The sequence below is a fragment of the Lycium barbarum genome, chromosome 2, assembly GCF_019175385.1.
Source record: "Lycium barbarum isolate Lr01 chromosome 2, ASM1917538v2, whole genome shotgun sequence".
Classification (NCBI taxonomy): Eukaryota; Viridiplantae; Streptophyta; class Magnoliopsida; order Solanales; family Solanaceae; genus Lycium; species Lycium barbarum.
The window spans coordinates 145,362,889-145,423,836 of record NC_083338.1 but is presented as its reverse complement, the minus strand read 5'-3'; the positions used below and the strand labels follow the sequence as shown (position 1 = coordinate 145,423,836).

The 60,948-nt window shown below is 35.6% G+C and overlaps 4 protein-coding genes and 1 long non-coding RNA gene across 5 annotated transcripts; 2 read left to right on the top strand and 3 right to left on the bottom strand.

The window, feature by feature from the left end:
• Positions 1-4,770: 4,770 nt before the first annotated feature.
• Positions 4,771-5,615, bottom strand: LOC132623359 (uncharacterized). The gene is made up of 3 exons (XR_009576208.1): positions 5,197-5,615; positions 5,042-5,106; positions 4,771-4,960 (listed from the first exon to the last, which is right to left on the bottom strand). It is a non-coding gene; the product is annotated as an uncharacterized LOC132623359 (long non-coding RNA).
• Positions 5,616-5,760: 145 nt separating this feature from the next.
• On the top strand, positions 5,761-11,747 carry LOC132627844 (protein ROOT INITIATION DEFECTIVE 3). The gene is made up of 8 exons (XM_060343436.1): positions 5,761-6,044; positions 6,714-6,827; positions 6,925-7,058; positions 7,143-7,290; positions 7,606-7,805; positions 8,425-8,552; positions 9,000-9,247; positions 11,173-11,747. Exons 1-8 carry the CDS (start codon positions 5,832-5,834, stop codon positions 11,332-11,334), a joined length of 1,347 nt encoding a protein of 448 aa, XP_060199419.1. The 5' UTR covers positions 5,761-5,831; the 3' UTR covers positions 11,335-11,747.
• An 11,441-nt stretch (positions 11,748-23,188) lies between these two features.
• On the top strand, positions 23,189-24,576 carry LOC132623351 (transcription factor HEC1-like). Its single transcript, XM_060338096.1, has 2 exons — positions 23,189-23,566; positions 23,669-24,576. The coding sequence occupies exons 1-2, from the start codon at positions 23,470-23,472 to the stop codon at positions 24,373-24,375; spliced, it is 804 nt and encodes a 267-aa protein (XP_060194079.1). The 5' UTR covers positions 23,189-23,469; the 3' UTR covers positions 24,376-24,576.
• Positions 24,577-48,771: 24,195 nt separating this feature from the next.
• LOC132627843 (subtilisin-like protease SBT3) lies at positions 48,772-52,048 on the bottom strand. Its single transcript, XM_060343435.1, has 2 exons — positions 49,801-52,048; positions 48,772-49,399 (listed from the first exon to the last, which is right to left on the bottom strand). Exons 1-2 carry the CDS (start codon positions 51,524-51,526, stop codon positions 48,837-48,839), a joined length of 2,289 nt encoding a protein of 762 aa, XP_060199418.1. The 5' UTR covers positions 51,527-52,048; the 3' UTR covers positions 48,772-48,836.
• A 1,220-nt stretch (positions 52,049-53,268) lies between these two features.
• Positions 53,269-56,582, bottom strand: LOC132623340 (subtilisin-like protease SBT3). Its single transcript, XM_060338086.1, has 3 exons — positions 55,622-56,582; positions 54,667-55,302; positions 53,269-54,239 (listed from the first exon to the last, which is right to left on the bottom strand). The coding sequence occupies exons 1-3, from the start codon at positions 56,580-56,582 to the stop codon at positions 53,563-53,565; spliced, it is 2,274 nt and encodes a 757-aa protein (XP_060194069.1). The 3' UTR covers positions 53,269-53,562.
• Positions 56,583-60,948: the final 4,366 nt, after the last annotated feature.

The window sequence follows — 60,948 nt, the reverse complement described above, 5'->3', positions numbered from 1 at the left end:
CCTTATTACTTTGGGCATAGTTAGCATGCCAACACCAGTGATTTGTGATTTTCTCTATAATTCTCCTCGCGTTTCTCTCTTTTACTCTATTCTCCAGCACAACAATAAGACTAACCATAATAAAAACTTGGTACAACTACTAGTTGTGTGCTACACTGTCCCCTTTCGCTCACTATCTGATTTACTTGACCCTCAGTGCGATTCGGTAGACTGAAACCGTTCTCTCTGCTTAACACCACAGATGTAGGACTAGTAGTATCCTTTGGAGGAGTTTGTTTCCTTGTTTCTCCTATCTCGAGAGTTTGTGTCTCCATAACAGGTATTTCCTCAGGATTATTTGCATCAGGCCGTGGTAACCACTTCTTCACACGCTTCTTTGGTTGCTCTACTTGTTTCTGCACCTCAACTACCATCTGTTTAGCATGAGCATCAACCTTTTTCTTAGTGACAGCTTCTTTTTTGGGCTTGTCATATACCATGTTACAATCGTGTCCCACTTGCAAGCAGGAGTTACAATAGTCTGGAACCTAGTCGTACCAAACCTCCTGCTAAAAAATATTTCCACTAGGGTCCTGAACTTTGATTGTTTTAGGCAGCGACCTTGTTATATCCATCTTTATCAGCACTTGTGCGTAAGAGATTCTTTTTATCTTGCTAGTGTATTCATCTGCATAGATTGGATTACCTTAACCACTGCTTATCCTGCTCAATGAGTCTGTTCCCCAGTAATTGAGAGGTAATTTCGGGAACTTGACCCCAAGTGGTACAACCCTTAAGGCCTCCTCATCAAAATTAAAATTTGGATCCCATGGCTTGACAATGAGAGGCTTGTTACCTAAAACATGGGGTCCTGAAAAGAGCAACCCATCCTTGTCTTCCATGGTATTAAATCTAACCACATAATAATCCTCATTATGGTAGTAGATTTTAGGCTTTGCAATATAGTTCCATTGGTAACTACTATACCTATCTAGTGCTCCTGTGAAAGGTGATGTGCCCACTATGTACAAGATTATAGCCGTCTTCCAGTACTCAGTTTCCTTTTTAACCTCATTCAGGCACAGTTGAACAATCTTCTCCACCTCCTTAGTGATAGGGGCAATAAAGGAGAGAGTCGTACCTCTGAATGCAAGTTTGTTACCCTTGAAGAGATTCGTCCACTTTTTAGCATTCTTTACTTCCGGGCTAGTGATTTCTCCATCGTATTTATTGCTTTCTGCTACCTCCTATTGACCTTCAATTGATGGATCGATGGAATTGGTGTTTTTTCAATAGCTTTGGTCACGGATCGACTTGCGTGAGCTGAGCCAGTAGCTTGCACCAGTACCCCAGCTTTTTCAGTGCTTGTAGCCGCTGGATCCACAGATTTGTGTGTCATCGATCTAGCCGCCAATTCTTGTATTATCGCCCCCATTTCCTCAATCTCTCGCACCAAAAGTCTCCGATTGGTCTTGTTCACTTCACCTCAGAAAGCTGAATCTGTTGCAATAAAGGTCAAAAAATTGGAATAAAACTGACCAATATCAATCATTGCCTAAATATTTAAGTTAAAGAGAGAAGTGAACTTGGTATTGTCCCAAAGTGAAAACCAACTATTGCACAACAAGCTTGGAGCTTAATTATAACGCAATTCACAATTTCACAGTCTTAACTCTTAAACCTCGAATATTGTCCTGAAATTCTTTTTGCAACTCATAACTCCAGCATAATGTCATTGATTTCAAACCTGTAAAAGTGAAACTTCAAAACAGTGTTACGAAGCTCAAACTTATACGAATAAACCCAAACTCCAAGAAAAATCCCTTTCAATTCAAACTTTATGAGTGTTTCCTCGAGTTGGAATTGCAACTACATGTTGATTAATAGTCTAAAAGTGGCTATTTATCCAATTTTTCCCAAAAGAATTTGATTGGGAGCTGTTATAGGGAATTGCAATGTTAATGGACTTGCTTGGGCTAGAATTATTAATTTATTCCCCTAATTTAAAAAAATAAAATCGCAAGACATAAGTTTATATTCCCTTAATCATAATATCCTACAAGCTATGCCCCGACATAACTTCATTTTTTAAAGAACTTATGGTCCACTAGGCATAAGTTATATTGCTAAAGGACAAAAACTGAAGACCAACCCATTTAAAGGACGAAAAATTAAGGACCAGCCCATTTTAATGACAAAAGGGGCAATCTTACAGGAATAGCTACCATAAGATTGGATGTAACCAAATATAGCTACCATTCCAATATTACAGCTCGTAGCTAATATTATGGCAAAAAACATATTAATTTTGGTGTATTTGGAATTCTTCAAATACACGGATATGTGGCATGTAACATGTATGATAAAAACAAATCCCTGGATATTAGGCACTAGTCATGCGTTTAATATACAACAACAACAACAACAACAACCCAGTGAAATCCCACAACGTGGGGTCTGGGGAGGGTAGAGTGTACGCAGACCTTACTCCTACCAAGGTAGGATGGCTGTTTCCGAGATTAAATATTTTACAATCTCTTCCAGCAAATTAGAATCCCATTAATCACACGTTTCTCCTTCTCTCTCTCCTTATTCTTCTTAGTAACGTAAAATCAATCTTCAAAAAAATTCAAAACACAGGGAACTCAAAAAACAGAGGTTTTAATGACACAAAAGCAAATTTGGAGAAAATATTTTACAAATCAAACTCACTGTACAAACTGTTGAAGTACCGCTTTTGGTGAGTTATGGTTTTGTGGAATTTGATTTTCGTTTTTATGTTTTATTATCTCTATTGTTATGTTTTTATATTTTAGGCAGTGATTTGTTCATCTCTATATGTAGTGCCGTCAGTTCATCAATGTGAAAAAAAAAATACACAGACAGACGACTTCGTGTATTTTTTTTTTTTTTTGTGAATCAGAGATGATCTACATATTTGTTTGAATGTTTTGTTACAACTTTTTTTAAATGTTTTGTGAGCTTGTATTTGAACAAATGAAAACTGATTATCAAGCATATTGAATTCGGTTGCAGGAAAATTGTCGTATATCTCTTCGTTAATTAGACACTGTGGTACTTGGAATAATGAGAACTGTTATGTGAATTTTAAAATCGATGCTGTTGTTTTCAAGGAGTATTCAACATATATGGATTTGTTACAGACAATTGCAACACAGTTGAAGTTAGACACGACCAGAACAGAAATATACATCAAATACATGGTGGAGGGTAGTAATATGCCGATGGAAATACACAATGATATGGGTGTCAGAGTTTACGTGGATTTGAAGAAAGAGAATAAACAGTTAGCATTGTATCCTTTGTGCATAACTTGTAATGATAAACGCCTTGACAACTGTGTATCTGATGAAAGTTGTATTCAAGGGGAGATTTTGCAACTTGGATACACAAGTCAGTTCGATTCTATGAAAACAGTCGGGTGTGTAGACTTTGCGTCTTCAAGTTATATCAAGGATGTTGCTATATTTGAAAAAGACACCAATCTAATTATCGAAGACAAAAACCAAAAAGAGGTTGTTGTTGATCAAGTCTACAAGGACAAAAATACATTAATGCAAATTCAAATAGAGAAAATGTCAATTCAGTCCCATTAATGTTAATAACAAAAGCATCAGGTGTGCTTTTCTTCAGCTCTCTGACCATTAAACACCGGAACAGCTGCCCTTGGACTTCACAATGTTGCATCTGCAAGTATTTTCCAAATATAGTTTTAGAAAATAGCTGCTGCTGTCTTTCTGTAAGTTTGTCCTCCAAGTCCTTTTTTATATTGTAGTTCATGTACGAAGCATATCGTATAGGATGAGTTGGAGGAAATTTAACAAGGAATTTAGGGTCCTGAAAAAAAGTCATATGTAGATAAAAATGAGTATGTAATATAGGAAAAAAACAACAACATTACGACAATGTATATGTAATCAAGTTTCTGTGTATTTTATGCTCGAATTGGCTCAGATACATGATAATCAGTTTTTCAGTCGTTCAAATACACAATTAGTTGTAACAAAACATGCAAAAAAATAGTTCAAATACATGATAATCAGTTATTCATTTGTTCAAATACACAGTTACAGGTAGCATGAACGTACAATTCTGTGCAAAAATATGTGTAACAAAACATTAAAAAAAAGTGTAACAATACATGAAAAACAGTTCTTCTTTTTAGTCAAATACATAGTTACAGGTATCATGAACGTACAAATCTGTGCAAATACACATAATTCATATGTTCAAATACATGATATTTAGTTAATCATTTGCTCAAAAACACATTTAGGTGTAACAGAACATATAAATGTTTATAAAAAATACATATGACACGTGTTCAAATACATGATTGTCAGTTAGGTGTAACAAAACATACAAAAAAAAGTGAAAAAATACATGAAAATCAGTTCTTCATTTGTTCAAATACACAGTTACCTTTACCATGAACATGCTAGTCTGTGCAAATGCATATAATTCATATGTTCAAATACATGATATTAAGTTACTCATTCCTTCAAATACACATTTATGGTGCAACAGAACATGCAAATTTATAACAAAAATACATTTAACACTTGTTCAAAATACATGATTGTCGTTCCTCGCTTGTTGAAGAACACATTTATACGTGCCAAAACACATGATTTGATAAAAAAAATATCAAAGTCCCAAGAATTGAACATCAGTAATAACAGAGATTGATGTACATTCTAGCTACACATACATTTTAACCAAAAAAACATATATATTAAAAGAAATACCTGTTTCTTCACAGATAATTGATCTTCTTCTGCTTCAGCCTCTACGACTTGTTTCCCCTTGCTGGCCGGAACAACATCAGTAGTTTTTTTCCTCTTCGTCACTGTAGCCGCATCTATTTTGTTTGACGATTTAGCAATTGGTGGATTTGGAATTCTGCGAGGATCATGTATATTCTTGGAACGCCTTTCAGTAGCCATTTTATCGGCAGAGGCTGCAACAACATTATGTTGTTGTTGAGAAATCCCCAAATCAAACGAAGGAAAAACTATATTTTGAACTGTAAATGGTATACCTCGAGTAACCCTATTAGGTGTTGCTCCGTCTGCCATTAACAGGTGAGTTTAATTGCTCGAAAACCTAAACAAATAGAAGTTGAATACACTTCAAAATCTGAAAAATATGAAGTAGTCATGAGCAAAATACACTAATAGAATGTAAAATACTTACCCCAATATAACTTTCCCCAATTTTCGCATAAGCCGATTTGAAGCTGAAGAATCTTGAAGGAAGGTATTGGAGAAGAAAAAGGAAAGGATTGGAAGTTGAATACGATTCACAATCTTTGAAAATATGAAATTATTCTGAACAAAAATACACCAATAGAATGTAAAAACCTATCCAAATACAACTACCCCAAATTTCGCAACAGTGGTTAGAACGTGGTGAAACGTGAAGGAAGCTATGTGAGAAAAAAACGGCAAGGATTAAAGTGGCTGGAGAGAGAATCAGACTAATTAATTGAATAACCGTTAAACATGGGATTTGGGGATGGGGGGGAGTGTTTTACGTGTGTATTTGGCATAGTAACTAGAAGTTGCTGATATAGCTATGTGCAGTAATTTTAAAAAGTACTTTAGTTACTATTTATAAATAATTTAAAGGGTAGTTATTATTAATAAATATGTCTTAAGAGAAGCTACAACGAGTAAAAATTCTTTTTATGATTGCAATGTTAATGGGCTTGGTTGGGCCAGAATTTTAGATATTAATAGACAGACCCTTGAGTATGAACGTTGTTCAAAAATTCAAACTCGCGCAAAAACTGAAACCATTGAGTAAGTGCTTCTTGCAAAACCTACCAAATGACAGAGCAGGAATTGGTAATGGCTTCGTCGCCAACAGACGCGGGTATTGGTTGTTGGGAGCTACGTACTGGCGCCGAGCACCTCCGTTATCGAACTTGCTCCTCTCCTTCCCACGGCCTCACTTGTGTTGGCGGCCGCTTTCTCGCTTCTTCTCAACTCCGTGAAACTAAATCTTCTTCAGGCTCTATCCTTTACTGGTCCTGGAATAAGGTAAACTTTCTACTTGTATTAAGCTGTTCCATTAATTGCCTGTTAGAATCAGGCTCTTACCTTTATGGTTCGGAAACGGCAAAGAATTTCACTTGTATTGCCTTCGTAGTTAAGCTGTTCGATTAATTGTTTGTTAGAAAGCCTACTGGTCCTGGAACAAGGTAAACAACAAAGAATTCACTTGTATTACATATATTTTGTAACTTCACATTTTTCTAGTTCGTAGTTAAGCTGTTCGATTAATTGCTTGTTAGAAATTCTAGTTTTGCTAAAACTGTTGTGTATCGTGATGTAACGTTTTTCCTGTAGTGCCCCAGTTATTGATTTTATTTATTACATTTGTGTAGCCTCAAGTGGAAGTGAACCTATAAATCCACTTGTATTACGTAAGCTTTGTAAGTTCACACTTTTGTTGTCCGAGGTTAAGCTGTTCGATTAATTGCTTGTTAGAAAGCCTACTGGTCCTGGAACAAGGTAAACAACAAAAAATATCACTTGTATGTCCTAAATTTTGTAAGTTCACACTTTTGTGGTACGAAGTTAAGCTGTTTGATTAATTGCTTGTTAGAAAGCCTAGTTTTGGTAAAACTGTTGCGTATCATGATACAACACTGTACCTGTAGACTGTAGTGCTGCAATTATTGATTTTTATTAATTACATTTGTGTAGCCTCAAGTGGAAGTTAAAAGCTTCCCTGCGGAACCTATAAATCCACTTGTTTCGAACAGTGAAGGAACTTATATAGCCGGAGGAGGTGCATCCGGTGATATATTCTTGTGGCAGGTTTATACCAAGTCTTTCTTTGTCATTATGTCTTCTTAGTAGCTCATTGTATCTGGCATTACTGATTAAATTTTCTATGTTTTGTTTTTATTTATAGGTTGCGACTGGTAAACTACTTAAGAAGTGGCACGCTCACTATAGGGGAGTTACTTGCTTGATATTCAATGATGACCAATCACTTCTGATTTCTGGTTCAGAGGATGGATCTGTTCGAGTTTGGTCTCTTATAATGTATTATTTGCTTCTTATGTTTTTCACTTGTCTAGCTCTTTTTGATGGTCTGATGGCTAATATCCAGAAATTGACTGAAATTAGGATATTTGATGACGTATTGAGGGGGAAAGCAAAACAGCCTTATGAATATAGTTTCTCCGAGCATTCTTTGAAGGTGACTGATGTTGTGATTGGATACGGTGGAGCTAATGCAATTATTGTTTCTGCTTCAGAAGATAGAACTTGCAAGGTTTGCCTTGTATTTCCCCAATTTATTGATGTTTAAATAATTGTTCGTGCTTTTTGGTAATTTTGAAGAACAGGCTGTTAATGACTTGACCACTATGCTTGATGTCAATCATAAAAAATTAGTCAAGTGAATCTTGACAAACTCATTTTATTTCAATTGGATGCTAAGGGTGATTCATTTTCTTACTAATATAATATGTTCTTTCATTCTTTTAATGGTTTCAGAGTGTTGTTTGTTTAATGTTGTAGTGTCAATAAATATTTAGTTGATGCCTTTGCCTGAGTCTGAATATTCTTTATTGTCCATTCGTCATAGGTTTGGAGTCTTTCAAAGGGAAAATTGTTGAGAAACATTGTGTTTCCGTCAATAATTGATGCAATTGCATTGGACCACGGGGAAGATGTCTTCTATGCTGGTGGTAGAGATGGGAAAATATACATAGCTGCACTAAATGCTGTTGCTGACCCCAGCAGTAATTATGGATTGCACATTCTTGGTTGTCTGTCTGAGCAAAGGTTTGCAATATCTATGATTTGTTATATAGATAGTTGTGTTGCTGTCGCTAATGAGAACCTGGTTTTGTAAACTGTAAAGTTGTATCCCTTTTTGTTTTATATTTAAGATGTTCGGGAAAGCTTCCCTATGATTTTTTATGTTTCATGAGTACCTCAATATGATTCTTTGCTGGAGTACATGAAATCGCCTTATGACTGCTTAATTTTTGTTGGCATCACTTATAGCTTCATGTTGAAGTGTTAAGCATGAAAAAGTTGTTGCTTGGAATCTCCATATTCTTCTTGAATGCTCAAATCCAAGAACCATTTAGTAGGAATCTAATAGTTTAGGTATGTAGCATATGGAGTTTGTGTTCTGGCTAATGTATGGTTGAAATTGCTACTAGGGAATTATTCTCAATATGTTTAAGGAGTTAAAATAGTATCTTTATAATCTTATATGGACTATGACAACATATTCCCTTTAACTTTTCAGCTGTATGAGGACATGCTAGTTTTTGTCTCCCCTCCCTGTAACTTTGCTGTTGCCTTATTCCTGCAGATACATGCTAATGTTTGTCTCCCCTCCCTCATCTGTTTTTCATTTTCCTTGACTAAATTTACAACAATTCATAAACAGTAAGGCGATTACATGCTTAGCATTAAGTGCGGACGGGGGATTGCTAATTTCTGGATCAGAGGATGGCATGGTTCGAGTTTGGAACACCAAAAACCATAACATCGCCCGAATTTTTAGGCATGCAAAAGGTACAGTTGATGTCCTGAGCACGTACTTTGTGTTCCTTGAAGTTCTTGAAACATTGTTGGTCGTGCATAAGAAATCTGTTTGTAAAAGTAAGGTTGATTTATTATTATTATTTTAAAAGTTCAAGGTTTGTCTGAATGATTCTATGGAAAATGCTGGGTCACCATCCTAAATCACTTAATGTCTCCAATAGAAGATTAAGGCTTGAAAAAACGGTGTTTTCCCTCTTGAAATCCTATGTCTTGCAACTGTTAATAAATGTGGAAAGAATTAGACTAAGCTATTTCAATTAGGATACTTGGTAGTATCTGCACATGAAAGATCTTATGATTCCGTGAGCAATATGATTCATTTCAATAGTCACTTCATTATATGTAGTTTCAACCTCTTCTATTTTCTTCTTTTTCCACGTCAATGAAACATCTTCTCTTTGCATTAACTTTTAACAGGTCCAGTTAACAATATTGTTGTTGTTAGACAACCATCTTTTCTGAGTACCAGAGGATCTGTGAATTCTCAAATGCCCTCCATAAAGAGACATGGGGTGTCATTAGCTCCACCATTGGAAAAGTATGCTAACTCAGCAGATGAAAATGACTATAAGGCGGTAATTGGCCCCAGGATCGATCCTGAAAGATCTGTTGAAGCTTCATATATCAGTATTCAGACACTAAATAATCAAATCTTAGAGCTTCAGGTCAGATTTTCTTGATCGATGTGCATTTCCTTTTTCCTGTTGCCTGTTTTTGTTGTTTCAACTCCCTCGCACTATAATTGTGTGTTTAATATTCTCGAGTGTCTATGGTTGTAAATATGACATTTAGTGGTTCTAGTTTGACTTGGCATGACTATGTATGAGAAGAAATGAAAATGCGAACTGTTATGTATTTATTAGGCGAGCATGTTGTGTCCATCTGTTGACTCTCTGGTTTTTAAGAGTAGAGAAAAATGGGTAAACATGACTTTTTGTATTATAGATGTGTTAAACATCTATTGGAATTAGACCCATTTCTGGGACAGTAAAAAAAGGGATCAAAGGGCTCTTTTCTGGGGAAGAGGGAGTACGTTACTTCTGTCATGTCGTTCTGACGGGGAAAAGATACTTCCAAAATGAGGATCTAGCTTATGTTACCAGACACCAAACTCTTGTCATTTTTCTGTACTTGTTTATATACTTTACGAAGATTCAAGATGCATGAAAAATAATTAAAAGTAAATTGACTAATGAAAACTACAGGATAGGAATTCCAACCGTAATTGCAGAACAAATAGAACCTCAGGCAACAATTGGTATGTCAAACCAATCACCCCTTAAGAACGACAAGAAGGAACATAATATAAAGATTTGAAAAAGAAAGAATTACCATCAAGAGTCAAGCCGGAAAGTAATTCCAAAGTTCAATCTGAAGAAAGAGGGTTCATGATGTTTATCAATCTCAAAGTATGCAAAATCTTCTCTATAAACGAGCTCTAATGCAAAATCTTCTCTATAAACGAGCTCTAACTTTATTTATACATAATAAGAAAAATCGATAGAAAGACATATTGTCCCTTAATTATCTTTCAACCCACCAGAACTCAGATCAGTGATGTGGATGCTCCAACAAACAGCTTCTCCTCTGTCACACCCACGTCAATGACTCGAAACAAGAACCCAGATCACTGATCTAGAGTCTTTCCTCTGTCACCGCCAGATCAACGACTTTAATTGGAATCAGGTCATTGATTTGGAGTACCTTTAACCCAAAACTTTTTCACGTTTTAACCAAATTCTTGAATATCAAGCAACTCCTTAATGTGCAATCCTTGGACGCTTTTGGACTTGGAACAATTCAATGGTCCACTAGACATCTTGCAGTTGTGAGTTGTCCGCAATTGGCTCCGTGTTATCCAGGGTATCCTGGATTATATCACCAGTATACTGGCTCTGCAGAAATAATCTCGCGGAACTCTTCATGCGCTGCATTGCTTTCATGAACGACCTTTTTTATGGCATAGTCATGTCAGAATATTTTAGTCTTTAGAAAAATATCTACTCAACAATTGCACTATAATTGATGTATGTGTCATCTAATTTTTTTATTTTCTGTATCTTTTACTTTAGTCATTGTACTTACCAATGGTTTGGTCTTGCCCTCAATTGCAATATTGCACTTAAAGGGCAATCCGACCGTTAAGTGGTATAGTAATGAAACTGAAGAGTGACTGCAGGTGAATTTGCTGGGTGTAGTTTGATTATATCACGCACAACTTGGTTGGGTGTAGTGTGATTATACAATGCATAACTTGGTTCAATTTTTTTTTTCTTCAAGAAGCAGCTAGCCGTTTTAGCTTCTATTTGCACATATCTTTAGCTGTCACATTAAAACAAGAAGAGATGTGTCTTCTTATTTGTTGTTTGGCAGATGTAAATGACGTGTAAGCTGACTTGTTAAGGTTCAAAATTAATATTTAAAAGATGTCACGTATTTTGTTTATCATGGCTATATACATCACTTTTGACTTTTTGATGCAAGTACAAACTGCTTTGATAATTGATCCCGTCGCTATCAATATGTCATACTATTGCCTGACAAAACTGATCATCAATTGCAATTAATAGCGAGTTTTTCCTGCATACAGAGACAAGGGTCTTCTGCTGCTGCTGAAATGGAGATCGAAAGGCTAAAACTTGACCGCGGCAGGTCCATGCAAGTGATTCAGCAGTGGGAAAAGAAGTTTGAAAGTCTACATCAGTTTTGTGTAACCGAGCTATTGGATGGGGAACAAGCTGGAAATGCTTAGGGACAGTCTAATAACATATTTTTCTAAAACATGGTGAGAGGAAGGGAGGAAAGGGGAAGGGGAAGCTACTTATGGGATTTGAACCTTCCTATCTGCATGATGGAAAGTGAGTGTGCTCACCAAGTGAACCGGCTCTCCACCCAGCCCATGAAATATGGATTCCTACCTGCAGCAGCTTAAATTTTTTTGTAATATGATTTAGCTGTGATCAGTTATGACAATATTGATAAAATTTGATTGTGTTTTACTAGAAGTTTGGCATGAACAAATATATTTAAATTATTAAGTTTTAAGGCTCTAGCTAGCATTTGGGCTCAGTCGAATGCAATGGGCCATGCCTTTTTTATTTCAATTTGTAGCATATTCTCGTGAAATCGTGTTCATCTGAGTTCAACGACTCCCTTTAGATTGTACATGTTGACCTCTAACAGTGATATTGGCTTGGTTGTACAGATTCTAAAGTAAGTCTAGTGCATGGATTTGTCTCGAAGTGAGAGTTGGATAGGATTACAAACTTGATCAGTGAGTTGCATTAGCTACTTTCTTATACTAGAATGAAAGCACTGTGTTCTATTGTTCGGTAACGACTAACTATAGCTTTGTTCCAACTCTTACTCCTGGCTATAATTCACGGTTCGATCATTGTGTCTCTAATGTTCGATCTTGGGTTATTTCAGTAACTGCTATGCGCTGCATTTATCATTTACTTTTAAATGTTACATATATCCTTGTATTCTCTTCTACATACTAAAGCATTCAAGTGCAAATCAAAGATCTCATATTCTTCGGTCGTATAAATGAGGTCGTGTTCATATTATAAAAGATGACCTTTGCAACAAACAAACGTGACAATATAGATAAGCCAATAGCAGTAATTTTTGAAAATCCAATTTCTTGAATAAATGGAAAAGTTGGAAAAGAGAAAAATGGCAGGAGCAAAAGAGTTGAAATGATTGGTTTCGTGGTCCCTTATCAATTGGATGTTTTAATTATGTGAAAAAAGTGAAATTTTATGATAATCAGCTTTCAAGCTCAGGAAATTAGTGTACAAATGACGGTTTATGTTGTTCTCTTGTCCTATTACATGCCTCACCAAATGTTGAAACCTCCTGTGGCACACTGCATGGACTTAAAATGGAATTGGAAAAGCACGTGCATAGGTCGAAAAAAGGAAACCAAAAACTACAAGTTTGGGCTCAAAGATTGTCCATACAGAGAAAACAACATATTTGAAATACAATTGATGACATCCTCAAAGCCTGCACCCTCAGCTCCAAACAGAAGATGATTTACCAATAAGTAGCAAAAGGAAAATGTGAAGGAAGGAATTCAATTCCTGCACTCAATTTCCTTTCCAAGAAAAGTGGTACTTTGTGAAAATGAGAGCACAAAGGGAATGGAACAAAACAATTGGCATATTATGCTTTTTTGACAGTTTGATTGCCCAATTTGGCGGTGAAACAATCCCCTTCCCAACTTGTAGCGATGAAAATCATGTGGAAAAGAGACCAAAAAAGAAAAAGTTGGACCACTTCTGCTTGCTGATTTCTTTAGTTACGTAATATCAATAGTTTTTGTTTCTTTAGTCTTTTTTTCTTCTTTCTTCTGAGCATTGCCTGCAAGTCCCGATGAGAAAGGAAGAGAAATTTGCAAATATTTTAAATACATTAAATACAAGAAAGAATTAAAAAATAGGGATCTGGGAACAAAAGATAAGATGATGCAACGGTGATAATGCAAAGTAAAATTTTGTGTTTTAAAAAAACACCCCCACCCAACAACAAATTCTGCCTATTTTGGCTTCTTTTTATCCAATCGAACCGCTTCTTGCAGAGAACATGTCTCTTTATTCATGTCATTTCTTTTGATAAAATACAATATCTTATTCTGTCCACTTTTAATGCTTGAAGAGAAGAAAATGATAACAAATGAGAAGTGCCCCCCCCCCCCCCTCCACCCCCACACCACCCACACACCCAAGGATAGCGGTGGCACTTATGATCATCAATTTAAAACTGCTTTGAGAATACGCTTTAGGGTAATTTCTTGCATTGGTGTTGCAGTATACTCCAAAAACAATCTTTCTCTTGTTGCTTCCCCTTCATATTTTACTTCTTCCATCTCTCTGCAAAAGTACAACTGTCATCTTGATGAGCCAAAAAGCATTAAAACAGATATATATTCTTCAGCTTCGTTCTTCTAGGTTCTTCTTGCCAGTTGAAATTAAGAGAAAAAAAAAAGAATGGATTTCAGTTATATTATTTTTATTAAGTTATCAATTTATACTTATTATAGAAATTTACATTTAATTACCTTATCGGTGATCTACCACTAGGTGATGTGGTGGAATGAATGAGGTTCCTCTATCCTTAATAAGAGGTCTCGATTTTGAACTCTAAAAATAGAAAGCTTCCTTGTAGGGAGCATATCCCCTTAAATAAATCATACACGATGCAAATCTGGATTAGTCGCGCTAATGAATACCGGATACTATAGGATTATATAAGGCAAAAATTTAAAATATCATATACATTATTTGATTGTATAAATATTTTATTATATTTTCATTGCATAAACTTAAACTCCTGTATAGAATCAAATATGTAACCCTTTGGATACCAAAGACTAGTACTGTTTGACATTAGCCCTGATAAACTCCTCTCATGATATGGAAGTTACCAGACTTGAAGTACGTTTTTGATTACTTCTTGAATACTATGCTTTGAATAGTTTCCGCACAAAGAACGTATAAAAAAAGCTATAATAACTATCAACCTGAAGATTGGGAATGCAATATTTTAAACAATACTAATACATAAGACGTACAAAAAATCGAACGGGAATCTAGGGTTTATTAGGTTAGTCGTCATATGTGGAAGCTGCATAGATTTGTAGCGTTGAATGTCCATGCAGTTTATAACGTGCATAAGAAGTTCCTATTTAATCTTTTGGTTATAAAGCTATTGATTTTAAATTCTCCGAGTATTTAATTGACTATATATTATAATTGCTTATTGTTGGTTGAGAGATAACTACATAGAGATAACTACATTTGCTATAATTAGCATTAATTTGTCGTTTCTGGTAGTTCTCCTCCTCAGATTATAAAAAACATATTTACTTTGTATCTGCCCGTTATCGCCATTAACGTCTTTATCTTAATCTGTAGTTGCAGTCTTTTTTTTTTTTTTAATTATTTAATTTCTATTACATGGAGTGAATGAGAAAGGAGGAAGGAGGTAATAAGAATCAAACTTATATTTATTAATTGTTAAAAAAATTCATCAATACCTACTAACTGTTATCACTCTAATTTGTATAAGTTTAAATAAAGTTTCAGAATGTATAAAACACTTAGTAAAACCAGATTACACAATCTGTAAAAACTTAAAACCAGTAAATTACAGAAACCGGAAAAAATATTTTTCAGAATATAATCGAGCCCACTTAGTTTAAAGTGTGTCCTTAAGGAAATTATTCCCCTCACAGTACTCGAGGTTGATGGAATATCCCCTCCCAGGATAGAACGATTATCTTACCAGAATAGTAGTACTCCAAATTCTGGTAGCGGCGAACCACTCAGCGGTAGTATATCACACAGAAGAAAGTTTTAAGAAGAGAAGAAGAATGGATAATTTCAGAAAATTCGTAAGTAATAATCTGAATATTAACTGGAATTTATAGCCATTAATGCACTGGTTAGGAAAAGGTTTGCAGCTTTTCACAAAGGTTTGCAACCTTTTAGAAAATAACGTTTTGTTCTTTATCCAAATCCAAATCCAAATCCAAATTCGAAGCCGAAGCCGAAGCCGAAGCCGAGCCGAGCCGAGCGAGCGACGACGACGGCGAGAGGGGTCCTTGCCCCCTCAACCCTTTTAGCAACTAGAGAAGGTGTAATGTAGTAGATACACCTCTTTTTTCCTCTCTTTTTCCTATGTGGGACAGATGCTTTAACTAAAGCAAAAGGGACCTTTTACATTCCGTTCACTTTCCGTCCCATCATTTCCCATTCACCAATATCAAAACCCAACAATCACCCACATGAATGGGGAATGTCCATAATATAAAAGAATACGCGGACAAGTGTGATATACAAGCGAAGATTGACTGCATCTGGATAAGTAGGTTTCCCTTTGAACTTTCCGTAGTGAACTTATATCGGACATACTCGATCAATCGGTAGATTTGATATCTTTGAACCGTTGAACTTGGTTGTATACCTAGACAACATAAGTCACACAATCAACCCTCAACCGTTTATGGTTCTCACGGTTGTGTTCGTTTCAGCCATGAACACCGCCTCGTTTCATGAGTGCATAGAGAATGGGCCTTCACTGTCATTCTCCTTTAAAGTGGCTTACACTTAACACTCACATAGGTGATTTCTAAACATGTGGTCCTATAGCCACATTATCTGGTCATACACTGCCAGATTTAGATAATCATTAAAAACCTTAATGCTTTATTAACTCATTAACAAGCCATAAAGTTTTACCCTTATTTCTAAACATTGTCTTCATCCGAGAATGGGTTGAGTTGTTTGACAATGTTGAACCGTCAGTCATAATTTTGTTTGATCTCCTTGAACCTAGATCTTGGGATCTCCAGTCTACTAGGTAGAGTTACCGCCATGATGACTTGTCCTCGGCCTTAACCCCATTCCCATTGATGATCTACTAACTCCCTCTCTAGATAAGCCTTTTGTAAGCGGATCCGCTACGTTATCTCTTGACTTTACATAGTCAATCGTGATAACGCCACTAGAGAGGAGTTGTCTAACGGTATTGTGTCTCCGTCGTATATGACGAGATTTTTCGTTATACATTACGCTCCCTGCCCTACCTATTGCTGCTTGACTGTCACAATGTATACATATAGGAGCCAAAGGTTTGGGCCAGAATGGAATATCTTCTAAGAAATTCCGGAGCCATTCAGCTTCTTTACCGGCCTTATCTAAAGCTATGAATTCAGATTCCATAGTGGAACGGGCGATGCAAGTCTGTTTGGATGATTTCCAAGACACTGCTCCACTCCCAATTGTGAAAACATATCCACTTGTGGATTTAACTTCAGATGATCCAGTGATCCAATTTGCATCACTATATCCCTCAATCACTTCGGGATATTTATTATAATGCAAAGCATAGTATTGAGTATGTTTCAGATACCCCAAAACTCGTTTCATTGCCATCCAATGTGTGTGATTGGGATTACTTGTAAACCGACTCAGTTTGCTAATAGCACATGCTATATCTGGTCGTGCACAATTCATGATATACATCAGACTTCCCAACACTCTCGCATAGTCCCCTTGTGATTTACTTTCACCTTCATTCTTTTGAAATGTGTAACTCACATCAATTGGAGTTCTGGCAATCTTGAAATCCAAGTACTTGAATTTGTTAAGTACTTTCTCTATGTAGTGAGACTGTGATAATGCTATACCCTATGGAGTTCTATGAATTCTAATTCCTAGGATTACATCAGCAACTCCTAAGTCTTTCATGTCAAATCTGCTAGCCAGCATGCGCTTTGTAGCATTTATATCTGCCATATCTTTGCTCATTATCAGCATGTCATCAACATACAAACAAACAATGACTTCGTGACCTGGAGTGTTTTTAATGTAAACACATTTATCACACTCATTGATTTTAAAGCCATTTGCCAACATGGTTTGGTCAAATTTAGCATGCCATTGTTTGAGTGCTTGTTTAAGTCCATAAAGCGACTGTACAATTTTGCACACTTTCTTTTCTTTACCAGGAACCACAAAACCCTCGGGTTGTTCCATGTAAATTTCTTCCTCCAAATCACCATTTAAGAAAGCTGTTTTAACATCCATTTGGTGAATTTCAAGACCATACACGGCTACCAGAGCCACTAACACCCGAATGGACGTTATTCTTGTTACAAGCGAGTATGTGTCAAAATAATCAAGGCCTTCTTTTTATCTATAACCTTTGACCACAAGTCTTGCCTTGTATTTGTCAATAGTGCCATCAGCTTTCATTTTCCTTTTAAAAATCCATTTAGAACCTAAAGGCTTGTTTCCAGGAGGAAGATCAACCACTTCCCATGTATGGTTATCTAAGATTGATTGAATCTCACTATTGACTGCCTCTTTCCAAAATGCTGAATCAGAAGAAGACATTGCTGCTTTAAATGTTTGAGGCTCATCTTCAAGCAATAATGTCACAAAGTCTGGTCCAAAGGAAGTAGATGTCCTTTGACGTTTGCTACGCCTTGGATCCTTTTCACTTGGTGTACTTTCCTTTGGTTCTTCCCGCGGCCGTTTAGATCTTTCACTTGATGACTTACATTCAATGTTATACGGATAAATATTTTCAAAGAATTCAGCATTGTCTGATTCTATTAACGTATTAACATGAATTTCGGGATTGTCGGATTTGTGAACCAAAAACCGACAAGCTTTGCTGTTTGTAGCATATCCAATAAAAACACAATCCACAGTTTTTTGTCCGAGTTTTACCCTTTTAGGTAAAGGAACTTGTACCTTTGGTAAACACCCCCACACTTTGAAATATTTCAAGTTGGGTTTTCTTCCTTTCCATAGTTCATATGGAATAGATTGTGTTTTGCTGTGGGGCACCCTGTTGAGTATTCGGTTAGCTGTAAGGATAGCTTCCCCCTACAAGCTCTGTGGTAAACCGAAACTTATTAGTAAAGCATTCATCATTTCTTTCAATGTCCGATTTTTCCTTTCTGCAACTCCATTGGATTGTGGTGTGTAGGGGGCGGTGGTTTGATGAATAATTCCATATTCTAAACATATCTCTGCAAAAGGAGATTCGTATTCTCCACCCCTATCACTTCTAATCATTTTAATCTTTTTATTCAATTGATTTTCGACTTCATTATTATATTGCTTAAATGCTTCTGTTGCTTCATCCTTACTATTTAGCAAATAAACATAACAATATCGAGTACAATCGTCAATAAAAGTTATGAAATACTTTTTCCCACCGCGAGATGATATTGACTTCATATCACAAATGTCAGTGTGGATTAAGTCTAAAGGACTTGAATTCTTTTGAATAGACTTATACGAATGCTTAACAAACTTTGATTCAACACATATTTGACATTTAGATATATTACACTCAAATTTAGGCAATATTTCAAGACTAATCATTTTTCGCAAGGTTTTATAATTAACATGACCTAAACGAACATGCCATAAATTATTTGACTCCAATAAGTAAGAAGAAGCAGATTTTCCATTAATATTGGTAACAACCATTACATTAAGTTTGAAAAGGCCCTCAGTGAGGTAGCCCTTTCCTACAAACATATCATTCTTACTAAGTACAAATTTATCACTAACCAGCACACACTTAAACCCATTTTTCACGAGTAGTGCGGCTGAAACTAGGTTCTTCCTAATTGATGGAACATGCATGACGTTGTTGAGAGTCAGCACCTTGTCGGATGTCATCTTCAACAGAACCTTTCCATATCCTTCAACTTTGGCTGTTGCAGTATTTCCCATGTATAGCTCCTCTTTGGATCCAGCGGGAGTGTAGGTTGTAAATGCTTCCTTAACGGCACACACATGTCGAGTGGCGCCAGAATCAAGCCACCACTCCTTTGGGTTACCAACCAGGTTGCACTCAGACAGCATTACACACAGGTCATCAACATCTTCCACCATGTTTGCCTGACCCTTGTTTTTCTCTTTGTCCTTCTTGGGGGCACGACAGTCGGGAGCTTTATGGTCTGCTTTACCACAATTATAACAGTTGCCCTTGAACTTTTTCTTGTTAGGATACTTCTCCTTTCCAGAATGCCTCTTCCTTTTATTGTTCTTTTTCGGAGCAGCATCTTCAACGACGTTTGCCCCTTCAATCGGTGAACTCTTACGGTACCTCTTATCAGCGGTTTTGTTATCTTCCTCGATCTTGAGACGAATCACAAGATCCTCCAACTTCATTTCCTTTCTCTTGTGCTTAAGATAATTCTTGAAATCTTTCCATGAGGGTGGCAACTTCTCAATCATTGCAGCCACTTGGAATGCTTCATTCACTACCATACCTTCAGCAATAAGGTCATGGAAGATAAGTTGAAGCTCTTGAACTTGGGTTCCAACAGTTTTTCCATCCACCATTTTGTAGTCTAGGAATTTGGCAACCACAAACTTCTTCAAGCAAGCATCTTCGGTTTTGTACTTCTTTTCCAGTGCACTCCACAGTTTTTTGGAGGTCTCTACTGCACTGTAGACGTTGTACAAATCATCTTCTAAGGCACTCAAAATGTAGCCTTTGCACAAAAAATCAGCCTGTTTCCAAGCCTCAGTAACCATGAACTTCTGATTGTCAGGCATGTCAGCGGCAGGCACGGGAGGGTCCTCACTGGTGAACTTTTGCATACCAAGGGTGATAAGCCAAAAGAACATTCTCTGCTGCCATCCTTTAAAGTTGGCACCGGTGAACTTCGCAGGTTTCTTAGCCGGTGGCACAGCGGTACGGGTTGTAGGAGTAGCCACTGGTGCAATACCCGCAGAGGGAGTTCCAGTCACAGAGGGAGTTCCAGTCGCAGAGGGAGTTCCAGTCTCAATTGCCATTATTTCTTTGTCACTGTGTAATGGACAAACTGTTTTAGTTAATAAAACCAGAATAGCAATTAAATCACAAACTTAAGCGATGAAGATTTTATTTCTTCAAATCGCAATATAATTATGAACTTTGGTATTCCAACGAAGTTTTTATATCTTCGAGTCAGAATACTAATATTCATATGGAGTAGAAAACTACACAAGTTTTAATCTCCTTAAACAGAATACATATTATATATTATAATTAATTTCCTTAAGAACACACTTTGAACTAAGTGGGCTCGATTATATTCTGAAAAATATTTTTCCAGTTTCTGTTCATTTTCCAGTTTCTGTAATTTACTGGTTTTAAGTTTTTACAGATTGTGTAATCTGATTTTACTAAGTGTTTTATACATTCTGAAACTTTATTTAAACTTATACAGATTAGAGTGATAACACTAACTTAATTAAATATTCTTTTTAATTATTTTAACAATTAATTTTATTAATGAATATGTAAAGTAAAAAATACAGTACTTATAGGGGAATTTTGTGGCCTTTAAAAGTAGTGTGTTAAATAATGGCAGGGGAAAGGCGGGGAAATTAAAGGAAGAAGCAGTTCACCACAGGTAAGTTCGTTAGCTTAAAAACAGCACATGAAACAGTAGTCCTCTGCACAAGCTGATCCACCTCGAAATGCGTTCCAACCCTTAACAAAGGGCTCAAAAACTTTAAGCTGTAAGTTGCAGTAGTCTGCCATAATATAAATACCCCCAGTAATAATAATACAACCACCTCTCTCGACCCAACTTGATCCGTTTCCCAAATGTATATTAGGGCTGATTCAAAATTTTATTTTAATAAATTTAACATTTAGTAATATTTTTATCATTACTTAGTGAATCGTTCAAAAAAAAAAAAAAAAAAGGTGTAAGATATTGAGCAGAGTTAGTCAGCGCTCCAAAATACGTACAATACCAACTTGTACAGAGTAGGTTAAAAACTTTGACGTTGTAGATCGCTTATTTTCTGCTTTTTTTCTTAAATAATCATATAGGATGATGATGGTTCTAGGCAAATTTTAAGAAAGCATGACTCACTTGTTAGGCTTTATGTATTTTGTTCCGTTACTTACAAATTCATCTATATATTTCATGTTAATAAAGTTGAGTTTAGATAAACTGACAACAACAACATACCCAGTGAATCTCACAATGTGGGGTCTGGGGAGGATAGATTGTACGCAGACCTTACCCCTACCTTAGGTAGGGAGGCTGTTTCCGTAAGACCCTCGGCTCAAGAAAAAACATAGGAAAGGTTAGATACGGGTAAATAATTCAAAGCAATTATGAAAATGGAAACAACGAAAGTGAATAAGCCATGATAAACCATTCTGTGCAAACAGATGCTCGTAGAAATCAAGGGACAAGAAACTAAAGATCAATGCAACTACTGGCAAGAAAAGATAAACGCGACTACCTATAGCTACTAACCTCCTACCATGATCTGAGTCCTCCATACCCTCTTATCTAAGGTCATGTCCTCAGTAAGCTGAAGATGCGTCGTGTCCTGTCTAATCACCTCTACCTCTTCTGAAACCGTCCATAGCTAGCCTCTCACACCTCCACACTGGGGCATTTGCGTCTCTCCGCATCATATGTCCAAACCATCTCAGCCTCGCTTCCCGCATCTTGTCCTCCACTGAGGCTACTCCTACCTTTCTCGGATAACTTCATTCATAATCCTATCGCTCCTAGTGTTCCCACACATCCATCGCAGCATTCTCATTTCCGCCACTTTCATCTTCTGAACGTGAGACTTCTTGATTAGCCAACACTCCGCCCCATACAACATAGTCGGCCTAACCACCCCTTTGTAGAACTTGCCTTTGAGTTTTGGTGGCGCCTTCTTGTCGCACAACACTCCGGAGGCAAGCCTCCATTTCATCCACCCTGCACCAATTCGGTGTGTGACGTCATCGCATCAATCTCCCATTTTCCTTGAACACGTACAGTATTTTGTGCCAAGAACGTGTTGAAGAATGAAAATCTCACATCGATGGTTAATGAGATGAGTAGTCTCCTTATATGGACTTGGACAATCCTTCTTTCATAAGCTAGCTTTTGGGTTGAGTTAGACCCATCTATTTATTTACACATGACATCATATTAGGTAGATAATAAGCAAAATGAAATTGATATAAATATGAAAAATGATACCACATGACATTATAGTAATCTATTCATTTATTCGCTTTTTCGAATATTAATATTGCTTACAAAAAATTTTGCGTCCACTACTTCTGGCTCCTAACAGATATCTCCAGTAACAGGTCAAGTCTCTAGCCGCCGACATCACCGGCCGGCGGTGAGTTGACTTACTTCAATGAGCTAGCATGAGACCTCTGACTTCTGTCATGTGTGTGTGGGGTTTTAGCTAAGGTCTTCTTTATATATAATAAAGTGAAAATTTAAGACAAAGAGTGAATACATTTATTTACTTTTATTTAAATATCATATCGCTTCATGCATCACATCAAAAGCATTTATGGCATCCCCGCCACAGTGGGTAGATCTAAACCTTCCAAATGGTGGGCCTAGCCCACTCATCTTTACCTTCTCAGAGAATAATCTTACTACTAAGATCTTTTTTCTCTTTTTTCTTCTTCATATCAATTGGTTTTTAAATCAGTCAAAAAGAATGTATCTAGGTAAGGCTATTTTCTAAATTAACATAAAAGCAAGAACAACAACGCACATTATCAGTAAAGAATACGGTGAGATGAATGAAATTTCTCCATACTTATTTAGAGTTTTCGAGTTCGGGCCATACGAATGAAAAAATTCTCGGTGGACAGTGCTTCTTCCTTAAATAGGTCTTACGCGATATAAATCTAAATTAGCCGGATCAATGAATTCCGATACCATATAATTATACAAAACAACACTATGGATTATAAACAAAGTTATAAACGAAAATATGAGTAATGATTATAAACAAAATTATTACTTGTTCCAACAGAGCTAGCTGTAAACCTGCAAGAGAAGATTATTTTTTATTTTTTTTCTTTCCTTTTTCTTAATTAAAAGAATATTATAAACATGGAAATTGAAAGAAAGAAAGGGAGAGGGAAAAGTTTACCAACTTTGATGACATAATAAAAGCTGGTATTATATTCTTACTGAATTATTTATCTGCTTCTCAGAAGCATACTAAATATCAAATATATATGCAGTATATATGCAGTATATAATAATGAAACAACTTGTTATATATAGCCTTCAATTCCCACAGGAGCTTAGATGGTCTGTTTCCAATATCACTATTTTATTCCTTTCAATTTCTTCACTTCTCCCCAACCTAATAGCTATATCAAAAAACAATAGCAGTAGTAGTAGTACCACTGCTAGTAGCAGAGCTTTGCCATTTCACTGCAGCATTCTGACAAAACTCTGAGTTTACTCACCCTTCTCTTTATCTTACCCATTCCCCTGTTCCAATAACCCATCATCATCTTTTACATTTTTTTTTTCCTTTAACATTTCTCTTCTAGTGATTTAAACTTATAAAAGTTAGCCATGGATATTGACATGCTCAAATCAGCAGCATCTTCTGAAGATCAAATGGAAATGATGCTCATGATGCAATTGGACAAATTTCCCGACTTCTCTACTGGTAAGTATCGTTAAAGTGTGTGACTATCTCATCTAAAAATACATTAAACTATTCGAGAAACAACATATTTGTTAACTGAATAATTATACTATGTCTCGACAGGTAACTGTTCTGAATTGCCAATGATGGAGTTTAGTCCACAAGGAAGTTGCAACAGCAACAATAGCGGCGACAACAATAATTATAATTTCCATCAAATTGACCAAAATTCACAAAGTTTCTTGAACATGCCTTCGACAATTTCATTCACAAACTCTTCTCCAATCCATCAAAATCCTAATTTCTTAGCCAATTCTGGTAGTAATTCAGGTGCATTTAATTCGCATTCGATGAATCGTAGCAACATGGCAGCAATGAGAGAAATGATATTCAGAATTGCAGCAATGCAGCCAATTAATATAGACCCTGAATCTGTGAAACCACCAAAAAGAAGGAACGTAAAAATATCGACTGATCCACAAAGTGTCGCAGCGCGTCATAGGAGAGAAAGGATAAGTGAAAGGATAAGGATTTTACAAAGATTAGTACCTGGTGGTACAAAAATGGACACTGCATCAATGTTAGATGAAGCAATTCATTATGTGAAATTCTTGAAGAATCAAGTGCAATCACTGGAAAGAGCAGGTGCAACTAGGCCAGCTAATGGTACTGCTGCTACTGCAGGATTAGGATTCCCTGTGCCAATGTCTTTAAGTGGGAATTATTTGCCTGTGAGTTCAAAAAGTTATCTGCCTAGTCCTCATCATCATCATCAAAATATTCAACAATATGCAGATGCTTTGTTTGATCAAAGAAACAGAAAGAAGTAGTTGTGTTAGTAGAAATTGCAAGTGTGGGGTTGTAAATTAGAATTAATGAAAGAAAGTGTCAGTGTCACTTGCGTTATGGTCCTTTAGGCTTACCATGCATGTTGTATTTGCTAGAAGAATAATGTTGTATAACCATGGTATATAAGGGTAATAGAGCCCCTATTGAGCTGTTAATAAAATTATTTTCCTCAGATCCTCTCTCTTTTTCTATGTAATTTGTTGGGCTAAAACAGTTCTATGGATATTTTTAATATAGTGTGATATTGTCTGCTTTGGGTCAAGCCCGCACAATTTTTCCTGAAAAGCGGCACACCATTAAGAGTATCCAGCACCTTATAAGTAAAAAAAAAAAATTTCCAGCTACCAATGTAGGATTTTGTTCACACACACCCAACATGACCATCTTATTAGTAAAAGATTTTACAATTAGGGGGAGTACATTTTTCATTCGTGGTACTTTAAGTATATTTTTAACACGGTCTCTCTCGTGCGAGTCCAGTTCTTACAAGCTAAACACATAAAATTCTTTTGATAATGAGTGGTCATGAGACTTTAACCCAGATGCATTTCTTTTTCTTATAGCATGTTAAATTGTTTGACCTCATTGAAAAGTTTAAATTGATTGAGAGAGTACATTTTTATTTACTTAATTATCTCCAACGCTATCGTAGTGAGAAGTATAACTAATCAAACGGAAGTTTCCTAACATGGTAAACGGTCAGCCAAAATATTGAAGCTTGAATAACTTGCAGCGTTCAAGTAGTTCTTATATGCGTGTTCACGGCTATGTTGTTGGAACTTTTCAAATGTATCATCGACCGTGTCGGATCCTCCAAAAGCTGTGGATTTCTAGAGGATTTGACACAGGTGTGGTTTGTTGAAGGACCCAAGCAACATAGGTTGACAATGGCCATGTGCAAATTATCTTTGCAGCATCTCGAAGCAAAATCTTGAAAACGAGATGTTGAAAAGATTTTGTTTTCTTTGAATATACTTTGTCTATTTACAAGTTCTGGGAATAGCTGTCTGTGCAATTAAAGATGAGAAGAGGGACCATTTAGGACTTGGTTGTATATATACACTCAAAGTCAAATAGCAAGTCATGCCCCTTAGACAACTAGTAGGCCCCTGTTTGAAAATACTCCCAGTTTTCTTAGGGGTCTTTTGGTTCCCAATTTGAACACTGTAGGGGTCATCTGGTTCCCAAATTGAACATTGTGGGAGTCGTTTGGTTCCCATAGTTGAAAAAAATACAACAATGCAGGGACTATTATTGCCTTGGACCACTATTGCCTTGGACGACCATATCGTTCACTTTCTCGACGAATAGAAAGCTGAGTCCGGAACCAAAATGCTCAAAAAAAAAACATTTTAAACCAAAATACCCCAACAAAAAAAATGTTACCAAAATGCCTTTAGCGTAGTAAATTACTGCGCTAAAGTACTTAACGGGGACGGCTCCGTTAAGTGCTATAGCACAGTAAATTACTGCGCTATAGTGCCTTTTTTTCCGGCTCTTTTGGTTAACCCTTCTTCCATTACACTTTTTAACGTACTTTGACCATAGATTAATCATGCTTCGGGACCCCGAAACTTCAATATTTTATATAGAACCCTACTTATTTTTGTGCGATTAATAAGGTAGGATCAATATATCAAGGATACGCAAAAGTTCGGATGGCCGTTTTAGTGGCTGAAAAGTGCTCGAACGCCATTTTCGTTTGAAGGCTCGGTGACATTAGCTTGAAGTTCTTTACGAATACTTAAACTTGTTCATTAATAATTAATCAAAAGTTAGTCAAAATGGCAGCATTCATACAAAAAAAATAAACTTAATTAAATTGCATCATTCATTCATAACCTTGAGTAGATGAAAATACTTAACATACTAATTAATAAGAAAGCCAAAATCACAACATTCTTAATCATCATCAGAGTACAAGTCCTCAATATCGTCCTCAGAAAAATATTGGCGGTTTCGTAAGACACATTTTTTTTCAGTAGCAGTTAGTTCTCTAACGGTTGATGATGCTTGTTCTTCGGCCAACTGTAGCATGTAAAATCTACATCGTCTTGCCAGCATTCTGTTGTTTTCTTTTCTAATCCTTTGCACGGCAAGCTCGCAAGTTTCTAGACCTACTTGAGGCATGGTTAAGGAGTACTTTGTTGGGATTGGAGCGTTGAGATTTTCCAAGTCACGAACAAGACATTCTGATTCGGCAAGCCGATGTGACCATTGTCGGCGTAAATCGCAATAATATTCCCGCGGATCTGAATATTTCACACTGCAGAAATCATCATTACGCTCTATAAGAAGGTGGGGATTTAGCTCATCTAGTTTGAAACCACTGGTATCGCTCGAAAAACTGCTATGATTTGAACTCTCATCATCACTGCTATTTGGTTCTTTTGGAAGGAGTAAAGACCAAGCTGAGTTTCTACTACTCGACATTGAATATGGTGTAGTCTAATAACAAAAGAAAGGGCTACTTATATAGTGACAAACCCCCAAGTACCCTCGGGGGGGGGGGGGGGGGGGGGGGGGGGGGCGAGGGGGAGGGTCTTTATGACCCTACCTACTTACCTTATTGTAAGAAAAATATTAATCTTCATCGGACATTTCACAGTCCGAATCCCACCTGGATCTAAATCTTGTGCTACCATGTATACCATATTCTACCCTATGGTAACGTATTTGCATCCGATTGTTATCTTCACGAAAACGATTAAGAGCCAAATTAAACTCTTGTGGAGTTCCGCGAGGCATTGACATAGCACGTTTTTTTGGGCATTTAAGCCCTACTGACGCTAACTTGTGCTCCAGTGCTCCAGCTTCCCTAACACGCCAATCCCACTCCTCTCATTTTATTATTGTATTCTCGATTGAATCTGTCGTTAGGGTTATTTGAGTAATGAAAATCATCATCACCTAGTTCCCAGGTCCTACCCATTGCTTCAAAGATGTTTGCTGGAGTGAACGACATAACACGATTAATATCTCTAAATTGGTCAAAAAATGACATTGTAACTCAATTTTGTGTGGAATGTTGTGTTGGTAATAGTTATTCGTCAAATTACGTTATATAAAGTTTGATTCAAATCATGACGTTTTTTTGTTTGACAGTTGAGGTGACAATACGATGCAGCGGCATAGTGCAGTAAAATACTGCGTTATACCAGTATAACGCATTAAATTAGTGCGTTATTCTGACATAACACATTATTTTACCGCGTTATGATGCTCTGTGACAGAATAACGCAGTAATTTACTACGTTATTCTGCCATAACACAGTTATTTCATGCGTTATGCAACACTTTATACTTAATTTGATTTGACGTAACACTGCAAGACACTATAATTGCATGCATGTGTTGGTTTTATATTCAAACTTCGAATCCTATTAATACCGAGTTCGTATAAGGCAAAAAAAAAAGCATAAAATTCTAAGTTTCAACTAGTTTTAGCATTTTGTATTCCTCCTCAATTATTCAAAATATGGCAGATGTTCCAAGAATTAGAGTTTCTTTATTTTGGGACGGACAAATTATATTCGAGGAAAATAATTTGCGCTACGATTCTCCCCCAAAATATCATGTTAAGTTTCCACTTGACTTAAAATTCTCAAAACTACTCCAAGCCTTGTATAATAGACTACAAGTTAGTAGAAATGATTTTGATCTAAATATAATTGAAAAATATCCAGTGTCATTTACGCCGCAAGGTGTAACTAGTTATGGACAGTGGTACATTCAAGACGATGATTCTTTGACTGATTATTTGAAGGCGCCTTACGATTATAGGCAATGCATAACTTTAAACGTCCTTGAAATGTATATAGAGAAGGTGCCCATTAATCGATTTGAATTCATGACTAGGGCTCCTCAGGAAGCCTGAAACAGACCTCGTCGGGAAGCCCCGTCTATAATTCAGGCTGAAGTCACTCAAGCGGAACCTACTTATCAACACAATTACCCTGACTTGAGTACCTATGAAAGAATTTTGACTAGCCAAATGCCTCTGGATAGTTTAAGTCAGCAATTTGATGGGCAGTGGTAAATATTCATTTTTTACAATATTATTATTATTATTATTATTATTATTATTATTATTATTATTATTATTATTATTATGTGAAGTGGCACTTGAATGCTACTAATGATGTCGATTATATTATTTAGGGGTTATACACCTGATATGGATCATATCGGACGGTCTCCTCAATCGGGATGGAAGAATCAGGTTGGAACATCCTCAGCCTATCCAACAACTCAAAGCATCCAGGGGATGAGGGAGTTTAAAGTTGACGATTCCACACGAAAACTTAGGCGATTGGTCTACAAGCGAAAATATCAAGGCTGTGAATGGATGTTCCGTGGTAAGGAAACTGCTGAAAAGATGTGGACTATTTCAAAGTTCTACACAAAGCACACTTGTGATATGGGTGACCTCCCAGATGATCATTGCAATCTAGATACCAATATGATTACTCGTGTGTTAGTTGGCGACATTGGAAAAAACCCAAGGTATCCCCTTCGCCTATGTTCATTTTATTTTTGGTGTTAATATAATGTTCCTCGTTGCTATATGCTGATATTTCAACTTTTTCAGGTTCCCTATTAAAGATTGTATTACAGCCGTCCTGAAAGTATATAGCAAAACTGTTACTAGGAGGAAGGCGTATCTTGGGCGTAGGCGTGCACATGAGATAGTCTACGACAATTGGGAGGGCTCTTTCAAGAATGTTTCGAGATACATGGCGGTTCTACAACACTTCAATCATGGTACTATTGTTGAATGGAAGCTCAAATCGAAACCTGGTGTGCCCGGTAATATTTTTGATTTTGTGTTTTGGGCATTCAAACCATGCATTGATGGCTTTGCTCATTATTGGCCTGTAATATCAATAGATGGAACACATGTGTACGGGAAGTATGACATAAAGCTGTTAATAGCAGTTGGAATGGATGCAAATAGAGCTATATTCCTTCTAGCTTTTGCAATTGCAGCTAATGAGAGCATTAGTACGTGGGGTATGTTTTTGGACTACTTAAGGCAACACGTTATTAAGGATCGCATGGGAATCTGTGTGATATCAGACAGAAATGCTGGCATATTGCACAATATGTTCAATTTGCAGGGGTGGCAGCCACCCTTTGCCTAACATCGTTATTGTTTAAGGCATTTGAAGGCAAACTTCCAAAAGGCATATCGAATCCCAACACTTTGCAATTGGATGTGGGCGGCTGCAACAGAGCATCAGGAGAAGAAGTTTAACCTGCAGATGGACATTATTAGGCGGGTGAATGAGGAAGCCTTCCACTGGTTGAATGCAATTGATAAAGACAAATGGACATTACACCAGGATGAAGGTAGGCGATGGGGTATGCTGACAACAAATAGCTCTGAGTCATTCAATGGCTTGTTGAAATCTGCACGCGGACTACCTGTCACCGCAATGGTGAGAATGAAATTTAAGCAGGTTATGGAGCGGTTCGTCACTAGATCAAAAGAAGACAAAGCATATGCAACAGAAGGTCTAAGATGGATGCCAAAACCGTCAAAACTGTTCGAGTACCACAAATATAAGGCTCAGAAACATGACCGAATGGAGTACAACCCTGCAGAGCGCATATTTGAACTCACAACAAGTGTGCACCAAGTTAAAGGAGGTAACGTCCACACAATTTGTGAGATTCCAAGAACATGCACATGCGGCAAGTGGTAATCATATCACATGTCATGTTCTCATGCCTTCAAGTGTTTTATCACAATGGGAAAGAACGCCTCCTCATACATGACTGAGGAATATACAGTTGAAAATTATGCAAGAATGTATGTTGAAAGGTTCTACCCACTTGGCAGTGAGAGTTATTGGCCACCGGATCCATTTTCAATGGTTGCAAATAAAGCATTTATCCGTAAATTCAGAAAGAATGCATACTCGCGTATTCATAATGAAATGGATGTTCCACCGGGGAGATACACTCGAAAATGCTCATTTTGCAATTATGTTGGTCATGATAAGCGCAAGTGTCCCTTACGGCATGGTGGTCAAACTACATCTCACGGTGGAAGTACCTCTAGTGATGGTGGCACATCTAGCTGTGGTGGCGGAAGATCAACTCAAGGGAATTAATTGATGAATGTCTTTTAATTTTTTTTTCTTACTTTGATGATTGTATTTTAAAAAGTTTGGCTTTCTTATTAATTAGTATGTTAAGTATTTTCATCTACTCAAGGTTATGAATGAATGATGCAATTTAATTAAGTTTTTTTTTTTTTGTATGAATGCTGTCATTTTGACTAACTTTTGATTAATTATTAATGAACAAGTTTAAGTATTCGTAAAGAACTTCAAGCTAATGTCACCGAGCCTTCAAACGAAAATGGCGTTCGAGCACTTTTCAGCCACTAAAACGGCCATCCGAACTTTTGCGTATCCTTGATGTATTGATCCTACCTTATTAATCGCACAAAAATAAGTAGGGTTCTATATAAAATATTGAAGTTTCGGGGCCCCGAAGCATGATTAATCTACGGTCAAAGTACGTTAAAAAGTGTAATGGAAGAAGGGTTAACCAAAAGGGCCGGAAAAAAAAGGAGGCACTATAGCGCAGTAATTTACTGCGCTAAAGGCATTTTGGTAACATTTTTTTATTGTTGGGGTATTTCGGTTCAAAATGTTTTTTTGGGGGCATTTTGGTTCCGGACTCTAGAAAGCTAAAGTGCCCAAGTTGAAACAAAGTCTACTTTTTTAGTTCAAGTTTTAGACATCAGTAGTGTTAATTGTTGAGATCGAAATAATCAGGGCGTCATGCGGAAGCTAATATTGTAAACCTTGAATGGCGATAAATCAAGAACAAATAAAATATACTAAAAAGACATAATATTATAATATGATTTGGTCAAATGACCTACATATTGAAAAGCTAATATAAAAAAACATAAAATCTATTGGGAGAATAATCTCCCCCTAAACAAGACTCTTTAATGACTGCACTGTGGATGCTATTGTGTTGTTTATGAAAAGAAAGGATTTCCTATTTATAGAAGTCCAAAACATGTCCTCCAAGAAAATGATAGACATGGTAGAATCTTTTTCCAACAAAGAAAACCTTTTCCATCAAGAAAATATTTTTGAAGTAAAACAAAATTATGATAAAATTTAAATAAAATAAGAAATTCAAGGCAAACCCTAACATTAATTCCCTTTACATTATAACAAGTACTCCATAAGTAGTATGAATTGTTTTCCGGTAAATAAAAATGAAAAGGATTAATATTTATATATCCGGTGATTAATAATCAAGAGATTGATATATAGCAATAATACTTTAAGAGTATTTTTATCTTTAAATAACCTTATCTTCGTAAAGCTACTACAGGTATTTCTTATTTCACATTCTATCCCGTATAAGATTTGAATGTAGACTTTTTACTATAACTTATTGCAGGTATTATTTAATATGACCAACCAAAAGTTGCTTATAAAATTTAGAGTTTGAGTTATATATATATATAGTTATATATATAGTTGATTATATACTGTCCATCTGAGTACTTTTAATGTGTACACTAGTAAGCATTAATAAGTCATCCAAAGAAAATCTACAGATAAGTCATCCAAATGAGTCAGGTTACATGTTATAATATATACAGGTGCTGCTAATGATGCAAAAATTTATTCCGCTATAAGATTCAAGTAGATATTTTTCAATACGCGTGCCTCTGCCAAAGAAAGCTAATATATCCTGAATATTTCATCTTGTTAGCTAACTGCTACTAGATTTGATATGATCAAACTTGATAAAGTCCGGTAATCAAATACTACCATCTGTGAAGAATGAATGTAAAAACTAACACTAACAAGTTCAATCATTTAGTATAGAAAATTGTTAGGTTCTTCAGTTGTAGTACTCTAATTACTCAAGTATCACTTTGAGTTAAAACTAAACCGTGAGTCTCTCTATACATAGGGAGAACTCCACTCGTACTATCAATATCTTCTGAATATCGCTAGCTAACTATTCATCGACTCTATGTAACATGACATACTCCCTTACTAGTCTTGGACAAAGAGGGCGTAGGTCATTAATGTGTAACATAGTGCTTAAAAAACAAAAAGAGCACAAATGCTCTTACAAATGATTGAAAATTGTTCTCAATTATGATAGACCTAAATAAATAAATAAAAGTGATATATCCCTTTTCTAATAACTTAAACTTTTAAATCATTTGATCACATAATTCGAAATATTATCAAAACATCGATGTTCGAGCCTCTCTATGACTCATCGCCAAAAATACTTCTCTCTTGTTCAAGAAAATGAATTATCTAAACCCATTCGTTAGAGCTCGTGTTAATTACTAACTACAACTTATTCTATCATCATTATTTTAATTCATTTGTTAAATACAGTTAATCACTCACTTGAATCAACAGGTAAATCATCAACATAGTAGCAGTACTCAATTCATTCTCGATATGAGTTGAGATGATGAGATCAGTAGGAGCAACCAGCCACTTGTGATCCTTATCAATCATACTCTTCTTTTTTAGTTATTACATATTTTATGGCCACTTCTGGAAATTTAAAAAGTCTTTAATTCCTTGAGATGAACAAAATTCAGTATCCATAATCCAATATAAGATAACACAATCAGAATCGTACCACTTAACATTTAGATCAAATATAACATATGGAGGGAGAAACGTGTCTAACATCTATACCTGTTAACCGGTTCCAACCGGAACCGGTTAGGAAACCGGCCGGTTCCGGTTCCAAAACCGGAACCGCCTAACCGGTTCCGGTTTACCGGTTTTAAAGTTCAAACCGGAACCGGTCCGGTTTGGATTGCTTAAAATATTTTTTTTTTTGTTTTTTGTATTATATATATATATATATATATATATATATATATATATATATATATATTATAATATTTATTTGTATATTGTAGCTATATTTTCATATGTTATACAACTTTATAATTAAAGTTTAAATATTTACTGACTAACAGCCTAACAGCAAGTCAGCAATACAGAATAGTGCTTTTCGTATACATATATATGTATAGCTTACATATACTTATATATATGTATAACTTAATATATATATATACTAAATATATGTATAACTTAATATATATACTATATATACTTATATATATGTACTATATACTCTATATACTTATATATATGTATAACTTAATATATATACTATACATACTTATATATATGTACTATATACTATATATACTTATATATATGTGTATAACTTAATATATATACTATATATATGTATAACTTAATATATATACTAAATATATGTATAACTTAATATATATACTATATATATGTATATATATGTACTATATACTATATATACTTATATATAGGTATAACTTAATATATATACTATATATACATATCTACTATACATACTATATATACTTAATATATATACTATATATATATATATATATACTATATATACTATATATTCTTATATACTATATATACTTATATATGTGTATAACTTAATATGTATACTATATATATTTATATATATGTACTATGTACTATATACTATATATACTTACTTATATACTATATATACTATATATACTTTATATACTTATATACTATTTTTTCTATATATACTATATATACTTATATATGTTTAAGTATACTATATAACTTAATATACTTACAAGTATATTCTTAGTATATTTTAGGTATATTCATAACTTAACATATATATACTTAATATATATATGTTATATATTTATATATAATATATAATATATATATACTATATATACTTATATATGTGTATATACTTATATAGTATATATTATATATAAATATGTATAGTATATATACATATATACTTAATATATATACTATATACTATATATACTTACTTATATACTATATATACTTATATACTATATATACTATTTTTTCTATATATACTATACATATATATGTTTAAGTATACTATATAACTTAATATACGTACAAGTATATTCTTAGTATATTTTAGGTATATTCATAACTTAACATATATATACTTAATATATATATGTTATATATTTATATATAATAAATACTATATATACTTATATATGTGTATATACTTATATAGTATATATTATATATAAATATGTATAGTATATATACATATATACTTAATATATATACTATATATATTTATATATAATATATACTATATAAGTATATATACTTAATATATATATGTTATATATTTATATATAATATATACTCTTTTTTTAAAAAAATTTAACCGGTTTAACCGGTTTAACCGGTCCGGTTCCGGTTTCCAAAATATTGGAACCGGACCGGTAAACCAATACACGGTTAACCGGTTATACCGGTTTCGGTTCCGGTTCCGGTTTAACCGGTCCGGTCACTGGTTAAAACCGGTTAAATGAAACCGGTTGTCAGGCATACTAACATCTAACCGATGTAATGTAATAGTCAAAATTTCAACGAATATGAAAATGAAAACAAGTCTCAAAATCGATACACACATAAGTTTCGATATAGAGCAAAGTACTCAAATTACCTAGGGTTTTAGCATTGTAATTTTTACTTGGCATAGCTTACTATGTTACATATTTATGTAACATAACTATATACTTTTTAATAATTAAGTTTAGTAGCTATAATATTATATTTTTGCAACTTATAGATACCCACTTTTCTACCAATTAACTTACCACTCCCCACACCCCTATTTTTTAGCTGCACACTTTCTCTCTCCCCCCTTTTCCTAAATATACACGTTTCTAACTCCCCATCTCCCCTAATTTCGTGTTTTTCAAATCAGTTTCTGATTTCTTTTACTTCCTTTTTTTACTCTACATTAACTGCTCATTAATTTCAACCTTTTACCCCCAAAATTCAACTCTATTTCCTAAAATATGTAAGATTCTCTGTTATTTTTACGTTTTAATCGACGAATATATATTTGAATTCATTTGTTGAAATATCGAATTCAAGTTGAGTTCATAATTAAGGTAACAACGTTTTCACTGCAACTTTTTTTTTTTCTGAAATTTTGAAAAATATAGTCAAAATATATGAAAAATATATCTGAAATATAGTCAACAGAAATCAGAATAAGTAATATTGAACATATTAATCAAAATATAATTAAAAAATATGGCCAAAATATAGTCATAATTGAGATAACAACGTTTTCACTGCAACTTTTTTTTTCTGAATTTTTTCTAAATATAGTCAAAATATATGAAAAATGTATCTTAAATATAGTCAACAGAAACCAGAAAAAGTAATATTGAACATAATAATCAAAATAAAATTAAAAATATAGCCAAAATATATATATGAAAAACAACTAAAAAGTTCAGAAAAATATAAAAAATAAAAAAGTTGCAATTACATGGTGAAACGTGTAATTCAGTTGATGAACAAATCAAGCTTTGCATGATTTATGGAACATTAAAAAGAGATTTTTTTTAGTTATATTTTGGGAAAAAATATGAAGAGAGTTTTTGAATTCAAATTTTATGTGAATGATTAGATGTTGAATGAGATATGTGATTAGATATGGAAGAGAATAAGATTTGCGTGATTTATGGAACATTAAAAACAGATTTCTGTTTAGTTTGAAAAAGATTTTTTTTCCTTAAATAGAGGCATTATATGCTCAACAGTTCCGTGTATTTAGTCTATATTTTGGCTATATTTATGCGACGCGTCCAGGACCTAAATATAGGAAAAACCAGCTACGAATTGTAAATAATGAACTTGTAGTTATAACTTGTTAGAAACAGCTAAAAGGTAGCTATTTGTGAAAATTTTACTTTAGCATTTGATGAAACCTTTAATTTTTTGAGTTTCCTAGTTTAAAATTTTGATTTCTTTCTTTTTTTGTGGCTGAGTATCGAGTGGTGGAGGAATTAGGGCTTCCAAATCCATTCTTGATCAAGGTTGCACAAAGAAAAGGTAAATTTCTTTTCTTTTATTTATTAATTTATTTTTAGCATTTTATGTGATTAATGTGTTTATGTGCTTGTGAATGTTGGTATTAGTTTAGTTTTAAGTCATAATTTTAGGAGAAGGTATGTAGTATTTAAATGAGTGAATTAATTAAAATGATGAGATTGAATAAGTGAAAGCTAAGGAAAGAAAAGGAAGGGACAAAGAGATGATGGAAGGGAGAATGCATGAGAAAACCACGTGAAACACTGACAATATGCGGTGCTCTTTTACGATTATTACCTTTAGGGGTCGTTTGGTAGGTAGCTAAAATTATCCCGAGATTATAATTTTGGGATTAATTTATTTCACTTTTTGAGATTATTTTATTTCATCCTCCAAATGGGATAAAATAATCCCAACCTTAGTGGGATAAGGTGGGATATCCCACCCTTGTGATTATGCTTCATTTTGTACTGTGTTTGGTAGGAGGGGAACACGGTGCAAAAAATTAACGCTGGGATATCTCAGCCTATACCATGCACCAAACGACCCCTTAGTATTTACAATTTTAGGTGCTCATGATGACGTCTTTTCTTCATACCCCTTGCCACGTGAATCGAATCTATTTGGTCAATCCTTTTTCTTACGTGGCTTTCCAGCTCATACCCTTCCTATTTTACTCTCTTGTTTAATTGCCTTTGCATTAGCAATGTCAACATTTCTATTTGACTTAATACGTACTACTCCCTCTATATCAATTTATTTGTCTTCTCTTTCTTTTAGTCTGTTTGAAAAATAATATTTCTTTCCTAATTTAATAATTTTTTAATTTTAACACCCTACATGACAAATTTAAGATGACATAACTAAAAGGCATTTTGATACATGACACGTATATATTTAATATCTTTAATTAAGACCACATGATGTAGAAGTCATATTAAATTTGTTAAATTCTATGTTCAGTCAAATTTAAAAAACAGAAAGGTGATTAACATTTTAACTTATGTTATCTGATAGGCATTTTGACACGAGATTAATCCTCTCCCAAAGCAAAGGAGATGATTTAAACTTATTCATATATCCTTATTCTGAAAATCATAAGGCACTATATACATAGGTACCAAAACTCAAAACAAAGTGTTGATTCTTGTTTCTTACAAAGTTAAATATGATATATTAGAGTGGTTGCAGAATTTCGTTCTACTGGTGTATTAAGCACCGACACCAACCCAAAAAAACAAAAGAGGAAAAGAGGAAAATTAAAAGAACTACCAGAGGCGTTGCGATAGCATACCACCGTACAACAAGATACAACATTAACATATTCAATGTAATATAGCTCACACAAGTGAGGTCCGGAAAGGATAGTATGTATGCAGCCGCATTTCTACCTTGTGAAGGTAGAGAGGTTATTTTTGATAGACCTTCGGCTCAAGTAAAACATATCAAATCAAATATGAAAAAGGATATACAGTAGTGAAGAAGCCGTGTCGAAAATAATGGAGAAAAGAACAATAACAAGTTAACAACAACTATATGCAGTAGAAATAGTGCTAACTACTGGCCATTTCACGTATTTTGGTTCAATTCATAAGAAGGCATGCCGATTACAATTATCTCTTTTACTCGTAATAGAAAATAGAATAAGAAGTCCAATAAAAGATGACATTATGCAATCCCAAAATTGGATAAAAGCTTACTCGTACGGAGTGTTTATACCTAGTCAATATACACATATGCATACCATGTGTATAAATATAGGATTTTTCTTATTTAATCATAAGTAATTTACATGTATATTTATATCATTAATTCACTTACCCCAAATTGCTTTCTCCAGCTACCTGTCAATCAAATGCGGTCTTAAGCTCAATGAGCAAATAAAAAAGATACAAGGTAGTATAGATGGAGAATAAATAAAAATAAGTGGAAACAAACGAGATTTGTCCTTTTGCGATGCTGATCATTTAGAGGGGAAAAGAAATAAAGGGTGGTCGAGAGAGAAAAATAATTCTCAAACTCAGTGTTTACATAAAATATCATGATATATAGGCGATAAAATTGAGATGGCAATTTTTATTGCTTAATAGTAATGATTATGTGATAATTATTTATATAAAGACACATATATTATATATACATCAGGATTTGACACGAATTTAAAATAATTGAACCAGTAAGTGCGAATACCATATGTTTATTAAAAGATCAGAAGGAAAAAGAGGGTTAGGTTGCCTCCCATGGGAGGATCCAAAGAAGGTACTGTTTGTGTCTAAGGCATCATGCTTCACTAAAAGCCATTTATTCCTCTCATCCATATCCCCACCCAACCTTATCAAATCTAGGAACATTGCACTCTATTGACTATTATGATATACTATTATATGTTGAATTAAAGTTACAAGTACATGGTATATATTCGTTTAATGTATGTGTATTTATATAATAGAGAAAAATGAAATACCTAAAGTGGTCAAAACACAAGATGAAAAACCCATGTGAAGCTTTTCAGAAATGTCCAACATAAACTAATATAGAAGAATCTTCTTTTGCCAATGGGAAAGGATGCCTACCTTCGAATCCTGGTACACTGTATTGTAATATATATCTATGCCTTTATTTATTTTGAAAAAAACAAAAAATAATATTTTTTGTTTATTACTTTCTCACCAAATTCATATCTAGATAAAAAGAATCAACTAGCTACTTCAAAAAGGCATTTATAAAATAAAAATTTACAAAGAGACAGCATTAATACATTGGCGAAAAGATATATATGATAACACTTGGAGATTAAATATTACTAATAATAATTAGAGGTTAGTTATAAATACCTAGTGTCTTATGGGAATTTGATTTTTTTTTTAAAACAATAGCATGGAAGAAAAATCCAGGAACATACCATTTTAATTTGGACGAAACGCATTGTTACTCCCTTTACATTACAAACAAAAAAATTGAAAAAAAAAAATAGAATTCTCACCAATTTATTACTAAAAATCAAAATTCAAATGTCACCTCATATAGTAAGAAGTCGTAGTGTGCGATTAAAACGGAGAAAAATATTTTCAATTTGTCATATTTGCAAAGACATTTTAAACCGTGAAAACAAATTTCTTGAAAAATAGAATAATAAATTTTTTGAAAGGAGTAGATAAAATAAGTTTCATAAGTGGCATTTCATACTAATTGTCTCCTCCCCATCTCCAACACCCACCCACCTTCACCTCCGTTTCTAGATATTATATATAAATGCTCTCGAGACAATATTCTTTTACTTAATTGCTTGTCAAACCAAAAAAAAATTCATGAAAGCCATTTTACTTCTTACCAAAAATACCCTTAATTAGTAAATTGCGTATTCACAATTTTCTTCGCATCTACCAACTTCTCTGCATAGCTATGTCAAAACTTTCTCTTGTTCAAGATTTCCTTTTTTCACACTCCTCCTTTTTCTTCTCTTCATTTGGACAGTCCTTTCACTCTTTTAATTCAGTTTTTTTTTTCCAATTTTCTTCAGGAATCTGAAGAAGAATAAATGGTGTAAGTGGGTTGGTCGGTTTGGAATTTAGTGGGCCTAAATTGGTTTAAAACATTGAAAAGGACAAAACTCATCAAATGCATCCAATCAAATGCATCCAAAGTCCTAAATACTCTGCTTGTCCCTTGTGCTAGGTGCGACGTATTCCCTTTGCCTTCATCGCCATTACAATCTTCCAAGTCCTACAATATTTAATAAAGTTGATAAATTTAAAGAGAGAAAGAAAAAATAATTTTCAATGCAAAAAAGCTTTGTCCACATTATGTTTTTTTTAATATGATACGGAAAATAGAATAAGTTAGACATTTTCTCAACAATTCCGTTGGCAAATCAATAAAAGAAAATTTTCTTTTTGATTCTTAACGTGTTATTTATTTATTTTTAAAATACGTTGTGCTTAATATCACCCATTTTCACAAAGAAAAACTAAGTGGACCATGATAGAGAAGGTCTAATAAAGCCCAATATATGAATATTGCACAGAATATTTTAAAGGAACTATTTAAGATATATTCAGTTTTTAAAATTTAAAATTTGACTAGTCTGTAATAAATAATTAATATTTGAACAAAAATATCTCTAAATGAAAGACAACACTCAAGAACGTTATCTTCTTTCTGGGAAAGTTGTTCACCGCGACTATAGCTGGTTGTAGTGACTGAACAAGCTGTTGGGGACTTTTCAGAGCGAGTTTGCAAAAAATTGAACTAAATTGATACTCAAACAAAACAAAAAGAAAAGCAACAGTATTCTTTGGTTTCGTTTTCAATTTTAGAAACCGATAAAATTTAGTTTTATTTTGATTTTAAGCAAAAATAATCAAATCAAACCACACTACATACCTATTTAAAAATTATTCATAGAAAAATTTAGAGCATATATTATGTTTTTATACTCTTGGGCTTTGCTTCTAATTAGACTATATTGGGCCTAAATTGAATTGACAAAACAATTCTGACAAAAGGAAATGGCCCTATTTCGACAAAGCATTGGACAAATGTTGTCCTTAAAAGGAGTCGTCATGTCACCCTCCTTGCAATTCTTTGGTGAATGGACACACACATTCAATTTACAAAATTCAAGTAGGTAAAACAAGTTGTGTGTTGGTGAAGCATCTCTAACTTCAACTGTCACTTCTGCCAATTTATATTGAAAATAAAGAGTAAAACGTGTCAAGTAAGTTTAAAGTGCCATCTAACAATCACTATAAACTGAAACGTATAAATATACATGCATTTAGGAAAAGGAAGCCACAAAACATAAATTTAACATGTAACACTGTAATTTAGCTAGTATTTTATGATATTTAATGGGTCCTTCCATACCGATGTAAATGCCCATAGACAAGTAGACTACATACATACATACAAGTATACTTGCACACACTAATAAATACGTATACACAAATAGGTATGTATAGGAATCTATGTGCAATTTCTCTAAAAAAAAAATAACATAATAACATCGAAACACTCGGCCCATTAATATTCGGCCAACTATAGCCTATCCAGCGTAATTGGGCCGCCTTGCAGAACCAAAGGAAGAAGCCCATCCATTTAGGCCCGTTTTCTTGGAAGGGTTTAGAAAGGTGACTCCCAATTATAAACATTTGTTGGATTTCCGAACACTGTTTTTTGATTTTTCGGGGTCATTTGCACTTTTGTCTCTTTTTTGTGCGGGTCTTAATTTTGCCCCTCAACATAAATAACTTTTTCGCTGGGCATACGTTTATATTTTCGTATAATAATTTCTCACAAAATATGTCCAGTTAGGCATAAGTTCGATTTTGAAGGGCAAAAGTTAAAGAAACTCATTTAAAGTGTTAAAGGGCAAAATTAAAGACCAACAGGGAAAACCACTCAATTTCTTCTACTTTTTTACATTTTAATATTGGGAAAAAGTGCATATATTCCCCTCAACTTTATGATTTAGAATAGAGATACCGCTCGTTAGAAAAGTGATGTATATATACCCCTGCCATTATATAAATGGTGCTAATAATTCGTTTTCGCTGACAGATTTTTTCTTTCATTTAGCTTGTTTTTCAATTAAAAAAATGCCACATGGCTTTAAAAAAGTAAGTCTACCTATTTTTTTTAGTAGACTTATTTTTCTAAAGCCACATGGTAATTTTTTTTCTGGTGGGTGGGGTCTGATTCGTTTTAAAAAATGGGTAAATTTTTTTTTTCTTCAGCCAATGAGATATACTTTTAAGACGAACAAGACAACCCACTAGAAAAAAAAATTGCCTTGTGACTTCAAAAAAAATAAGTCTACTAGAAAAAATGGGTAGACTTATTTTTTTGGAAGTCACGTGACATTTTCTTAATTAAAAGAGAAGCTAAATGATTTTTCACAAAAATTCTGACATCAAAAAGGGTAAATTTGCACTATTTCTGTAACGGCAGGGGTATATTTGTACCATTTGTGTAACAATAGGGATACATATGCACCACTTTTTTAACGAGGGGTGTATTTGCTCTAAATCGCAAAATTGAGGGGTATATTTGTACCTTTTCCCTTTAATATTTTATGACGATAGAGATTCCTATTCTTGCTTCAAAGCCCAGTTTGAAGAGCCCGCTTATGTAGGGCAATTTGCACGATCGTCCTTCGTGGGGGGTAGTCTTTAATTTTTGGCCCTCAAATTGTTGGTCTTTAATTTTTGTCAACAACAACATACCCAGTGAATCCCACAATGTGGGGTCTGCGGAGGGTAGAGTGTACGCAGACCTTACCCCCACCTTAGGTAGGGAGGCTGTTTCCGGAAGACCCTCGGCTCAAGAGAAAGCATAAGAAAGGTCAGATACAGGCAAACAAATCAAAACAGTTATGAAAATGAAAACAATGAAAGTAAATAAGCCATTATAAACCAACAAATACTCGCAGAAATGAAGAGAGAAGAAACTATAGGGCAACATAGCTACTTGTAAGAAAGGATAAACGCGACTACTTACTAGCCTTCTACCCTAATATTAGTCCTCCATACCCTCCTATCTAAGGTCATGTCCTCGGTTAGCAGGAAATGCGCCATGTCCTGTCTAATCACTTCCCCCCAATACTTCTTCGGCCTACCTCTACTTCTTCTGAAACCGTCACTGGCCAACCTCTCGCACCTCCGCACTGGGGCATTTGCATCTCTCCGCATCACATACCCAAACCACCTCAGCCTCGCTTCCCGCATATTGTCTTCCACTGAGGCTACCCCAACCTTGTCTCGGATGACTTCATTCCTAATCCTATCGCTCCTAGTGTGCCCACACATCCATCGCAGCATTCTCATTTCCGCCACTTTCATCTTCTGAACATGAGATTTCTTGACTGGCCAACACTCTGCCCCATACAACATAGTCGGTCTAACCACCACTTTGTAGAACTTGCCTTTAAGTTTCGGTGGCACCTTCTTGTCACACAACACTCCAGAGGAAAGCCTCCATTTCATCCACCCTGCACCAATACGGTGTATGACGTCATCATCAATCTCCCCATCCTTGTATAATAGACCCAATATACTTGAAACTATATTTCTTCTGTATGACCTGGGTGCCAAGCTTCACTTCCACATCAGCCTCATGCACTATCTCACTGAACTTGCACTCCAAGTACTCTCTCTTGGTCCTACTCAACTTGAACCCTTTAGACTCCAAAGTTTGTCTCCAAACCTCCAGCTTAGCGTTAACTCCTTTGCGAGACTCGTCAATCAGGACTATGTCATCCGCAAATAACATACACCATGGCACCTCACCTTGAATTTGCCCCGTCAATCCATCCATCACTAAGGAGAATAAAAATGGGCTAAGAGCTGATCCCTGGTGTAACCCCATCATCACTGGGAAGTGCTCTGAGTCTCCTCCCATAGTCCTTACCCTGGTCTTGGCCCCATCATACATGTCCTTGATTGCCCTAATGTACGCCACAGGTACACCTCTAGCCTCCAAGCATCTCCATAGAACCTCTCTCGGCACTTTGTCGTATGCCTTTTCTAGGTCGATGAATACCATGTGTAGGTCCTTCTTCCTTTCCCTATACTGCTCCACCAGTCTCTGTACAAGATGAATAGCTTATGTAGTTGAGCGCCCCTGCATGAATCCGAACTGGTTCTCTGAGATAGACACGTCTCTCCTCACCCTCATTTCCACCACCCTTTCCCACACTTTCATAGTGTGGCTTAGCAGCTTGATCCCTTTGTAGTTGTTGCAACTTTGAATGCCGCCCTTGTTCTTGTACAATGGAATCATTGTACTACATCGCCATTCTTCGGGCATCTTAGCCGTCTTAAAGATGACATTAAAGAGTCGGGTCAACCACTCTAAACCTGCCCTGCCTACAATCTTCCAAAATTCCCTAGGAATCTCATCGGGCCCGGTCGCTCGACCCCTACTCATCCTACGGACAACACCCTTAACTTCCTCAACCTTTATACTCCTACAATATCCAAAATCACGACACCTCTCAGAGTACTCCAAATCTCCCAACACAATATCTCTGTCCCCACCATCGTTCAAGAGTTTGTGGAAGTATGACTGTCATCTCCGTCTAATGAGAGCGTCCTCCACTAGTACCCTGCCATTCTCGTCCTTCATGCACTTCACCTGATCCAAGTCACGCGCCCTCCTCTCCCTCGCCTTGGCTAGTCTATACAACTTCTTATCTCCGCCTTTGTCCTCTAGTTCTGCATACAGGCGTTCAAAAGCTGCTGTCTTTGCCGCCGTAACCGCTAACTTTGCCTCCTTCCTCGCCCTATTGTACAATTCCCTATTCGTTCGCTTCTCCTCATCATCCTTGCTGTCTACCAACTTCGTATACGCCATCTTTTTTGCTTCCACCTTCTCTTGAACTCCTCCATTCCACCACCAGTCCCCTCGGTGCCGACCACGGCTACCCTTCGAGACCCCCAGCACCTCTCTAGTTGTTTCCCTAATGCAACTGGCCGTCCTATCCCACATGTTGGTCGCCTCCCCACTACCCTCCCAGGCTCCCATAGCCCTCAACTTCTCCCCGATCTCCAGGGCACCCGTCATGGTCAATCTGGGAGCTCGAATCTGGGGAGGCCACCAGAAGGTTGCTGGCCACCGGAGTTGGGGGGTGGGGGTGGGCGAGGGAGTGGGGGGATGGGAAGAAGACCGTTGTAAAAAAGTTGATTTTCTAGAGAGAGAGAGAGAGAGTTCAACGAGTTCTCTTATGAATGGTCTTTAATTTTTGTCCTTCGCCTAAAATACCCCAAGGTTTTGGGTTCAAACCCGGGCTTAGTCATAGAAAGTATAAAAAAAAAAAAAAATCACAAGACAAGGCTTTACAAAAAGTCTGTCTTATGCGGCAGACTTTGCCTTAAGGCATAACTAAAGTCTGCCGGATACAACAGACTAAACTTATAAGGCAAACTTTTAGTTATGCCTTAACCAAAGTCAGCCGCATAAGATAGATTTTTTGCAAAATCTTGCCTTGCGAAATTATTATTTTTTTGACTGAGCCGGGTTCGAACCCAGAATCTCGGAGACAAAAATTAAAGACCAACAATTTGAGGGACAAAAATTAAAGACCCCCCAAAAGAAGGGCAATCCACGAAAAAAAAAATGCTTGTATAAGTTTACAACAATGGAGGAACAGCCGAGGCATAACACACCGATCTATGAAATTGGTATAGAAAGCTTACAAGAGAAAATGGTGTCTTATGGGTAAAAATGAATCAATGTGTTTATTTTACTGAGCTCTTTATATGTAAAAATAAAGATCTCTTGTAAAGGAAAATAAAACTAAAATAGATCTACAAATGATTAAAAAACCAATTGACCCAGTTTATGACGAAAGACTAAAGAAACGTGTAGATCAATAGATAAATACCGTATTCAACACAATAACTTTGTAACTAAGCTGAAAATTCAAATAATAAAATCATATATTCAATATAATTTAAAATCCCAACACATTAATGCATATCCATATCTTGTCAACGTAACCATCTTCTACTACAACCACATACCATTGAGCTGAACATTTTTAATGGGAAAACTTTTTTTAATTTATTAAACACAATATATATGTGATATCAAACACGCTTTGAGAATTGGACTTTGGAACATTACACTGATCAGCAATATTTATTACTAATTTCGTACTCATGCATAGACAAAATCTTGGTGTGGATCACGGACTAGATGAAACCAAAATAGCAATATAGACAACACAGATGGCTTGACTAGTGGTTCGTCGATACTTTTCCCTTACATTGAGGAAATGATAACAAGACAAGAGCTGGCTGCCCCTTCCAGTTAAGAGATTTGTGAATTATAACTACCGATCGACTCTAACTTGAGATATAATAATTGTCCGAATCTGAATAGATGCTGTTTGCATCATTCAGTTCTAAGGCTAGATGGTTCGGCAAAACTCAATAATTTTGACTCTTATCTTGTATTTATATAAAAAAATCACTAAATATATTGTATAAAATTAAAGTCAAATTCTAATTGCCAGCACTTTAAGTCATTATTGAGAATTCAAAATTCATAAATTATGCTCAAATTCGAGACCCACCTCGGATCCAGTTGACAAGCTTGAGTGCTTAACAAAACTGAACTAATATAGAAGTTAGAATAGAAGTGTGAGTTATATATCATCTTTATCTCAACTGATGCCGGCAGAAACTCACACAACTAACATTAATTGTGTGAGTCTTCTATCTGTTTTATAGAAATATGGACCCAAAAATGTAAGATTTGGGTCCATCAATTTGTGAGAGAAAAGACTTCACACAATTAACGTCAATTGTGGAAGACACGTAATAAAGTTTTTCTCAAATGGCGATGGAAGGTTCATCATATCCCAGAAATGGGCTAATTAAATTATTATAGAACATGCAGTCACGGGAGAGCACTGGTTTTTGGCTGATCTTCCGGTGGACCCATAAACGTGTACAAAATTTTCTACAATCATAAAAATGTGGACCATTCATATATATCCTCTAGCTCGTCACTACTCACTAGAGTGTCATGTCCACTAGCCCATATCATTGAGGAATTCTTTTCCACGGAATTGATCCTTCTTCAGGTTTAAGCACCAGATACAAATATATTTAGTCACTGACAGGCTTGGTAGAATGCATGGTTAAGATTATCTTCTCTGGCTATGACCTTATATATATCGTCTTAATTCCATTGGGAAATTATCCCCAAAAACATGCAAATTTGAATTAGGGGGAAACGAATGAAAAAATAATAATACAACTATGAAGCCTTATGTCAAACTTAATTGATCATTGATCCGCGGTTGTATTTCTTACTACAAGAAAAAAGATATTTGTCAACAATTTTTTTTTATTGTCATGTTATTGACTATTGTTGCAAAAAGTACTTTTGACAACAATATTTTTTGTTATTGCATAAACTTTTCCCATCGGCTGTTATTGCAATGATGTGCAACAACTTCTTTGTTGTTGCCAAAAGTACTTTTTGCAACAATAGTCAATACTATGACAATAAAAATTAAATTGTTTGGAAACAAAAAAAAAAATCATTTTTAAAAGTTTCATCATATATGTCAACAATAAAAACTAAGTTGTTACCAAATATTGAATTTTAAGAATTGTTATCATTTCTATACTTACTTGTAGTGTGTGCATTAGGCTATGAACACTATCAATATCCTCTCTATTTTTTCCGTTTTTTTTGTGGGGGGTGGGGGGGGGGGTGCTGGGGGGTGGGGGTGTTTGCTGTTGTGTTAAACTATACCAAATACATAGTTAATGGCAATTTGGATCAAGTCCTCACGAATTTCTCAAAAGATTTCACTCAGTAGCTTTTTTTTCTTTTCCGCTATCAATATAAAATTTTGTTGCTGTAACCAACATGGACATCACTCGCAAACAGAAAGAAGACACCGTTAGGTAATAATTAAGACATTCTCAAAATGTTGTTAGAGTACTTCACATGTTTACGAGATTTCAACTCTTCTAATTTCATTTAATTAAAATGAATATAAAAAGATTCTTTAAACTTCCCTTCACTATATTTACTCTCCTACTTTTTTAACACACTTCATCTCTTACTCTCAATTAATTTTATTTTCTTCTTCAAACATATTTTCTTGAAACATCACTAAAATATGTATGCGCATCATTTATGAATTGTGGGACATAGAAGATGCACCTATGTCCGCATTACAACCACAATACTCGTTACGTGAAAAATTAGAGCAAGTCTTTATGTCTGATGTTAACAAGTACAATAAGCTTGTTGTTTTCTTCTTAATATTTTTTCTTCTTAATATTGGGTCAGTGACCTTCCTTTTATCTTCTTATCAAGGGTTTCCCAATAGTTCTGAAGATGAATTATCAAGGTGTTAGATTGTTAAATCCAATAGCCCGCTAGGACTAGATCAGATCAGCCCGTTTTGACAGCTCTATATAATACTAATGAAAAAGGTCTAAATCAGGGACCTAATGGTCTGCTTTTTGCGTACAGGTAAAGAAGTCTTGTCCTTATGTATTTATTATGTTTTATTTTTTAAAAGGAGTCATATAATTAATATAAGTATTTATAAAGGAGTGACCATTTACCATGGTTCTATTTTTTGTTTAAAAATAATCTCATCGAAGCCTCCTTTCATAGTTTTTGGTTATGAAAACACCAAATTAATTGCTACATTATTGAGACTTGTGTAATACTATAGATCGTTTATGCATATGATCATTAAATATGACGGGGAAACCTGCAATTGGTTATCTTGGATAAAGATTGAATCTTCAAAATTTAATAATTCAATATTATCTGCTCCAATATCTCAACTAATATTTCATTAGCTGTTTGATAAGTTAGAGTGATTCAGAAGCTCAAGTAATCCGGAAGTTGTCTCTTTTTACTGACAACACAAAAACAATGTGAAGAATATATAAGTTTATTTCATAATTAATGTGTTACAACATCACATTTAAAAAGACAATTAGTTAAGAGATTATTTTATGTCCTGTCAAAGGATCCACTCTTATACTTGTTGCAACAATTGGACTTTTGACTATGTATTTTCCTCCAGTTTCCACCCAGCTCAACGAACCATAATCCACAGTATCATCCATAATTATTGGTCCTTCTATCCTTAGCTTGTAGCTTTGCTTTTCATACTTCTCTTTGAAAATCAACTTATCAGGTACAACACTAACTTTAAATTTACCCATTGGAGTGAGCTTTGCTGTATACACTGATATACCATCTTGTAAATTAGTCACTGTTCTTTTGAATTCTTGAATCCTTTTAGGATCCGACTCGCTGCTGTTCTGATTGAAATAGCCAATGAAAGATGGATAGTTTAAGTCCAATGATGGGTTGGAGCAAGTATAAGAGGAGGATCTTGTGATGGTCTGTATCTGTTTGGATGTAAAGTTCAGTCCACAGAGGAGATTAACATAATCTTGTGGTGTTGCATCATAGATGAGCCCGGGATATAGCGCTTTGTTTGGATCAATATGGCCAGCTCCCATGGCTAGAGGAGTAGCAGCAGCATTCTTTTTACCTGTCGAGACATAATATGATTAAATAATTAAAATTGTGTTCTCTCTAATAGTATAAGCTTACACAGTTCAACATGGTATCAGAGCATGCAAGAAGTCCGAGGTTCAAATCTCACATTTCCACATTTTTGGTATATGAAAAACAAATCAAGGGATAATTACAATTTTGGACAGCTCAAAAGAATACTAGCCAACAAATGTATAGGTTTTGTATATTAAGTATAAATATACATACAATATACAAATGTATACATAAAATATACGTATAATATACATAATAGACATATAATATACATAATCAGTGTATAGGGATTGTATATTTTGGCTAGAGCCCTTAATTAATTTCGGTTGATAGGTCAAAAATCAAACTTTTAGATGATATGGTCACACAATTCAACATTACCTATGTCTTGGATGGGGCTTTCTGTGTTGTCCAATACATAGGCTGTGGTCATCATGGCGGACCGGATAGCAGCAGGGCTCCATTCAGGATGTGCTCCTTTTATAAGTGCTGCTACACCAGAAGCATGTGGACATGACATTGATGTACCAGATATAATATTGAAGTTACTAAAAAGTTTTCCTGAGGTAACTTCAGTAACCGGTGATTGTTGTGGCCATGAAGCTAGTATTGAGGCACCAGGAGCCATGAGGTCAGGCTTGAGAATTATCGGACAACTTGGTGATGGTCCTCTTGAACTATAGCTAGCAACTTTTGGTGCTGGTTTAGCACCAATGTGTGTCACTTGGAATGCAAGTTTCGCGTTAGGTGTAGAGTCACTCTTAACGTACTCAAGAACTTTATCACCCTCTTGAGAGTTCAAAAACACCGCTGGAAATTCACTTTGGAGGTAGAATTCCAAGTCAGTTGAGTTAGTTATGAAGACAGCACCAGCAACTTTTGAATTTCTTACATTGTAGACGTGCTCACTGACCGAATCATTCTTGTCAAGGCAGACTACTATTTTATGAGCATTTTTCTGCAGTTCCTTATCATCCTGGCAATCAATATAGATAATGGAGCTTTCACTTGAACTAGAATTCCCGGGATAAAGTGATAAGCCAGTGACCGAAACTCCATTTCCAAGTGTTAATGTGCCAATAAACTCGCGGTCAACTGTGCCAGCAGCAACTGTGAGCACCCAAGGTGTTCCATTGTGCAAAGTTTCATAATAAGGCCCTTCATTTCCTGCAGATGTGGAAACAAATATGCCTTTCTCCAATGCAGCAAATGCAGCTATTGCAACAGGATCTTCGTGTAGTGGAGTCGCATCTATGCCTAATGACAAAGATAAAACATCTACACCATCTTCAATTGCTTGATCCATTGCAGCAAGAATATCAGACAAAAATACACCTTCTTCCCATAAAGCCTTGTACATGGCCACATGAGACTTTGGTGCTATGCCAGTAGCAGTGCCAGAGGCATAACCGAAATAAGTTGCACCCTCTACATGACTTCCAGCAGCTGTGGAAGAAGTGTGAGTTCCATGTCCATCTGTATCACGAGCAGAATTCATCGAAATGGTAAGATTCGGATTGTTGGCAAGTAGGCCTTTATTGAAGTAACTAGCGCCAATGAGTTTCTTGTTGCACAAAGAGGAATTGAACTGTGTGCCACTTTCACATTTTCCTTTCCATCTTGATGGTACTTCAGTCATCCCATCATCAATATAGCTTTTACTCTCTGGCCATATCCCAGTGTCAACTAATCCAACTATGACATCTTTGCCATAATCGGACCTTGGCCATACACCAAACTCAGAGTTTAGGCCAAGGAATTTGGATGTGTGAGTTGTATCAATTTTAACCGACATATCCTTAATCGAAGAAACATAGCCTGGAGAATTTTTTATGGCTTCTAATTCAGAAGGAGAAAGACTTGCACTGAAACCATTAATGGCATTAGTATAAGCATAAACTAGTTTAGAGGACAAGAAGTCTTTGCTACTTGTACTGCTATCTGATACAGAAGAAAGTGTTGCCAAGTACCAATTATGATGGCCAGAAAAAGCTTTTGGCATGGCTGACAAATCCATATGAATGATATAAGTTTCTGACTTTGCTAATTGTACTATAGAAATCAAGATGGAAAGCAACCAAATACACAAGGCAATATGATTTGCCATGTTGAGTAATATATTGAAGAAGGGTATTTTTCTTGAACATAAGGTAATTTACTTATATAGAGGAGTGAGAGGTATGGGAAGCCAAAAAATTCCCTTACTTCCAAATTGTCCATCACTTTGTCCATAATTTCACTATGTACCAAACTGGCATATCATTGGAAGCTTGCAACAATTTCAACTCTGCACCCCTCTTCAATAATTCTCCATCTATCATTGTCAAAATTTCTTTAGTCCAAGACCTGTAGTTTTCTGCTTTAATATTGGAATAAAAATTTTCTTGCCTGATTAATCAACCGTTAAATCTGTCGATAGACGTCTTAAGTACTCATAGTGCACAATAATGGGAGTGGATCCCTCATACATAGTGCCATTTCCACCAAAAGTAAAGAAGACTGACAATTCCATGGACAAGAAGTGGTACACCAGTTTATGCTGATTATGAACCAGGATCTATCAATTAACTGATCATACAAAATCTCATAAAATACATACGGTCTGCTTAGTTATCCTAAATCCTCTAGATATACATTTTTTTTCTTTTAAACTCTTTCTCCATTCCTCCTTTTATCACCCTTTGCTCATTTTGATTGTGACAACCAATATCATAGCCATGGGCAAAAATAGTAAAGGAAACAATATATGGCTCTGATTGCCTTGATATGGTTCCATTAATCATGATGGACATTGCTTACATATGATACGGACAAAATTGTTAAAAGTATGTGGGGAGCCACCCATGTGTTTTAACTAAATAGAAGATAGGAGTCAGAGTCACTAGTCAAAATGCCAAAACCATTTGATACAGCAAGAATTTTAGGTTGTGGAAAGTTCTTCCCCCTAGTAATATGAAGTCTTGATAATAAAGAAGACCTTAAAAGACAAAGAGTCTTCATAAATACTGCATAACAAGAAGATCTTCATTTTTTTTTTTTTGGTTGGTTTCTTAAGTAACTTTTTGAAGAAAAAGGGTCTTGAACATGACAAAATTAAAGGTATATTGTTTGGTCACGAGTCGCTTCAATATATGAATCTGCAAAGACGAAAGAAATAGTTACAAGAGTTTAAGTTCTATGCAGTTAGGCATTAAAAATACTACATGATTAGGTCACTTATAAAATAATTATAAGTAGTAAGTAATAATTATGATAAGCATTATCTGGCAACTGGATAGAAATGATAACTAACCTGGTATGAAATTTTAAACTATATTGATAGTGTAAAAAATCTTCTACACTGTACTCAACAAGTATATCCTTGATACCACTGTCCTTAATTTGTAATCCAAATAGAAGAGTTTTCTTATTCAATAAAATGAACCAAAATATTACGTTACCTCTTACTTGAAAGAATCTCCAACTAACTGCGATACTAAATTTGAAAGAAAACGTGCGAGTTTTCTTATAGAAAAACAGAACCAAAGCAATAAGTGACCGATTAGTTGAAAGAAATCCTTCAACCAGAAATTATGTAATCACTAAAGACAACATAAATTGACACATTCCTCATTTTTGTTTCCATAGCTAAAAAGAGATAAAGAAAAAAGAAAAAAAGGCATTATCCTTGCCCTTGGAGTGGTAAGTTGTAACTGTCATTACCCAAAAAATTGTTTTTTCTCCCCGAAGGAAAAGGCAAAGGAATTTCAAGCACGTAACTGAGAATAATTTAGTTATTGAAATACAAGGCAGTAGCATGTTTAATAACAAAAGTTGAGTCACTAACTTGTATGAGGGAATCATGTGAACCTAGACCGATTATATGAATTGATTAACAACAAAAAGAAAGTGTCTGCTGAAGGGATGGTTGTTCATACATCAAAAGAAAAATACGAAAAAAGAGCATAAAGAACAATGAAAGGAAACTTCTGATTCAGGATTTATTTATTTATTTATTTATTGGTATAATAATCTGGTATCCGAAATTTACTAGTCCTACGAATCGAGATTCGCGTCAGGTAGACTTCTGATTCAGAATTATAACTTTAAATTCCTCCATTTTGATATATCGCTCTAGTTATTTATGTACCTATTTTTAGGTGATTACCAAGTATGAATCATTGGCGCAACCACAATTGGACTTGTCACAGCATGAAGACCAATTACATCCACCCAAGTTAAGGATCCAAATACAACTTCTCCAGTTTTATTGCCTCTATATTCAACTATCAATGTATAACTTAGCTTCTCATACTTGCTGGTGAAGAACAATCTTGGAGGAGCAACACTAATGAGTGTGTTCGATGGCACGACCATATTAATAGAATAGTTAGCAGGTCCATTTCCTACGTTTGTCACTGTCCTTACGAACTTCTGACTCAATGTTGTTGCAGTTTCACTTGTGTATAGCGCGATGAATGATGGGTAGTTGAGATCCAAAGATGCATTTTGACAAGTGTAGGCTGATGACCTTGTAATTGTCAAGATTTGCTTCCGAGTGAAGTTCATGGCGCATAACAGGTTCACGTAGTCTTGTGAGGTGGCATCATAGATAAGCCCTGGATTCAGGGCGAAGTTTGGATTAACTAGCCCTGCTCCCATAGCCAGAGGAGTCGCTATATTATAGTCTAGGCCCGAATCTTTAATGGGAGAATTTGTGTTGTCAATGTTGATGGCACCAGTGATCATGGCAGATCGAATTGCTGCTGGACTCCATTCAGGATGTGCGCCTTTAAGAAGTGCAGCAATGCCAGAAGAATGTGGACAAGCCATGGATGTTCCTGAAATTAGAGATGGCAAAATTAGCCCATGAAAACATGACCCGCCCAACATACCCAAGCTTGGGTTGGTCATTGACCCACCCATTTATTAGCTCAGCACATCAAATATTGGGCTGATATGTGGTCCAAATTGACTCATGAGAAATCTTATCCAAATATTTTCAGAATTTTTTTTTTCTTTTAATTTGATATGCTATGTATAGTCATAATAAAGAAGAAAAAAAATAGTTTTATTAGGTACTAAAAGATTATAAAGATCAAACAAAGAAATTAAAACTTAGTAAGAATTGAACGGGTTGAGTTATGAACCGTTTTAGCTCATTTCAGCCCAAGTAACTTTTGGACTGGTCAATAACCCGCCTATTTATTAATTCAACCCAATTTGATCCACCCAATTCAGCCCAACCCACCCATTTGACACCCCTACCTGAAATCATGGTGAATTCATTGCTCAATCTAATATCCGGATATATCGAAGCTGCATAAACATTGGGAATCCAGGATGCTAAGACTAATGATCCTGGTGCCATTATGTCTGGCTTCAAAATTCCTTGACAACTCGGTGAAGGACCTCGTGATGTATAAGATGCAACGACGGGTGCTGGTGTTGATCTCACAAATGTCTGTTGGAAACTAATACTTGCAACAGCATTGGCACCGGATTTAGCATAACTGATTACAGTTGCACCATCCTTAGGGCTGATAACAACACCAGGATACTCAAATTGTTCATTCTGGAAAATGTTCGGATCGTCAGTGATATATATAGCAGCAGGGGCGGAAGATCGAGCAATGTTGTCAATTTGATCAAAGACATATCCGTTTTCGCATATGATGATTCCATAATTGAAGCTGGATAGGGAAGTTGAGTTGCAACTCGATATTGACTCGTTGTAGATAAGTGGTAATTCGTTGACAAGGGCGCTAGCAGGGTACATTGACCATCCAGTAATCACTTGCCCATTTCCAAGAGTCAATTTTCCAGAGAGGACGCGATCGACAGAGCCAGCAGCAGTAGTCAAGACCCATGGGATTCCATTATGCAATCTTCCAGGAGTGACACCTGTTGACAATATGTCTCAGTATATCACAGAAATAAAACAGATTGCTGCATTATCTCTAAAAGATTTGCAGAAAATCAGTTTATCAGTAGCTAACTTTTCGTATTTCAAATTGTTTTCTGTGTTTCCTGAATTTAGGAGTTAGTTTTCTCTTTCTTTGTGATTTGGTTTCAGTAGCATATTTTTCTATTTTCGTTTATGAATTGAAGCTATAAATGTATGTCTCTGAGTTATTAATGAAATAATTCCCTTTGACTGCATAGCCAATATATTTCTCTCAGCTTTTCTCTCTAAGTTTCTTTTGTTACAAACCAACAATACCTGCATTTCCCGCTGAAGCGGAAACAAGAATGCCCTTCTCCGTAGCACTGAATGAAGCTATGGCAATAGGGTCTTCGTACAATGGAAGATTGTTAAATCCCATAGAGATGGATATCACATCGACACCATCAGCGACAGCTTGATCCATACCAGCAAGCACATCAGCAGCGGAGCGTCCTTCATCCCAGAGGACCTTATACATAGCAAGCCTAGCACGTGGCGCGACCCCTCTTGCTGTGCCCGTTGCATAGCCAAAGAACGAAGCACCCTCCACATAATTTCCACCAACGGTTGATGAAGTATGCGTGCCATGACCGTATGTGTCCCTACCTGAATTCATGCTAATAGTGATATTGGGATTCATAGCTTTAACTCCTTTGTTGAAGTATCGAACACCAATTAACTTGTTGTTACACATTGAAGCATTAAATTCTTGTCCAGGCTCGCATATACCCTTCCACCTTGAAGGAATATCAGTGATTCCATCATCCTTGAAACTTCCACTCTCTGGCCATATTCCACTGTCAATAACACCAACAATCACGTCTTCCCCGTAATCAGAAGCTGGCCATAGTCCTGACTCGGGATTAAGACCGAGGAATTCAAACGTGTGAGTTGTGTCAAGAGTGACCATTTTATCAGCATAAGCCGAGACAAAACCAGGCAACTTTTCAAGAACTTGTAATTCATTTTCGGACAAGACAGCACTGAATCCATGAAATGCATTGTCGTATGAATAAAGAACCCTTGTCGGATTGGAATAACTTTCAGTTGTTGTATATTTCAACTTGACAGTTTCAAGAATTGAAGAGTGCCATTGCTCATGACTAGCAAATGCCTTGGGCATGAATGACTTGTCCATATGGATAATGTAAGTGGTTCTTTTTTCTGAAGCTGAATTAACGAAGAGGAACCATGAGAACAATAGACAAAGAAGAGGAACCCCTTTAACTAATCCCATTTTTAGATTTACTTGCTTCAAAAATCAGTTTCTTGTCTTACTTTCTTCATCTGCTCCAGTGTGGACATATTTATACAAATGCCATGGTGTTGTTCTGCTTAGAAAACTTATTTCAAGAATCTGAGGACCAATTTCAAGCATCTGATTACCTCGGACGGCCTTAAGCTTTTGGGGTTTATTCTTAAGTTGGATTAAGACCATTTTGTTTTAATTCATAGTTTAGATGCATAGTAATCTTACTGATATAATCCTCCATCACTATTATATGAAAGAACCTACGCCTCATCATTGTTAACTATCTTGGCCGGTCAAAAAAAAAAAAAAATTACCATTTGTTATCTTGGCCAGTCCAATTTTGTTATTTCCAAGATGGATATGTTCCTATATGGCTATCTTTACTATTTCTCCATAAAACTTCAAGCATATGCTAGTAAAATAATGAGTTGTCTATTTTTTCCTTACACTAGATTTCATAATAGATTTGGAAATTGGCTGATAGAAAACTTATCACAGTTGTACTCTGCTTTTTAAATGCTTATTCTTTTGTCTGGAAACCTTGGAAGAGATGTTGTACACTAGGCGAGCAAAAATGGAACAAGTAAGAAAGTTCGGGATGCGACATTCCTTTGTAATTCACTATTCGGTAATCAAGTGGAAAGTCCACATCAGAAGACTTTGTTGAATGCTGAACGTATAATTAGAAGACTTTGACTACGGACAATTTCGAGCCCAAATTGTAACGACGAGAATGTAAATAAGTCAAACTTGTAATGTAGAGCAAAGTTAAATCTAAACGCAGAGTATAAAGGCAAATTTGGATCTTTTCCCTTTTGTAAAATTTTACATATGTTCAAACTAGAATACAACAACAACAACCCAAAGAAATTCCACACCGTGGGGTCTGGAGAGGGTAGAGTGTACGCAGTCCTGACTCCTACCAAGGTAGGATGGCTGTTTCCGAAAGACCCTCGGCTCAATAGAAAGCATAAAAGAGGTCAGATAAGGCCAAGAAAATTCAAAGCGATATGGAAATGAAAATAACGAAAGCGATTAAGCCATGATAAAGCAGTTTGCAAAGGGGCAGTGGCTATCACAGATAAAATAAGATAATCAAAGTACAGAATAACAGATAGTAGCAGAAATCAAAGCATAAGAACTTATATCGCGATAATGTGACTACTAATATGAAAGGATAAACGATACTATCTACTAGCCTTCTACCCTAATCTGAGTCCTCCATACCCTCCTATCTAAGGTCATGTCCTCGGTAAGTTGTAACTGCGTCATGTCCTGTCTAATCACCTCTCCCCAATACTTCTTCGGCCTAACCCTACCTCTTCTGAGACCATCCATGGCCAACCTCTCACACCTCCGCACTGGGGCATCTGTGTCTCTCCTCTTCACATGTCCAAACCATCTCAGTCTCGCTTCCCGCATCTTGTCTTCCACCGAGGCCACTCCCACCTTGTCCCGAATAGCCTCATTCCTAATCCCTTCACTCCTGGTGTGCCCACACACCCATCTCAACATTCTCATCTCGGCAACTTTCATCTTTTGAATGTGAGAGATCTTAATTGGCCAACACTCCGCCCCATACAACATAGTCGGTCTAACCACCACTTTGTAAAACTTGCCCTTAAGTTGTGGTGGCACCTTCTTATCACATAGCACTCTGGAAGCGAGCCTCCATTTCATCCACCCTGCCCCAATACGATGTGTGACATCATCGTCAATCTCTCCACTGCCTTGCATAATAGAACCAAGATACTTGAAATTACTTTTCTTCTGGATGACCTGGGTACCAAGCCTCACTTCCACTCCAGCCTCTTGAGGTGCTTCACTGAACTTGCACTCCAAGTACTCTGTCTTGGTCCTACTCAGCTTGAACCCTTTAGACTCCAGAGTCTGTCGCCAATCCTCCAGCTTAGCGTTAACTCCGCTATGAGTCTCGTCGATCAGGACTATGTCATCCGCGAAAAGCATACACCATGGCACCTCACCTTGAATATGTCGCGTCAGTTCATCCATCACCAAGGCAAATAAAAACGGACTAAGAGCTGATCCTTAATGCAACCCCATCACAACTGGGAAGTGCTCTGAGTCTCCTCCTACTGTCCTTACCCTGGTCTTGGCTCCCTCATACATGTTCTGGATCACCCTAATGTATGCCACAGGTACACCTTTAGCCTCCAAGCATCTCTATAGGATCTCCCTTGGGACTTTGTCGTAAGCCTTTTCTAGGTCGATGAATACCGTGTGTAAGTCCCTCTTCCTCTCCCTATACTGCTACACCAGTCTCCCTACAAGATGGATGGCTTCTGTAGTTGAGCGTCCCGGCATGAATCCAAACTGGTTCTCTGAAATAGATACGCCCCTCCTTACCCTCATCTCCACCACCCTTTCCCACACTTTCATAGTATGACTTAGCAGCTTGATACCTCTATAGTTGTTGTAACTCTGGATATCGCCCTTGTTCTTGTATAAAGGGATCATTAGAATGTTTTGATTAATTTATAGTGGTCTGTAATTTTCTTTCGATTTTTTTTTTTTTATAGTGGTCCACAATTGAGAGCACCAAGGTAAGCTCTAATTGGTATTGATAAATGGTAATGCAGAAGAGTTATAGTCATGCAAGTGATTAATATAAACATTGTTAGTAAGAGTATGGAAATTTACGCTTTTAGTCCCTCAAATATCACCAAATTTGTATGTTGATCCCTATACAATTTGTTTAAGCACATTTAATCTTCAATTAATTAAATTGAATACTTTTAACCCCTCAGTTTAACGAATTATTAATCATTACACCATTTATTAGCCATTTATTGTTTGTATTGTTACTTCATATTTGAGGGTAACATTGTTTTTAAAATAGTTTATAATTTTTTGCCCTATATAAGTGGACCAAGAACACAAATTCATTTAATTGAAGGCTAAAAACCTCTCAGCATAATTTTTTGTTTACACCACTGGCAAGCTCCTTAATTGATACTCTGGCAATGATACCACTAGGTCTAGTTTCTCTACTATGTTACAATTTGAACCTTCCTTTAGGAAAAAAGGAAAAGTGAAAAGAGGGAAGAAAGCAGAAAAAGAGAACTTTCTGTGGTTTACAAAGTTCTGATACCTACGCAAATGATGTAAGAACATGAAAGGATATCCCACACCAATTTTCCTCTCTCTATCAAAGTACCTATTTATAGTAGTAACGCCATCTATCTCATTTCAAACATTTTTTTTTCCAATTAATTAAGACCCTCACTCAGATTATCAATTTTTTATCAAAAAGTTATTACCTATATGACTTTTTTTAGTTTCTGAACATTTAAGTCTATCTTTTTCCTTCTAAAATTAACAATTTAATTACTATCAAATAGTTATGGATTTCATACTCCAAAACCCATTTTTTCTTTTCTAGTCTAATGAAGGAGTACTAATTAAAAACCCCTACTTATGCTTACTTGAGTTACACACGCTGTATTAGCCCTCTTGGTCTACCTAAATTATTTCTCTTCATATATTTTTTTTTCCTGAAACGCAATGTGAATATATTACTATCGTCACCATATAAAAATGACGCGTTGCCTATAGAGATTCTCCATTTTCGGGGGCAAACTCGAGACCTTATTAAAGATGGACAAATCTCGTTCACCCCGCCACATTCTTAGTTTGTTCTTCATGATATAACCTATGTGAAGAAAACCTGAAAATATCATCTTCTTTTTGGCACATTTTAGATTGTCTTTGAATTTCTCTCTGATGTGAAACTCTTCAAGAGTCATATTCCACTTTCCTTTCTCTTTTACAAACCAAAAGCGGAAATCATATAGATTTCTGGCCTCCCTCTCTCCCTTTTATTCACAATTTCATATACAAAACTGTCAGAAAGTCAACATAAAGTGGCTGGTAACACTGTTTGGTCGGAGGCGCCCCTAAATATTGTCCATTGTCATGAAATGCACCAAATTAAAGTAGTTGAAAACAAATAACCAGGTCAAGACTTTTGTAACCCAAAAATAAATTTTTGGAATCACAATAACCCATTAAAAAAAACAAACCAAAACAGGCTTTACGCACAGATTCTGTGTGTAAAAGGACCAAAGTGTAGTTTTACACTTAAGTCCTTTTACGCACAGAATCTGTGCGTAAAACCTCTTAAATATACGGGGCGCATTTCCGAGGTCCCACGCGATCAAAAACATCGTTTTCTTGTTGATTTCCAACCCAAAAGTCAATATTTTTGGTATATATCTAGGAACAAGTTTCTTCGCAATAAAGCGACGTATAATTCAATTCAAAAACTCAAAATCAAAGCATCAATCTAGGTATTTTACTACGATTTTTCTATTATATTATTAACCTAAGC

Excerpts from the sequence above, each read along its gene's own strand:
- LOC132627843 (XM_060343435.1), bottom strand. The coding sequence starts at position 51,526 with ATGGCAAATCATATTGCCTTGTGTATTTGGTTGCTTTCCATCTTGATT. Across the intron at positions 49,400-49,800 it reads AAGCCCCATCCAAGACATAG|GTAAAAAGAATGCTGCTGCT; the intron begins GTAATGTTGAAT and ends ATGTCTCGACAG.
- LOC132623351 (XM_060338096.1), top strand. The coding sequence starts at position 23,470 with ATGGATATTGACATGCTCAAATCAGCAGCATCTTCTGAAGATCAAATG. Across the intron at positions 23,567-23,668 it reads ATTTCCCGACTTCTCTACTG|GTAACTGTTCTGAATTGCCA; the intron begins GTAAGTATCGTT and ends ATGTCTCGACAG.
- LOC132623340 (XM_060338086.1), bottom strand. The coding sequence starts at position 56,582 with ATGGGATTAGTTAAAGGGGTTCCTCTTCTTTGTCTATTGTTCTCATGG. Across the intron at positions 55,303-55,621 it reads CGCTTCAGCGGGAAATGCAG|GTGTCACTCCTGGAAGATTG; the intron begins GTATTGTTGGTT and ends TATTGTCAACAG. Across the intron at positions 54,240-54,666 it reads TGAATTCACCATGATTTCAG|GAACATCCATGGCTTGTCCA; the intron begins GTAGGGGTGTCA and ends CTCTAATTTCAG.
- LOC132627844 (XM_060343436.1), top strand. The coding sequence starts at position 5,832 with ATGACAGAGCAGGAATTGGTAATGGCTTCGTCGCCAACAGACGCGGGT. Across the intron at positions 6,045-6,713 it reads TTTACTGGTCCTGGAATAAG|CCTCAAGTGGAAGTTAAAAG; the intron begins GTAAACTTTCTA and ends ACATTTGTGTAG. Across the intron at positions 6,828-6,924 it reads GTGATATATTCTTGTGGCAG|GTTGCGACTGGTAAACTACT; the intron begins GTTTATACCAAG and ends TTTTATTTATAG.